Here is a 72,089-nt window from a genome sequence, read left to right on the forward strand (position 1 = left end):
TGAAGTAGAGCACGAGGGCTGCTCGTAGTGCATACAACCAATAGCAGTAGTAGCTGAAAAAAATGATGTGCTAATGATGCTAACCCAAGCCACCTATATATAGGTTGGACAAGAGCTGTTCGGCCAGTATAAAAACAGAGTTAGCAGATGATAAACAATACTAAAATAATGTCTAAAATAGATAAAAAATAGTAGAAAAATATCTAAAATGAAATGAATGCATGGCATCATAAATCTGGCCAGATACAGCATGAAATATGCACATATATGCCTAACCTTGAGATGATAATGCCAACAATAGGTGGCCATGGATAGGCAGGGTGGTTCCACACGACCCACAAAGGAGGATTTCTATACTTAGGGCACCATACAAAATTAGCCAAAGTGGTGACTTCCCTGATTCCACAAGCACCACATTTACAAAGACACTTACAAACATGCCCCTATTGCCGAGAGGATTGATCCCCACTCTCAAGATCTATAGGTGGAGAGAATACTCAGATAGGCTTCAATATAATGAATATTTGGTAAACTTTTTGAAGCTACCAACATTGCCATAGAGAGACTAGATTTATGAAGATTGGATGTGGCATGAGACTCTTTTTATCACAATTCACACGATTTGCAGATGACCTGTAAAATTTTCAAAACTCTTTTGATTTGCTTGGAAAATTTTGAAGATGTAAAGTTTGGCACATCTAGTATGAGATCACCCTCACGAGTTGGCATTTGACTTCGCCCATTGGCTCGACCCACTGACAAATCTATGGCTACTATGAGCGCGTTTGGTGCCTTCTAGCACACCATCTATGGACCTTCAAAGAGTGTTTTTTGATTGAATTTTTCCAACCAAGGATGTCCTAGATTTTCCAGCCCTGTTCAGTCAATCCACTCCTACGTTTTAATTTTTCAACTTCAATGGTCTTCCAATAACTACCTCCAAGGATGGAAGCTAGCCTAGGCACATGGGGGTTTGTTACTCCTTTTTGTACACTCTTTATAATCCCCTCCCTAGCCTACATTTTTCACACTGTACATGGCCAAAGGCCTACCAGTGTAACAAAAGCTGACCCATATAAGGTTTGAGTTTGTAATGAGAACATGTTTTGGGCACGCCATAGGTGTGGGTAGTCGAGCAAAGTCCAATTGCATATAAGTGACTTGTGGGAGTGTGTAAAGATACTTTTTGCTAGTACAATCTACAACTGAGCTCAAGCTTGGGAGGCCTTTTATTCTTGCTTGTCTTAATCTCTTTGTGGGAGTGTGTAAAGACACTTTTTGCTAATACAATCTACAATTGAGCTCAAGCTTGGGAGCTTCTTCATTCTTGCTTGTCTTAATCTCTTCTTAATTCTTACATACTTTCATGTTTATGTTATCATTAGCTATGGAGTCTTGTTAAGTTTCTTGCTTGTATGTGTGAGCTCTTGAGTGTGTGTGTGTGTGTGCCTAAGGTAAGCTTGCTTGATACCTTGCTTGTGATTAACTAGGTGTGTGTGTGCCTAAGGTAAGCTTGCTTGATACCTTGCTTGTGATTAACTAGGTGTGGAGTGTGATTGAGTGTGATGAGAGTGTGATGAGAGAGAGAGAGAGAGAGAGAGAGAGAGAGAGAGAGAGAGAGAGAGAGAGAGAGAGAGAGAGAGAAGGTGTGAGGAGAGGAAGGTCCAAACATTGGATTTGTAGAGCTTGAGGGTTTGACACACCTTAAGGTTTCTATTCCCACGTTCGATGTGCTTTCATGCTCTAAACGGGTTGTACTCCTTGGTGAAGACAATTCTTATTGTGAAGCTTCGACTTCCCTAAACAAGGAGCTTCCTCTTGAGTGGATTGGTTAATGGAATGGTGGCAGTGGGAGGTTTAGGTTGCATGGATCCAATAGCATGTGGGTGACTGAATGTTCCTACATGGTTGGCCCTGGGGAAGCAACGAATGGTGGGTTGTGGGATGCCTCCCATTTGTGTTTCTTTGGAAGAGGTAATAGGGGCTTGGGGGTGTCACTGTGATGAGTCGCTACACCATAAGCCAGGAACGAGCTAGGCAAGGCGCAAGGGGTGAAAGCCCTTTGTCAATGGCATGGCATAGGATCTTTATGAGCATATGGACTTATTGCCTGTCGGGTTCTTGCAAGAGCTTTAGAGCTTATTGCCAAAGTCTTTGGCCCAATTTGTCGGTTGTGGCCAGAAAGTAGCTTGGCTAGGATGGTGAGGGATACCTTGTTATGGTAGTCTTGGGCCTTCTAGTGAGTGAGCAAGGTAAGCACACGGGTCAGTGTGGCACCCATTACGGGACTATGATGTCATCAAATTTAGCCGCATTGGAATTGAGGCCATTATTGGTGATCGGGTGCAATCATGGCTCCCTTGTAGTATGGAATTTGGATGCGTGGGCCAAGAGGTGTAGGGCTCTTTGTGCGGGATCTTCAGTGAGTGAGTGAGATCTGATGAAGTCTACCATTCACCAGCATTTGAACCTCCTTTGATAGGACTAAATGTAGTGGCATGGTAAGAGAGAGATCCGGGCCCCATGGGGATTAGTTACAAAAGGTTGTGAAGCCAACCTTGTCGAGGTAAGGGGCACCTTTGGGTAAATGGAACATGGCACGACATTTTGCCGATGGGTAGGCGACCCTAAAGATGTTGCAGAGGGGAAGGGTTTGACTTGGCATGAAGGAGGCATCCTCATATGATGTAGAGCATTTTAGGGAATCATCGTGAATGGTGAGGGATATTTGAAGGGATATGGGAGATCCATATGGCTCCCTACATAGGGGTGATGATGTGGATATGGCTCTGTCATCCATGGTGTGTGTGGGAAGTTTACTTGTGCAATGGATAAAATTCTTAGTTTTAAGTAAGTGCACAGTCATTGTGTAAGCAGTGCCAAGTGTATGTGAAGTGGCATAGGGAGTTGGCTATCATAAAAACTAGTGGGCAACCCGTGCCAAATTCAAATTCTACCCAAACCTCCTCCTCCTTACCACAAACGAAACAAGACTTTGTCAAAGGTGCGACAAGCGATGCTTAGGATGATGTTTGAAATGGGAAGTGGAGTTACCACGTAGCATCTAGAGGCTTAGAGTTGGGCAAAACAAAGTCATATATAAAATGCATAACAAACCTAAAGCCATGTATAAGCTATGTAGGATCCAATCATATGAAATCAAGTATCCCTCAAAAGAGGTGACATGGGTCTCATATTATTTTAAACTTTATTTGTATTATGGCATTTTGGTTTTGGTTGTGCTTCCACATATCAGCAAGAACAGTTTTCAGCCTATGTTTTTTCTCCTCTACTCCCTTGGTGGCACCTACATTTTGGAGATCTACTTCATGGCACAAATCAACGTTTTTCTGCTGACCACCTTGCCCTGTTCTTCCCAACAAAGAAAGGGAAAACATTTCTCAACCCCCCCCCAAAAAAAAAAAGAAGTCCAAAAAGCACTCCCGAAAAGACCAAAAAGCACCCCTGGAAAGTCTAAAGCTTCCACTCTGCCAACCCAAAGCCCCCTTCTCTTCTCTATATTATCTTAAGGAAGAGTTTCACAAAGCTACCATGTGGCAAGAATTTGAAGGTTTGGAAAGGGCCATGTATGTTCCTTAAAGTTTCTGTTATGTCTTCTTATCTGTTTGTGTGTAGGTCCATAAAAGATTTTTTATGTCTTCTTATCTGTTTGTGTGTAGGTCCATAAAAGTTTTTTAAAAAGAAAAAAAGACGTCTACATTACCTACATTACCATCTTATGTTGTTGGACCTGATGCATTGCCCTTAGTTGAGTGCATCAAACTAGATTATGCTTCTCGCAATTCGATTTATACTTCTATGACTTAGAATATTGCTGGAATTACATTGTTGATAATGTTATTATTGCTCTTTATAGGAGATGTGGTGTATTGGTACGATGCTCCCTTTTCTCACAGAGCATCATAGCCACCACCTTGTTCCAAAAGGTGGGGACAAGACCAATATTAGATAGTGTAGGCCCATTACTTTGCTTGGATTAGCTTCCAAAATCTTGTTGATCTAGTGAGTATGAGGCTTCAGCCCGTTCTTTAGAGAGTTATTCATGATACACATAATGGTTTCCTCCAAGGAAGGAGTGTTTTTATAATATCTTTTCATTCTAGGAAGTTGATGATGAGTGGGGTAAATCTATTCAACAATCCCTTGCCATTCTTTTTGTTGCAAAAGCTTATGATAGAGTGGATTGGGACTTGGAAGGCACGGAGTCATAGATGGGTTTCTCCCATGAGTGGATCACAGGGGTGTCTTGCATGTATAGGGAGGCCCATAGTAGAGTTTTAGCCTACAGGGGGCATGGTGAGTACTTTAAAAAACCCTGTTCCTTGAGGTTGCAAGGATGCCCCTTAGTTCCACTACTTTACCTTATAGTAATAGAGGCTATTAGAGCAAGTTTCTTAGAGCTACCCTAGGGGTTTTGGGCCCCTAGGTTGTCTCTTCGCATAGAGGAAGAGTTACTAGACTGAGAGTTAGCAGATGATATTGTTATGTTTTTGGAGGCCTCACACCTCTATGCTTTCCACAATGCCTTGGAGATGTTTTGTTTGGCAGTAGGCAGCCACCATCAATTGGCATAAATCAATAGGATTTTGGATTAGTGACTCTTTGCAAATAGATTGGGGTTTGGATATGGGGTTTACTTGGATTGAGAGAGGATGTACTGGGAGATACCTTGGCTGTGTCAGGTTGGCATTGACATGTAGTGTACACAACAATGCGCTCCTATGCTCATGAGCATTAAAAGCAAACTTCAACATTGGAGGAGTAGTAGGAAGCTTGATTTGGTCTCTAGAGTCTTGTAGCTAACCAACTTTTGCTGATGTACACACCAAGGCAGGAGTGGCTTGGGATACTATTATTATGCCTAAGCAAGAGGGAGGATTAAAAATCATTGACCTGAAGGTGCACTGTAAGGCTTTAATTTATAAGCTAGTTGTCAGAGGATTTCTTCCTGGCATTGAGCCTTGGAAGGACTTTCTTCTATAAGCAGATTATGAGGTGTACTCCGATTAGGGGAGGTGATTGGATTTAAAATCCACATCTCGGATGCAGAGCACCGACCACCTTCTTCACCCTTGTTGAGATCTGTTCTACAAGCCTAGGATTACATTAGGAGCGTCTTGGTTCATATTCCATCATGGTTAGTTGAGGAGGCTAACAAGCAGCCCATTGTGTGGAATGACTTGATTTTGGATAAATATGGTAGAATTCTTAGGGTAGCCACACATATCCAGTGGGCTACCTGGGTGCTATATGCACATTATGTGTGCATATACTAGGAGGCTAACCCACATTAGGCTTATGAGCATGGGAACATGGGAACAAGCTCTAGTGGACCATGGGTTAGGACTAACCTTAAGGGTTAAGGTTAGGGTCAGGCATCCAAGGGTCACACATAGGAAATGGAGAGTCAAGAGTCACTTGAGGGCCTTCCTATATAATAGGGGCATGGGGCACACTCAAGGGAGGCTTGGGGGCTTGGAGACCAAGGCTATGTTATCTTGAGGCTTAGGCTATGGTCTCTTGATGTTAGCTTGAGGCTAGGTTATGTTATGCTCTCTTATTTAGAGGATCATAACTACTCACCTACCATTTCACACTATAGCTACATGCTATTGGATTGGAGTTATACCTCTTGATGGTATGGGACATCAAGGTAAAGGTATGATGTATTTCATTATAATTCATGTGTTATAAAAAATCCCCAAGGCTAAAGTTTATTGGAAGGGGGAAATTAAGGGTGTCAGCCTAATTTTGGCAAAATATGAGTCAAAGTTGAGTCTTGTAAGGTTTCAAAACATTAAAAGGTTTCTTCATTTGCAAGACTATATACAAGGGACTACTTATAGGAACTTAAAAGTCCTAGATGCCGATAAAAAGAGCTAGTTTTGGAGCCTCTGCCTCCTCTAGAACCAATCCAGCTAGATTTCACATTGCCAGATGCAATAAGAGGACTCAGTGAGGGGTGAAAGTTGGCCTTTAATGGATTAGTATAGTTACCATAATATTTTCTCTGATGCAACAGGTGATGACTTTATTTTGATCCTAGAGGCACCATCTCCTAGAGAAGGATAAGGGCACATCCCCTAGACTTTGGTAGATCTAAGCCCACCTCCGAGTGAGTACGAGTTAAGTGAGCAAGCTAAGTGAGCACGAATATCGCACAAGGGACATAACACGCCTCACAACTTTCTATCCTCGAAAGTCCGAGACTTAATAAGTTCCCTTTTATAAGGAAATTCTCAACTTTGGAGAGACTTATCAAATTGGATGACTGAGAATATAAGAGCCCACACCCTTGAACCTGAAGAGGAGGAGGATAAGCCATGCTACACGGAGAGCTCTCCTTCCTTACCCAAGTCAAAAGAATAGCCAAAAGTGCCCATGAACAAGCTGGGACACTATTTCAAAAAGTGATGAAATGAGCGACATGTTACTTGTCGTTTATAAAGGAATGACGATCTCCATAATCTTGGATAGTGGTGTTGTTTTTTATTAGCTATTGTTGGGAGACCTCAGAGGCACAAGCCTTAAGGTTAAGCTTGTTGATAGGAACACAAATAAACCTTTGGGCATCCTTCAAGATATAAAGATTAAGACCTCCACCACCACACATTCACGGTGATGGATTTTTAGAAAAGAGGATCATACACCATGATGCTCAGAATGCATTACATGAGAGATGCAAGGCTAGTTCACAATTGGGAAACCAATCACATTTACATATACTGAAGTTCAAAAAGAAATTTCCAATGTGCATTAGAAATTAATTGAATATGTGTATAAGAGACCTTAGCCTAAGGGTCCACATTTTATGAAATTTTTGATTAAGGTCCAAATAAGGTTCCAAAGGGCCAATAGGATTAATCCCAGTGTTGAGATGACAAAAATACAAATAATAAAAAAAATCCCCCAAAAATAAAAATAAACTTAAAATAGGAAAGTCTCATCCCATGGGTTGAGGCATTCTCACTAATGAGTCTAACACAATCGCTTGTACCATGTCAATTGATATCTGTAGAGCTTGTAACAAGATGTTGGATGGTGAAGATGAGGATCAAGAATATGAGCCCCTCCCGTAACCTGTTTGCCGACTCCTAGATAAGAGTGACTCTTGCCATGGACACTCTTTCACAAAAGCTTGGGACAAGGTTTGCATGATTGGACAGTGCCAAAATCACCTTCGTGTTCATGCTTCAAAAATAGAACCAGCTATGGAACGTGCTCGCCCTTGAGCTATAGTTTCCCTAGAAAGATCATCTAGCTACATGGCCCGCCTTGGTTGACACCAAGGCTAGCCACAACATGTTGTATCTTGGGAGAGATGGACCTTACTAGGTCACCCATCCCTCACATCATTTGCATTAGCCATTACCGCGATTCCAATCTATGACCGTCGGTTGTTTTGAAGCTGAATTTTATATCGGAGCTAAACTTGCATCTTGCAAGTTTTATGTGACCCCTACAAGTACAATAAAAGAGAGCGTCATCCTTGGGAGGGAATGAATTACACCCACATTGATGGTGTAGTCAGTTGGCAAAAAAGAACCATAACACTCAAGCTTCCCCATGGAATGGTTAACGTACCCTTGGTGGATGAGGACACCCTGTACCTACCAGCATCCCTCCCAAGCATCGTCCTCCACTTACAAGCCATCACCTTAGGTAATCCCTAAGACTCAACACTCCTCTCGCTTCGTCGTGTCCAACCATCCCCTCAAACCACTATGGAGATCCAAAACCTCAACAATGAAAACAAAGACCACCTCCCAAACCCCAATCTCAACAACCCTTCAAGGAGGTCACCAAGAAGGAGTGGGTACCTAAGTTAGTTATCTTGTGAGGTCGTAAGCTTGTAAGCAAAAAATTCCACTATAAGAAAGAAGGTTTGCACTTAAACCAAAGTACACACGGATGCACTCATCACATGCATGCACAATATCATCAGGAAGAAGGTCACCCATGAAAGCTTGTTTGATCAAGAAGATGATAGTAAAATTATTAATGATTATTAGTTATTTCAATTAGGGCTTATAAGAATACATTGGCTAGTTAAGGAAAGTACGATACACATGCAAAGACCTGGCAACCACCATTCAAGCTAAAAGCCTATCCTTGAGCCTCATGCGACAGAGTTTTATCCAAACCCCAGGGATTATAAGAATACATTGGCTAATCAAGGAAAGTACGATACCCATGCAAAGACCTGGCAACCACCATTCAAGCCAAAACCCTATCCTTGAGCCCCATGCAACATAGTTTTATCCAAACACTGAGTCTTGTTGGATCCTCGTCAAGACGTTAGAAGCTCAAGGCTTCTATAAAAAAAACCCCTTATGTTTGGGTCTCAAAAACATCACGAACCCTTCCCTAATCTCCACAATCAAAGAGTCAAGTGGTGCCCTCAAACACCAATTCAAGCCCAACCATTGACATTCCATTTGGTCCCAATCAAGCTGCTAGAAGCACATGGCTTCTATGAAAGGAACCCCTATATTTGGGTTCTGAAGTCGAGAAAATCCACACAACAAGCTTCTACAACCACGCCATCAAACGCTAGACCAAAAGCCATGCCTCTGACACCAACCCTAAAGCTTAAGTAGGAATGGAGAACAGCGGTTTACATGTGCCAACACTATTGCCAAAGAAGTCGAAGTAGTCCGTGGACAGAAAGTAACAAGAGAATACCGTACCCATGTGTAGTGGCCTCACCCACACATGTTCCCATCACTAAATCTTACAACAAGTGGATTATCTCGTCATTGTATGCATGCATGCAATAGAATCTTGATTAGACTTGTAAAAAACTCAACTATACTTACCAAACATGGTTCAAGTGCTGATAATTTCATACACAAAGCTCCAAAAACATGGGAAGAAAAAGCAATTTTTGTTGCTTTATTAGGGCTTGCATTGGATGTGTCCACTGTGATTGGGTTAACACGCATTATGTATTTGTTTTTCCCTTAGATATCTTGAAGGTCCTATGAGCCAAGTGGTTGAAGCAACTTACATGGGCTAGGGTTAGAATTTGAATCCCCCCTAGCTTGCATGGTTGTTTTGCATAGAGGCCATTTTTCCCATGGCAAACAGCTTTTATGGAAAGACAGCCAACATGGTTGGTCCTCATTGCACATTTGTGTGGATTGTGTGGAGACAATGTCTCAACTTTTTTGTTCAAAAAAACTACATTTATGAAATAAATCATTAACCATAGGTTCAGAAAAGACTGGAGTAAAGGTGATGTTTCCCTTCAAATGTAATCCTTAAGATTTTCAGTACAAAGATTGGACCTGGTCCACCGTCATTTCTACATGTCTTTGAGGTGGTGAAGACATGCGAGCAACACATTTTGACAGTTGCCATATCAATACACCATCCTCAGTAAGCACCTTTCACAACTGCAACACTAATTGATTTCACAATTCTGAGCCCAACTTACAGCATGTTTTGCACCAAACACACTCAATCTAGATGCTATATGGAGTCAAAGTAAAACCCACCAAAACCATGGATTGAGTTCTTACAATATCATATTCACATCCCCACCACACGGTCAGAGGCGTGTTTGCCCTTGGGTTAAACATCTACAAGCCTCTGTCATACATTCTAGCTGTCTTAGTGGTCTTTGTGATGGAAAGCATTCTACTTGATGACCCTTGCAGCATCATTCTGCTCCAACATCCAGTGGTTTTTTACATCAGAATGACTAGAAAACATTCCCCTGAAGAACAAAATCCACAAGTTCTCGAATTGTCTCAGCATTCTACTTGATGGCCCTTTGACCCCACCCTCCTGGCTTCCCTGCCCTCCCCTCTACGTCTACTTGCCCTTGTGAGTTATGTTCCACATGACTAAAGTTACTAAGATTTTCTTGCTGCTATGCAAAACAAAAGAATGGTCCAAAATACTTTCAAGAAAAGCTCACAACTTCATGTACTGAATTGGGTACATGCCTTCGAAATTGACATCACTCTTCATCTCTACATCTTGCACAATTACACACAAAATGATAGGCCTGTTGTAGGAGTTTCTGTCTTGAACTCCGTGACATAGAGGCGTCGATGTAGGTGATCCGTAACTCCTCACCTGTTAAATTGCATTTAAAAAAATAAAAGATTGATGAGACATGCACCAAAAACTATTGCAAGAGTAAACATAATTAAAAGTTTACCTTCTCCAATATCTCGCCGTGCACTAAGTCTTGCCGTTGAGTTTATGGGCCAAGAAATGTCAACATTTGGGTCTGTCAAAAACAAATGTGTTGAGCTTTAAAAACCCCTCTCCGTTGAATGCATCAGCATATTAGCACTCTTTTATGGCCGACTCACCACAGTCATGGTTATACATAGATGGAAGGATGTAAACCGCACTGCCACTGATAGCATCCCCGGACACTGATGCTACAGCTGCTGCCAAGAGATTAGCACTGTCCTCTGCTAAGAGCTCTACACGAAATGAGTTCAAAGAAATTCGAGCCAAAACTCCACCATACCACTCAGCAGAGGCAACTTTAGAAAAGGTCAAAGAAAGCAACTGTAATTTCCCAAACAAATTACAAGCTTGGACCAACTATTAAGGGAAGGGATCTGTCTGTAAAGACTAGGGCTTTGCAGACAACCCCTGCCAATGAAACGGGAGATCTCACCCGCCCATATTTCATGGGTGGGGGGATCTCTCCCCTATGTCTGATGGGCAGGGGATCATAAGCCTTTGTGTACATGCTCAATACATTACTGATCACGAATCAACCTCAAATACTGGCTAAAAGATACAAGCCAGCTTCTCTTCTGTCACACCAGAACCTTTGAACGCATCTAGTAGCATTGTCCTCGTGAGCATCCACTGCGGCCATAGAAACAACACAATAAAAACTCTATTCATGAAATGCCCTTGCTTTTCTTGCTTTGATGCAATGTAACATGGTGCCTAGAGAAAAGAAGAGAACATTACGCATGAAGCCGCATCATGAGGTGGTTTCATGTAAGAAAGAATATCTAGTGCATCTTTTGACACCATGCCTGAAATGACCATGCAAATAAGGCGTTTCACCAGAAGAGGCAATCTCAAGCTTTCTTCACTGCCATTAGCAACCAAAAAGCTTCTTGTAAGCAAAAAATCACAAGGCACTTGCCAAGTCTTTGCTAACCAAGATGTTGTGATGCAGGGCCAGCAACACAGTTGTAATGAATAAAGTCGAAACCAATTGATCAATTAGTCATTCTCCACATTAAAAACAATGTTGTGCCCTCTCATTCATTTCTTTCATTTACACATGTACATGCAGATTGCTCTCTCTCTCTCTCTCTCTCTCTCTCACCCCCGTGAGATAGCTTTGTTTTGTTTCTATTTTATTTTCCGTTCCATGATGAGATATGCCATGGACATTATTGTATCACTTTGGTCTCATAGGCCCATTGGGTCTTTAGTAGATGCTTAATATATATATATATATATCTCTCTCTCTCCAGATCCCGACTCATAGCCACATTAAAAGGAATGTTGTGCCCTCTCTTTCATTTCTTTCATTTACACGTATGTATATGCTGATTGCTCTCTCTCTCTCACACCGTAGTCCGAAGGGACACAGAGGCACGCTTTATGTGGGTGAGGTTACAGGTCACAATGGAGAGATGTATACACATTGCAGTTTGTTACTTCCCACTTAGGAACCTAGGAAGCCCTCACATGCCATTCTGGAGGAGGGAGAGCAGTTTTATCCCCTCCATGCAGACATCATTGAGTTCTCATGCTTGGGTGAAGTTCTCCTTTTAGGGGACTTCCACACCAAGACTCAGAACAAGCAGGCATCTGTCTATGACCGAGAGGAACTGAACCATGCAAAAGATAGACTCGGAGGAGACTGGCATTCAGCAGGCATCAGACTACAGCATCAGGAAGAGAGTTCCTCAGGCTGGGGACCACACATGGCTTAGCCATCTTCAACGGGATGTCCCGTTGGCCTTCTTCCAGAGTTCTCACATGCTTCCCACATGGCGGAGGCTAGAGTATAGTGGATTACCTGATGGGATCTCCGGCTTTGGTCATATCCATACATGCCTTCCCATTGTTGGGAGTTTTTTGAGTTTGGTTTTCTAGTATATGTACATATGGATGCATGTTCATATAGCACTTGAATGCCCAATACCCCACTCATTGAGGATGGCAAGAACCACTTTTGTACATAGATAGAAGGCATCATGGGAGATGAGGTTCTCCCAGCCAAGTTTTAAAAAAGTAGGGTTATTTCTAGTGTTAATGGAACTTGAGATTAAAGACGAAGTTTAAAAAATCTCAGAATTTTGATGATGCTTTTCTTGAAATACGGAGTATAGAGGATGCACTAACCTTCTTGTAACAGACAGCCGTTGTGCCCTCATTAGAGAACTTCATCTGCATCATGAAGAAGTACAGGAAATATCAAATCTTGTGCATGGCCAACATATGCATTCACACCTATGTGATATGACCTGGAAGGTCATGAGTATTCTTGGACTTCTCTTATGGATGGTTATACTGACTGTAGGGATGCCCATCATGAGTTTGATATGCCATCATAAGTTTGTTTGAAGCAAACCAGATTTTTGAGAGAATACCAAAACCAAATGTGTTTTCATGGAGGGCAATACTGTCTGTTCATGTCTATTTGTTGGTAGCACACTTGTGAATATGTATGGGAATTGTGGGCACATTTTGGAGGCGGAGAATGTGTTTCAAAGGCTGTCCGTGCATATGGTAGTATCATGGACTGTGATGCTTTCTGTGTATGTCGAGCAGGGTCAAGGAGAGAAAGTTCCATGGCTTCATGAATGGCCACACATTGATGAAACTTTATGGGTCAGTACTTGAGATGGAGCTCAGCACACTAGCCGAGTGACAGGGGCACAGAGCATCGGGGCAGGGAGGCTTCCGTACGTCATTCTCCACTTTGGATCACATCTTCACCCTCCGAGCCATCTTGGAGGATGGCCAGAGCACAACACTAATGGGTTTATTACTGCTTTGTGGATTTCTGCAAAGCCTTTGATACGGTGCCCCAATCCAAGCTACTACAGAGACTCTAGGATTTGGGGGTACCATCAGACATGGTCTGGGGGATCATTGCATTATATGAGTCAATCATAGGGCAGGTGAGATGCCCAGGAGGATTATCAAAGGAGATCTCCAGTACCATCGGTGTGAAGCAAGGATGCCCAATGTCTCCCACTCTTTTTGGCCTCTACATCGATGAGGAGGTGTTGTGTCCAGGATAGGTGCACACTAGCACAAGGTCAAGCTGGAGACCACACGGGCGCCTAGTGGAAAGAGGCTTATAAGTGGAGGCATAGTTATACGTAATAACAAGGTTAAAAGCTTTATAAAAGCACTAGGGCTAATTATAAAGCCCAATGGCCTATATACGTGAAAGCCGAGGCTGATAAGTTATTATGACCATTTGGTCTAACATCGTTGAGGATGGCCCATCCAAGATGTTCACCACGACGACACCTGTTAGCGTGTGGCCTGGTGGTATGGGACGCCAGGTCTGACAACAGGGGAGCTTCTCCAAGGATGTAGCTATGGCCTCCAACTCCAGGGTGAGGTTGGATAACTCCAAAGTTGCATCCAAACTATAATCCAAACGTTCCAAACGTTTGGAACGTTCACTAACGTTTGGAAACGTAGTGAACCTGCACTTTTGATTTTATAGGTTAAAAAAACGGACACAAGTCAACGTCTTTTTTTTTTTTGCTTTTCCTTACGTGCATGTTGCAGCCTTTGTGCGGCGCTCAAGTCTTCTCCTGTGGGCGTCTCTATGCAACGCTCAAGTCTCTCTCTCTCTCTCTCTCTCTCTCTCTCTCTCTCTCTCAGGATACTGATTGAGTAGGCCAAGAGCCAAGGCAGGCGCTTACATTGCTGCTTTGTGGATTTCCACAAAGCGTTCAATTCCTCCATAGTCACAGGGGACGGAAGGGACGGCTGCTTGGAACGCGGGGACGCCGAATCGGGACGGAACAGCGACGGGGACGGACGGACGTCCCCCACGACGTGTCACTCACAGGGGAAGGGGACGGGGACGGGGACGCCGCAGGGACGGGGACGGATCTGTAAGGGGACGGCAGAGAGCCATTGCTGGCTGTTTTTTTTCCGTTGCGCTCGCCATTTTTGGCCGTTGTGCTTGCCGTTTCTAGCCGTTTATGGCTGTTGGCTTCGCCTTGGGCCTTGGCCCTTGAGCCTTGAGCCTTTGAGGCTTGGCCCTCTCTCTCTCTCTTGCCCTTGAGGCTTTTCTCTCTCTCTCTCTTGCCTATCTATATAAGAACAAGCCTCTACAAGGCTACAAGCACATACAACTCTCAAGGCTCAAGCTTTCAAGCTTCTTCTAGCTTCCAACTTCCAAGTTCCAAGCCTCTAGGCTCTCACACAAGACCCGCGGGCCGCCGTCCTACTATCTAGATTCTAGAATCTAGACTCTCTCTCTCTCTCACCTCTCCCTCAAGCCTCTTGAGTCTTCCAGCTTCCAAGCCTCTAGGCTCTAGGCCTCTCTCTCTCTCTCTCTCTCACCTCTCCCTCAACTTTCAAGCCTCTTGAGTCTTCCAACTTCCAAGCCTCTAGCCTCTAGGCCTCTCTCTCTCTCTCTCTCTCTCTCTCTCATTCCTCAAGGCTCAAGAGTCAAGCCATCTTCAACCATGGCATCCTCCTCACGTGCCGGAGCTTCTCGTAGAAGGACAACGGGATGGACATGGTGGGAGGAGGTTAACTACACCCCATCCGCTCATGGAGGCAGTTCTTGGCCATGGGTATGCAAGCTTGGCCCGTACCGGCGAACGGGTGGCGCCGACAAAGTGCGAGCCCACCTCTTGCATGAGAGTGGGCATGAGGTGAGGTTTTGCACGAATGTCACGCCCGAGAAGAGACGGGAACTTCTTGACAAGCTTAGCGTCTACGAAGCGGTCGAAGCGACAAGAAGGACACCACGAGTGGCCGTGGATCCCGCGACGATGGGGAGAGGAACTCAAGCCTCTGCAATGGAGTCATGGGGTGGATCGGGATCATGCACACCATCACCTTCACCATCAAGTCGGAATGTTACTCCATCCACGACGCCGGCACCCTCCATCTCCACGGTCTCTCAATCATTATGTGGCCCACGGCGACAATCTACACTTGGGGGGAATTGGAACCCCAAGTTGAAGGAGGAGATGGATATGGCGGTGGCCCGCTTCTTCTTCCACGACCACATTGCCTTTCAAGCGGCTAGGTAAGTGCAATCGATCATTGCCAATTCATCATTCATGTTTTCATCATCCTAGTCCCCTTCTCATTAGTAAATTACTTTCTTGAATAGGTCGGAATACTTCAAGGTCATGGTTAAGAAGATTGGGGAGTATGGCTCAACCTATACGCCCCCCTCATCCGAGAGCTTGCGCACTACATTGCTCGAGAAGGAGAAGCGCATTGTAGAGCAAGCGGCCGACAACACAAAGCGGCAATGGGAGAGGAACGGAGTCTCCCTCATTGTGGATGGATGGAGTGACACCCGCAAGAGGAGTATTCACGGCATGGTTGCATATTCCCGCGGAGAGATGTACTTCATCTCATCTCATGATGCATCTGGCACTGGGAAGAGCGCGGATGTGCTTTCGGCGGAGTGGGCTACCACCATGGAGATCGTTGGCCCCGAGCATGTAGTGGGCTTTGTTGCGGATGGGGAGCCTTCCAATAGGGCGGCGGGAGCTATTCTCCAAGGTATGTATGGACATGTCACGGTGTCCTTTTGTATGGCTCATTGCCTAAACAACCTCCTCAAGGACATCGGGGCATTACCATGGATCAGCCCGCTCATTGAGAAGGCCAACACCATGGTCTCCTTTGTCCTCAACCACCAAAGACTTTGGCATGAGTTCAACAAGAGGTCCTGTCTCTCTCTCCTCAAATATTTCGACACCCGGTTTGCCTACAACTTTCTCATGTTGGGCCGGTTGAAGGATTGTAGCGGTGCTTTGCGGGGGCTTTTCCTTAGTGACGAGTTTGTCGCCATGCAAGAGTCCCATACAAACACTGGCCAAGAGTGTAGGCTACGCGCCTCTTGGTGGGAGCGTGTGAAGACCACAGATGCTATGGTGAGGCCCATAGTCCACCTATTGAGGATTGTAGACGCTATGCAACCATGCATAGGCAAGGTCTACAAGGCCATGGATCGCATGATAGAGAAGTTGAAAGACTTCGTGCCTGACGAAGACAGATACGAGAAGATCCATGCCTTGTGTCTAGGAAGGTGGAATTCCTACTACTCTCCATTGCATGCAGCAGCTTATGTGGTGGACCCAGAAATCCAAGGCAACAAGCAGGAGAGCGACCAGGAGGTGAGCGCTGGATGGAGGATCATCTTGGATCGTCTTGTGCCTGATGCATCAGTTAGGCGCAAGATCAAGGACCAGCTTTTGATGTACAAGTCATTTCATGGCTCCTATGGCTGTCATGATGCACAGGTTGACCGCTCCAAAGTTGGTGCTGCTCTATGGTGGGAGGACTTTGGTTCAGATGGACCGGAGCTGCAGCAGCTTGCCATCTGCATACTTAGCCAGGCCGTCAGCTCCTCTTGCTTGGAGCAACTTTGGAGTGGAGTACCTACAGCCACATTGCCTCTAGGAAGAGTAACCGACTCGAGGTAGAGCGTGCCAATGACCTTGTCTTCGTCAGCGCGAACTTGCGAATGCTTTGCAAGAGCGTGACCAAGAAGGCAGATTCCTTCACCGAGTGGGAGATGAGTCAACAAGAAGAGCAACAAGAGAATGAGGTGCAGGAGCAGCATGCCAGTGAGGATGAGACTGAGGATGAGCTTGATGCTTCTTTGGCACAAGCTACCCATGACCATGAGGCGAGCACTTCACGTGGATGATCATTCATGGATCATGATTCATGGGCCTTACTACTTAGCTCTAGCCACTAGCCTCTAGTCTTCAGCACTTTTTTGTCATTGACTCATTTGAGTCCGTCCATGTATTCTGCCTCCTTAAGGCTTAGTCCTGACTCCTGACTCTTGAGTCATGACTCATTTTGTATCTACTTAATTATTAATATGACTCAAAAGCTTACCATTTTAGTGTAAATTTGTGCTCATTTTGATGTACTTCCAAAGTAGAATAAGTGTAGAGTAGAAAAATTTAAAAAAAGAGTATTTTTTGAGTGCCGTCCCCTCCCCCGTCCCCGTTCCCTACTTATGGCCGTCCCCCGTCCCGTCCCCGTCCCCCGTCCCTTGTGACTATGGGTTCCTCGAGAGCGGCTCTTTCAAAGACTCATGTCACTGGGAGTACCTGCAGAGATGATGTGGGGAATTTATGCTCTTTATGAGCATGTGGCAACCAGGGTCAGATGCCCAGGAGGTATGTCTGCAGACTTTGCTAGCACCATTGGTGTGAAGCAAGGATGCCCACTATCTCCCACCCTCTTCGGGCTATACATCGACGAGGTAGCAGACTATATTCAGCGAGGAGGTGGAGTCGGCGGGTAGATCTTGGACACACAGGTACATATTATGCTATATGCTGATGACATTATTCTGATTTCAAAGACATAGGAGGGACTACAGCAGCATCTAGGGGCTCTAGAGCTTTTCTGCATAGACAGAGGCATCACAGTGAACCTTGGGAAAACCAAGGTTATGATCTTCCATACATCGCCAGCAATGAGGAGGAGATCTGTTTTTATGTTTGAGGGCAGCCAAGTAGAGGTCTCTACATCTTATGTATATTTGGGGATTACATTCACCAGCAGAGCCGGGCGATTCTCTATGACGCTTCTTACTAGAGATATACAGACACAGAGAGCAGTTACTCCAGTCAGGAGAGAGGAGAGCCCAAATCCGACAGACTCAGCTGACCGATTTCTTCCAAAGGACAACCATGCCAGATCCCACAGTGATGGGTCGAGGAGTCACTTTGAGGAGAGCAGAGGAGATTCGAGCATTGCGGCGTCCAAGAGCGCCCGGATACTGACCTTCCCACAGACATCGACATATGATCAGGGACATTTGGGCACGACACCAAAGGCAACTACAGGAGAGAGGACAGCCGGGACCCATTGATCTAGCGGCCATCTTGCATATCATTACAACTGGCGCTGACATGTATGACATATTACACCCCCCCCTCACCACAAGATGGAGCTGACTAGGAGCATGCCTGCATTGAGCATCGTTGTATCACCCTGGCATATAGTTGTGCATTTACTCCAGTAGTGCTCCATCCTTATATATGTACATACATCCCGACCTCACAGTAGCAGTTTTATTTCAGTTTTCTTTCAGTTGTTGTATTGTGCACTGAGCACCATCTGATACTCAGAGATACCACATACATTGTACATGGTTTTGTCTCATAGGCCAGTTCTTTTTGGCCTGAGAGAGACGTTAATACAATCTTTCTTTCATTCTTTCTTTCTTTCTCTCTCCCTCTCGCAAAATTGAAACTAAAGGTTGTATAGTATTAGTAAGTGCTTTAATGTTCATTGATGAATCTTCAAACTTCATATTTCAAAATTTTATAAGTAAACTATAAATTTTGTATATATATATATTGGGGGCAGCGTTCACTACGTTTGGAATCCTTTCACCACGTTTTCCAAACGTACTAAACATATCGTTCACTACGTTTGGAACCACCTTGGAGGACTCTCTGGCTAGAAACTGAGCCTTAAGCCTCGCTCTTGTGTGGTTTCTAGTTAGAAAGTTCTAGGGCTAGGTCTAGGGACACCCTGGTATCAAAGCCGTGCCGAAGAGAAGATAGCTCAACAGTACTTCAACAATAATAAATTGTTAATGCGAAAAGATAAAGATTTCTATTGGTCACAGACGTGGTCTTATATAGAGGATTACGTGAAGAAGTGTAACCAATGTCAAGTGAGTAAGGCTAATCACCTTAGACAATGTAGTTTACTTAATCCTCTAGAGATATACCAAAAGCTGAGTGGCAAAGTATCTCAATGGATTTTATTGTTGGGTTACCTCGAACAAATCAAGGACATGATGTTCTCTGGGTAGTCGTAGATAGACTTACCAAGATGGCAAGATTTCTCCCAGCACGGTCTACAATTAAGAGTCGTGAATTGACTGCTTATTTAAAACCAATTATACAAGCCTTATGGTTTGCCTAAGGAGATAGTCAATGATTCAACCAAAGTAAAAGCTGTCATTGATTGACCAGAGTAAGGAAAGACCAACTAAAAGAGTGTTTTGGGAGATAAACGTTGGGGATGTGCTGCAGGATCTAAGCGAGCTGCATTCGCTAAACTAGAAACTAGGGTAAGTAAGTCTTCTTCTGATAATCCAGAGAGTGATGATAAAACTGAACGAACTAAGCAGACTTTTGAAGATATCCTATGTGAAACCGATCCCGTCAAGTGGGAAGACTCCGTTGGACACCCACACGCTTAATAGCACAACTTTAAAACCACAATTTGAATTGGACAACTCAATACAACTTGAAATTGAAATGAAAATGAAATGGAAAGATGGACACCAGCACTGGGGCCGGAACGGGCCGACCCCCCCTTCAATATATGATATATTTATTGGGAGTATTTAACAAATACAATGCTCCATGGGTTCCAAGAACCAAATGATGTCCATGTACATATGAAAACAGTACCAAACAAATATGCTCGAAGTCGACGTTCGGAGTAGACACTCGAAGCAGAACGACCACTAGTGTGGTCCAATCTCTACGGTCCTGTGCTTTCACTGCACTCCGCGGAGAGCGCCTCACTGGTGTTCCGAGACCACGCACAAACAGGCGCTCTCGTACTAACGCCTGGCTCTCCCAATCTCAGCACCTTTGGATCGAGGTTCGCCAATAGAGCTTGGACTACCCGGCACCGAACAGGTGTTACCGAGCGGGATGAATCCCTTATCAAATTTAACACAAAGTACTTTATTTAAATCTGAAAATTCACTTACTTGTGGTTGGCAGATAGAAGACCAGTACCCGTGGTATTTGTGTAGAAGAAGCAGCCACCTTGCTGAGATGGCACAGTCGCCTCGTGGTGAACTTGGTGCAGACACCAAGTTAAGTACAACCGCAAAGTCCTCAGCCACCTGCTGTGGAAGAAGGAGTACCCACTTGCAAGGGAGGAGAGGCCTGGCTGCAGCGTGGAGAGAAGATGGCGTGGAGGAGCAGCTGGCGGTATCCTTCTGTTGATGGTGGCTGCTGTGCAGAGGAGGAGAAGGAGGAAGCGTGCAGAACCCACTTGTAATGGACGCCTGCAGAGGAAAGGGCAGCCGCCTGTAGGAATGCTGCCGCCTGTAGGAGCTGCCGCCTGTAGGAGCAGCACGCTGAGGTTCTTGCAGGTTTGCTGCCGCCTGTAGGAGCAGCCGCCAGAGGCAGTACGTTGAGGTTTTGCAAGTTTGCTGCCGCCTGTAGGAGCAGAGATCACAGCCCGTTGAAAGAGGGTACACAGCAGCCTGCGCAGCCACCTATAACCTGTGGGGTTGCCAGCAACGAAGGAGAAGGAAGCGCCAATCAAAAGCATGCGCCGGCAGAGCACAGCCGCCTTTGGATTTTTGCTTCGCCGTTAGCAAGCGATGGAGCGCAGGGTGATGGAGGCGCACAAAAACTCCTGTATCTCCAAGGTGGTCGCCGTTTTCTTTTATTAAGGTTTGGAGAGGGAGTTTAACACTTTGATTTGGCTGGCCCCCACGATTTGCATGTGGGTGGCCAGTTCTAAAGTGGGTTGGGTAGGTGCCCATGCACCCACCCCCACACACACTTAAGTGGGGCTCCCCACCTTGGCCCCTAAGTGGGTGCCCACTTTTAAGTGTGTGTGAACATTAAACCTTATAAAACAAAGGGTTAGAATATGAAACATTAAAACAACATGTGCTATATACTCACCACCTGTTCACATGCACCAAAACTCGTCAGAATACAGAGCAGACTTCACGACTCACTGACAGGCGTCCCCGCTCAGTAAGTAACACGTCAAGCAGGCAAACACAAAAATACATGTCATGCGAAAATAGTTTCAAACATGCAAAACATGTGTGCATGTGCAAATAGTAACATGGACATATCTCCCGTTCATGGAACAAGTACAAAATATCTGTCGGCACAAAACTGGCACGACATAAAAACATAAAAACCTGGTCTTCCTATGGAGTGACAGTCCCATAGGTAAGACACAGTTCCAGGCACGAGCCTCCCTATGGTGTGACAGTCCCATAGGCAAAACACGGCACGAATACTGGCTCTTCCATGGCGTGACAATCCCATGGGTCGAACACAGTCCAGGTCACACACGGGTGGCACCAGTCTGGCTCCCGTCCATACGACACCATCCTGCTAACACACGGGTGGCACCAGTCTGGCTCTCGTCCATGTCAGCAAAATACTGGCCTCTTCACATGAGACACCGGCCTAGCCTCAAGTGAACGAGACGCAAAAACTGGAGATGGACCAAATGGTCGGCCAATTGGTGACACTATGTGCCTTTGTTTCGAAATGGCAATCGGAGTGGGAAAGGTACCTTCCAAAACTTGAATTCGCATCTAACAGTAATAAGCATTCGGCAACAAGCTTCAGCCCTTTTATGCCTATGTGTTACGACCCTGTGTTTTTCTCTGGACAACAAGCAGCTGGGCACGGGCACGGGCACGGGATGGACAGTGTGAAAGGCATCAATTTGGATATGAAAAGGAAACCCATGTATGTGGGCAGCCCAAGTGTGAAGGGGACAAAAGGTTTTAAAGAAAGGGACAAAAGAATTTTTAAAGTTTATCAGGTTTTTAAACCTTGGATGACAAAATAAAAATAATATTTTATTTCGAAGCATGCGTTTTGCTTTTAGCTCTTGGCTTTTTGGAGAAAAGCGATTTGAATCGCATCTTGCTTATAAAAGCAAAGGTGGCAAAGATTAGTGGGGTGTGGGTCGTAGTCGTGTGGTGTAAGGCGCATGGTGCATCACCTTGGAACACGAGACGTTGGCACTCGGCATCGAATCAGCCGGATGATTGTGATCGTGGAGGCACCCGGCATGGACTTTCTGGCAGTGTCAAGCAGGCCACGTGCAGTAGGCGGCTGCATGTGTGGAAGCAGCCAGGTAGGGCGATGGCCTTAGGTGGTAGCGTGTGGCTAGCAACAGGATGTGGCACATCACCTTGGGATCACAAGACTGCAGGAGTACGTGGGCCAGCTGCAGGGGTATGAGGGCTGGCTGTAGGATTCACATCTAGGTGCTACACACAGGTAGCGTATGGCTGGCAGCAGGACTCGTATCCAAGCGCTACTTGAAGATATCGTGTGGCTCAGCAGGATTCCTCAGGCGGAGAGCTTTATAGGTCTCCTTAGGCTATGTTTTGGAGACATCAAGGGCTTGCCCTCGTCCCTATGTGTGTGGGCGCACACTCGCAGGTGTGTATGTGCCGGTGGGCGCTCGTGCGTGCACGTGGGTTGTTGGAGGAGGTACTACTACTCTCGGCTATTGTTGTGGCGGCTTTGTGTGGATTGTACGGGTGAGCAGGGCTACTGTTGATGCTCCTGTTGTTGTTGTACGACCGTACTGCTATTTTAAACCATGGGGTGCAGGCCCTATTGAAGAGATTGGGATACAGAGGATCAAGTTAAGATGCACAAGATGATGTTCTTGGAAGAGATGTGTTGTTACTCTTCGTCTTGGACTTATGTGTATTCAGGGATTGCTGGACACATCCTCTATCTTTCTCTCTTTGGGTTTTGGCAACCATGATTGGATGGTATATCTGTTATGGAAATAGGTTTCCGAGAGGGAACATGACTTTGGTATCGAGGAAACAAGCCTATGGTTTATGGGATACAGGTCTTCGGTTTATCAGATACAGGTCTTTGGTTTCATGTGGAAAGCATGTCTTTAGATTCATGTGAACAGGTTGTAGTTTCTCGAGGTTACATGCAAGCTGTGACTATAGGAAGGACATATGGTTTGGTACAGCCCTACTACTGTTTCGGAAAGGGTTTGAGGGTTCCATGGTAGCAATGGAGAAGACCTTTTCAAGCAGGGAGGTGTTGTACAGGTGTGCCTTCTCTATGGAATGCTGTGCTGTAATACCGAGAGTTCTTATTTGGAAGTCTTGGGTGAAGCTATAAGGAATCCTATTGGTAGAGGATTGTACAAATTGTACTTTGTACTCAAATTTTGATCAAGTAAAGAAATACCGCAAGGGGCGCCACTACGTTTTGGAGCCAATCAGTGTCCTTGTACTATTTGCAGGAGCACTCTAGCTCCCCCTGTTTGTTTCCTTTTCCAAGTCCCCATGGGTGATGAAGTGTTTTGTGTGCGAGTGTTTGTTTCACCGCCCGTCAGTTTTCTGAAGGCCGGTTTCATGGTTCCATTGTCGGGATATCGTGCACTTTCTCAAGGAGGCGAGCCCTTGGTTGTCACATCAAAAGCTTCAACATGGGAAAGTGGAAAGGAAGTGCAGGAGACAGTGCAAGATTGTGAGTCTTTGCCTATATGAAGTGAAGAGCAAAAGCTAAAGATGAAGCTCAGGAGAAAAGACACCAAGGATAGGAAGTAGTCAGCCAGGAACAAGAAGCAGGGGAATGTTATGGTGCAATAGATGGGTTGAAGGCTATGGGTTTTGACACTTTGTCACTGGTGGTATCTTCACGGAGGCTTCATGGGTTCAGAAGGCAGCTTCTTTGTATGTTTAGCAGTGGTGATCTACTATGCTTCATTGGGGACTTGTGCTTACCACTTGGGTGGAGTGCAATCAGGATTTGGATGCCTGAGGATGTATCACATGCAGTGTTGCCAGGCGTTTCTGAAACGGCAGGTATGAAACGGGTTTCATACATTTTGAAACGTTTCATAAAAGGTAAGAAACGGGTACAAAAAGGTTTCATACAAAATAGAAAAAGCATGTATATTTTTAACTTGAAATATACAAAAGAAAAAACTGTTGACATAACTTATAAGAGACCACATTGAATTCATTTCAATAAAAACAAAATATATGTAAGATATGATGATATCACAAATCACGTGGGTGATCACTGCGAGTCCTCTTGGAGACACTTTGACGTGCTTCAGGCTCTCCCAGATTGGGGATATCCTCAAGGGGGATACCTAGCTGCAAGGCCTTCCAAGCCTTGAGGCTATCATAGATTTCTTGTGGCACATGCTTACATGGCCCGATGCCAAAACCCTTTGTTTGTGACAAATGTGCCTTCAGCCTCGTGACACTGCCATGGTGCTTATCAGCACAAAAGATGCATTTTCACTTTCCGGAGCCCGAGCCACCACATCTAGACTCGAAGGTGACATTGTTCCAAAGAGAATCACCTGTTCGAGGCATCCTACAAGGCGGGGATAAATGCAGATTGTTGGCCCTGCAAGTGCGACACAGAACATAAACTAATCTCATTATATGATTCATGATTTTAACTGATTTTAACTGTCATCTTGGCCAACAATAGAGCAAGGGGAAGAGAAGGTAGATAGCCTTCGAAGTAAAGCCTCAATAGAGCAAGGGTGGACCGTGGAAGATATGCCATAAATATTGATGGAAGAGAAAAAAGTGTGTTGCTTTGTGAGTTGTGCAGAGAAAACCAACATAAAGTAAAACATGACATTACCCCTTTGGAAGACCTCCACAAGGCCCAAGGACACCAAGGAGCAGGCAGGCTGACACGAGCGATGGCAAGCTGGCACACAAATCGGCGAAAAGTCACAGGCAACCGCCACTGGGAAACGTGAACGAAAGTGCGCCGTACGAAACAATTCGTTTTCTAGGTTTTTAAAATATGCATGATGTAAAAAACGCGCTTCGTACAGGATGAAACGTTTCGTACGTTTCGAACCTGTACGAAACGCGTTTCTATGCAACTGTGATCACAGAGGCTCAGATGGAAGTGGAGGAACTTGATGAGGTTCTTATTCAGGAACAAGAAGCATGGAAGTGTTATGGTGCAATAGATGGGTTGAAGGCTATGGCTTTTGACACTTTGTCACCGGTGGTATCTTCACGGAGGCTTCATGGGTTCGAAAGGCAGCTTCTTTCTATGTTTAGCAGTGGTGATCTACTATGCTTCATTGGGGACTTGTGCTTAGCACTTGGGTGGAGTGCAATCAGGATTTGGGTGCCTGAGGATGTATCACATGAGGCTCAGATGGAAGTGGAGGAACTTGATGAGGTTCTTATTCCCAAGCAAATACTGGCACACAAGGAAAGAAAGGTACAAGGTAAAGTTCCCCGTTGCTGTCTTGTGAAGTTCAAGAACTATTCACCGATGGATGCGAAGTGGATGGAGGAGGGTGACTTAGCAGATTCACCTAAGGTACTGCAGCTTTATCTTGATGCCTTTGAGTTGGAGCCGACTCTTGCTACGGCTCATTCAGGTTCAGTAGAGCATGGGTCTGGAGCATTGCCTTGGTGACATCTTTGTATTCACCCGAAGGTACTGGGCTAACAGGACATCTGCTTATGGGACTTCTATGATATTGTGTACTAGTCACATGAGATGGTAAAGTTGGGTTTGGTTGAGCTCAAAGTCTGCAGCAACCTCAGCTAACACTTCGAGACTCTATGAAGGGCATAAGTCTTGCGAGCTATCCTAGAGTTGGTTTGGTTCATGGATATATGGATCGAACTCTATTTGTGCATACACTTTTTGAGGTATACCTCTAGTCGTGGATATCCATGGGTGTAAGGCTTGCGAGCAACCCTGAGATTGTTATTTTAAAGTGGGTAGAGCATCTTGAGGAGCATATTGTTTGCGAATGCATATATGTGTCATGCATATGTTTGTCATATGTAGAATGATGCATGGTTTTGTTTTTGGCTAACACAGATTACGTGTTTCCACTTGGTTTTAGACTTTTGCTGCAGATTCTGAAGGAACAAGCAAGAGTTGTTTGTCACTTTGATGTGACAGTGTGGCCTTATTGTCCAGGATGATTGTTTCATCACCGAGATGCACTAGAGGGGTATTGTTTTTGTCATATGGGAAATCTTTGCTCATACGATGCCTTACTGTGTTATTGAGTGCAATCGAGGAAGCTTGCTATTTTTCAAGAGGGGGGTATGTTACGACCCTGTGTTTTTCTCTAGACAACAAGCAAGTGGGCACGCGATGGACAGTTTGAAAGGCATCAGTTTGGATATGAAAAGGAAACCCATGTATGTGGCCAACCCAAGTGTGAAGGGGACAAAAGGTTTTAAAGAAAGGGACAAAAGGATTTTTAAAGTTTATAAGGTTTTTAAACTTTGGATGACAAAATAAAAATAATATTTTATTTGGAAGCATGCATTTTGCTTTTAGCTCTTGGCTTTTAGGAGAAAAGCAATTTGAATCGCATCCTGCTTATAAAAGCGAAAGTGGCCGAGATTCGTGGCGTGTAGGTCGTAGTCGTGTGGTGTAAGGCGCGTGGCGCATCACCTTGGAACACGAGACGTTGGCACTCGGCATCGAATCAGCCGGATGATGGTGATCGTGGAGGCAGCCAGGCGGAAGACTTTTTGGCAGTGTGGAGCAGGCCACGTGCAGTAGGCGGATGCATGTGTGGAAGCAGCTAGGCAGGGCCTTAGGTGGTAGCGTGTGGCTGGCAACAAGATGTGGCGCATCACCTTGGGATCGCAGGAGTACGTGGGCCGGCTAGGAGTACGTGGGCCGGCTGCAGAAGTACGTGGGCTGGCTGCAAGATTAGCATCTAGGTGCTACACACAGGTAGCGTATGGCTGGCAACAGGACTCGTATCCAGGTGCTACTTGCAGATATCGTATGGCTAAGCAGGATTCCTCAGGCGGAGAGCTTCCTTGGGCTATGTTTTGGAGACATCAAGGGCTTGCCCTCGTCCCTATGTGTGTGGGCGCACACTTGCAGGAGTGTATATGTGCCGGTGGGCGCTCGTGCGTGCACGTGGGTTGTTGAAGGAGGTACTACTGCTCTCGGCTACTATTGTGGCAACTTTGTGTGGATTGTACGGGCGAGCAGGGCTACTGTTGATGCTCCTGCTATTGTTGTGCGACCGTACTGCTATTTCAAACCATGGGATGCAGGCCCTATTGAAGAGATTGGGATACAGAGGATCAAGTTAAGATGCCTAGGATGATGTTCTTGGAAGAGATGTGTTGTTACTCTTCGTCTTGGACTTATGTGTATTCAAGGATTGCTTGACACATCCTCTATCTTTCTCTCTTTGGGTTTTGGCAACCATGATTGGATGGTATATCTGTCATGGAAACAGGACATTGGTTTTCGAGAGGAAACAAGACTTTGGAATCGAGGAAATAGGCCTATGGGTTTATGGGATACAGGTCTTTGGTTTATCGGATACAGGTCTTTGGTTTCATGTGGAAAGCATGTCTTTAGATTCATCTGAACAGGTTGTAGTTTCTCGAGGTTACATGCAAGCTGTGACTATAGGAAGGACATATGGTTTGGTACAGCCCTACTACTGTTTGGGAAAGGGTTTGAGGGTTCCATGGTAGCGATGGAGAAGACCTTTTCAAGCAGGGAGGTGTTGTACAGGTGTGCCTTCTCTATGGAATGCTGTGCTGTAATACCGAGAGTTCTTATTTGGAAGTCTTGGGTGAAGCTATAAGGAATCCTATTAGTAGAGGATTGTACAAATTGTACTTTGTACTCAAATTTTGATCAAGTAAAGAAATACCACAAGGGGCGCCACTGCGTTTTGGGACCAATCAGTGTCCTTGTACTATTTGCAGGAGCACTCTAGCTCCCCCTGTTTGTTTCCTTTTCCAAGTCCCCATGGGTGATGAAGTGTTTTGTGTGCGAGTGTTTGTTTCACCGCCCGTCAGTTTTCTGAAGGCCAATTTCATGGTTCCATTGCCGGGATATCGTCGACTTTCTCAAGGAGGCGAGCCCTTGGTTGTCACATCAAAAGCTTCAACAAGGGTTAAGTGGAAAGGAAGTGCAGGAGACAGTGCAGGATTATGAGTCTTTGCCTATATGAAGTGAAGAGCAATAGCTAAACATGAAGCTCAGGAGAAAAGACACCAAGGACAAGAAGTAGTCAGCCAGGAACAAGAAGCAGGGAAGTGTTATGGTGCAATAGCTGGGTTGAAGGCTCTGGCTTTTGACACTTTGTCACCGGTGGTATCTTCACGGAGGCTTCATGGGTTCGGAAGGCAGCTTCTTTGTATGTTTAGCAGTGGTGATCTACTATGCTTCATTGGGGACTTGTGCTTACCACTTGGGTGGAGTGCAATCAGGATTTGGGATTTGGGTGCTTGAGGAAGTATCACATGAGGCTCAGATGGAAGTCGAGGAACTTGATGAGGTTCTTATTTCCGAGCAGATACTGGCACACAAGGAAAGAAAGGTACAAGGTAAAGTTTCCTGTCGCTATCTTGTGAAGTTCAAGAACTATTCACCGATGGATGCGAAGTGGATGGAGAGAGCATCTTGAGGAGCATATTGTTTGCGAATGCATATATGTGTCGTGCATATGTTTGTCATATGTAGAATGATACATGGTTTTGTTTTTGGCTAACACAAATTACGTGTTTCCACTTGGTTTTAGACTTTTGCTACAAGTTCTGAAGGAACAAGCAAGCGTTGTTTGTCACTTTGATGTGACAATGTGGCCTTATTGTCCAAGACGATTGTTTCATCACCCAGATGCACTGGAGGGGCATTGTTTTTGCCATATGGGGAATCTTTGCTCATACAATGCCTTACTCTGTTATTGAGTGCAATCGAGGACGCTTGCTATTTTTCAAGAGGGGGGTATGTTACGACCCTGTGTTTTTCTCTGGACAACATGCAAGTGGGCACGGGATGGACAGTGTGAAAGGCATCAGTTTGGATATGAAAAGGAAACCCATGTATGTGGCCAACCCAAATGTGAAGGGGACAAAAGGTTTTAAAGAAAGGGACAAAAGGATTTTTAAAGTTTATAAGGTTTTTAAACCTTGGATGACAAAATAAAAATAATATTTTATTTGGAAGCATGCGTTTTGCTTTCAGCTCTTGGCTTTTTGGAGAAAAGCGATTTGTATCACATCCTACTTATAAAAGCGAAGGTGGCCGAGATTCGTGGGATGTGGGTCGTAGTCGTGTGGTGTAAGGCGCGTGGCGCTTCACCTTGGAACACAAGACGTTGGCACTCGGCATTGAATCAGCCGGATGATGGTGATCGTGGAGGCACCTAGGCGGAAGACTTTCCGACAGCATGGAGCAGGCCACGTGCAGTAGGCGGCTGCATGTGTGGAAGCAGCCAGGCAGGGCTATGGCCTTAGGTGGTAGCGTGTGGCTGGCAACAGGATATGATTTGACCCCATGCTTTGCATACCATCCGCTCTTTTGCATCATGTTTTGTGTTTCCCTGCACATCGGGAACTGCATGTACATTAGCCTTGGTCTACTTATCCTCATGCTTTGGTTTGCAGTCAGAGCATTGTCGAAACATGTGCTCTTTGCTGCCACAAGAAAAACATTTTTCCTCCTTGGCATATTGCTCTCTTTGCTCGAGGGTCAAGCCAAATTTGTTCTTCTTTGGGCCCTGATCTTTAGATGAGGTATTTTCAGCTTTACCTCCCTTGTGGGTCTCCCGGAAGTTCTTTTTAGGTGACTGTCCACCTTTTTGCAGATCTAGGACAGCCTTGTCTTTGCCCTTTGAACCGCCTTGATCTTGCTTAATTTTGAGCACCAATTGCTCCGTAGCAAGAGCAGAGGCTGAAAGCTGTTGCAAAGTATTTTTCGGGTGCAATTCAATGCCCGAACGATAAGCTGGTTGCAATCCGAAGCAAAACTTCCTCTTTCTTTCATCCTCAGTGATTTGCATAAAAGGAGTTACCTCAAGCAACACTTTCCAAAACTTATTGACATACTGTTGCACACTTTCATTATCTCTTTGCTCAAGTCTATCCCACTTTTGGATGAGAGTTTGCTCCGCATTTGGTGGCAAAAACTGAGCATAAAATCTGTCCTTAAACTCTTTCCAGGTGCAAATGGGATCTTTGGTGATCTTTTCAGTGATCCACCGATGAGCAGCGGTCCCCTTCAAGAACATGCTAGCATGGCGTACTTTAGACTTCTCAGTGAAGTCTTCATCGCTAAAAGCAATGTCAAACTGTGCCACAAATGCTAACACTTTGGAAGCATCATGCTCTCCATGAAAAACATCAAACTTAACGGACTTGTCACCTGCTTTAAATTCCTTGAGCTTTCTGGCATGAGACTCATGGTCCTCTCTTTTTCTTTTCTCTTTATCCAACGGGACAACCCTATCTGCATAGGCTCCATGGGCCATCATGGAAGTTTCATGAAGCACGGTGGCATGTGCTCCACAAACCTGAGAATCAGATGCATGTGACTTTCCTGCATAAGGCAATGTCTCTCCATAAGACAACTCAGTAGGCAAAGCTCTTCTAGTGGCAGACCTGTCACCCCTTCCATGGGATACATGTCTTGAATGCATGTGACCATCATGCCCTCCATGAGCACTAGCATACATATAACTGTCAGCCTTTGTGCCTTGTGGAGAAGATGCATGACGAGAGGTGACTGTCACCTCTTCCTTTTGCATAAATGACCTCAACCTTTGAGATGCGGGATCTCCATGCTTCGAACAAGGTGGATTTCTGAATTTCAGCTCTCCATCTTCCCCCTCTTTGATGTCACCTTTGCGGAGGAGGTAGGAAAGTGCCAACTCTCTTGGCTTCTTGCCCACTTCCCGTGCCATGGATTCAAAAGTCACATCTACCATTGCATCAGCTTTCCTTGCTTCAATGGCACTTTGCACATGGGAATCTTCATGCAAAAATTTCAGCTCTTGCTCTTGTGCCTGCAAAAGCTTTCTCATATGCTCCAATTCAGCCCTCATTGCATCAGGCTCTTCTTCTTGCATGACTATTTTTCCTCGAGACAGTTGTCCCCTTGAATCACTATCATTTACCCTCTCAAGGGGCTTGTGCCTTCCTTGTCAAGCATCAGAACCACGCGAGGCACTTGATGGGCCCCTCGAATTAGGCACTTCCAAAGGGTTGCCTTGGCTGTCCATTGTGTTAAGTGTGCTAGAAGCGGGGTGTCCAATACACAGGTTCGTTTCCCCACTAAGAGGAGGGAAATAACCGTGCTTTGATACCAATGAAACCGATCTCGTCAAGTGGGAATAGACTCCGTTGGACACCCACACGCGTAATAGCACAACTTAAATATCACAATTTGAATGGACAACTTAATAACAACTGAAAATTAAAATGAAATGAAATGTTGATCAATGGACACCCTATAGAAGAGGCGCAGTCGCCTGGGAGGGAAAGGTGCAGCCACCTGCAAGGGGAGGAGGCGCAGCCGCCTTTGGAGAGGAGAAGGTGCAGCCGCCAACTGAAGAGCACAGAAGCCGCCTGTGGGTAGCGCAGCCGCCTGCAAGGTAGAGGGAGCAACCGCCTGCAAGGGAGGAGGAGGAGGCGCAGCCGCCTTTGAAAAGGAGAAGCGCAGCCTGCTGTGGAAAGCACACCCGACTACTGTGCAGAGTGCAGTCTGCTGTGGAGAGGAGAAGCACAGCATCCTGCAAAGTGGGTGTGCAACCGCCTGAGAGCAAACGAAGAGGAGATGATGGCCGGCTGCTGTTTTCAAGCGGGTGGGGTGGTCGCTCTTTTGTAGGAGTTGGAGAGAGAGCACACGACCCACAGCTGGCCGGCTCCCCTAGCTTGCATTGGGGCGGACAGTTTCAAGGTGGGGTGTGGGTAGGTGGCCATGCACCCACCCCCACACATGAAGGGTTAAGAGTGGGGTTTCCCTCCCCACCTTGGCCCATACGTGGGTGCCCGCTTTTAAATGAATGTGAACTTACAACCTTATAAAAATAAAGGTTAGAAAGAAAGCTCTTAAACAAACAAGTGCAATACACTTACCACATGTTCGCACGCAACAAAACTCGTCAGAAGACAGAGCAAACTTCACGACTCACTAGCAGGCGTCCCCGCTCAGTAAGGCACGTCAAACAAGCAAACACAAAAATACAAGTCATGCGAAAACAGTTCAAAACATGCAAAACATGAATGCATGTGCAAATAGTATCATGGACATATCTCCCGTTCATGGAACAAGTACAAAAACATCTGTCGGGCACAAAAATGGCACGACAGAAAACATCAATCCCGGTCTTCCTATGGAGTGACAGTCCCATAGGTAAGACACAGATCCAGGCACGAGCCTCCCTATGGAGTGACAGTCCCATAGGCAAGACACGGCACAAATACTGGCTCTTCCATGGCGTGACAATCCCATGGATAGAACACAGTCCAGGTCATACACGGGTGGCACCAGTCTGGCTCCCGTCCATACGACACCATCCTGCTAACACACGGGTGGCACCAGTCTGGCTCCCGTCCATACGACACCATCCTGCTAACACACGGGTGGCACCAGTTTGGCCCCTTCACATACTGGCCCCTTCACATGAGACACCGGCCTGGCCTCAAGTGAACGAGACACAATCTGGAGATGGACCAAATGGTCGGCCAATTGGTGACATATGTAGTACTTGATTAAGTGGAGGGGAAGGTCTGAGAGGGAGGCTACATGGGCATCTATGAGGAATCTCAAAGCCTGGTTCCCCGGCTTCATTCCTAAGGACATCAATGGTCCTGAAGGGAGGAAGTATGTTACGTCTAGGACAAGTGCCAACTAGTGCAGGGTTAGGTTGGAGGCCGGACATGATGGGGAGAAACAGCAATTAGGGTTTAGAGTAGAGTTCATTCATGGGAGACATACACAGAGAAGCAAGGGAGAGAGAGAGTTGTGGGGATAAGTCAACTCATGAAAAGCATGAGTGTGTGACTCCCCTATCACACATGTATATTGCACTAGTACACATAGTGCACTTAGTACATTAAAAGTACTAAGTGTACTATGTACTATAACTTATGGGCTTGTACACACTATAAGGGTGGGCATAACGCCTTTACCCCAACAACCTCCCACTTAAAGGCAAAGTGCCCTTAAGTAAAGGAAAAGAAAAATCAGCATGTACATGATAATATACAAGGCCATATCAAGGCTGAAAATGGCCTCATCCAATGCCCATCAAGTGTCTGCAATGAGCAAACCGCTCCGGAGGCAAACTCTTCGTCAACAGATCAGCCGGGTTGTCATCCGTATGAATCTTAACAAGCTGAATTTGCTTGTTCTCTATCACCTCTCTGATGAAGTGATACTTCACATCCACATGCTTCGTCTTTGCATGAAAGACAGGGTTCTTTGCCAACTGGATGGCACTCTGACTGTCACAATGCAACAATGGAATATCCCCTGTATAGCCCAAATCAACCACTAACCGAGATAGCCATAATGCCTCCTTGCAAGCCTCTGTGGCTGCAATATACTCGGCCTCTGTAGTAGATAAGGCTGTGCACTTCTGCATCCTGGATATCCATGACACAGCACCTCCTGTGAATGTAAATACATAACCAGTAGTAGACTTCCGGTTATCTGGATGACCGGCATAATCCGAATCCGTGTAACCATGCACTAATGCATCCTGTTTGCCAAAGCAAATGCACAAATCCTGTGTGCCCTTCAGGTATCTCATGACACCTTTCACTGCTTCCCAATGCTTCTTGCCAGGGTTGGCCATGTATCTAGAAACCACTCCCACTGCAAATGCAATGTCCGGCCTAGTAGCAACCATGGCATACATGAGACTACCACAAGCTGAAGCATACGGAATCTTGGCCATATCAGCCCTGTCTCTATCTGACTGCGGGCTGTCCATAGCACTGAGTTTCACATATGGAGGCAAAGGAGTACTAGCTTTCTTCCCCCCGTCCATATTGAACCTCTGCAAGACTTTGCCAATGTATTCCTTCTGAGACAAATACAACACATGCTGATTTCTGTCCCGAAGTATCCGCATACCCAAAATGTGATTTGCATCACCCAAATCCTTCATATCAAAGGTTTCATGCAGCCTCTTCTTCAAAGCATCCATCTCTTTACGAGATTTCCCGGCAATCAACATATCATCAACATACAAAATGAGAATCAATAGACTGCCATCCAAAGCTTTCTTGGTGTACAAGCAGTGATCTATGTCACTTCTCCTGAATTTCTGTGATTTCATGAATGTATCAAATTTATGATACCATTCTCTTGGTGCCTGTTTGAGCCCATAAAGACTCTTTTTCAGCTTGCATACAAGCTTTTCCTTCCCACTTATTGCATAACCTTCTGGCTGCTGCATATATATCTCCTCATGGAGATCACCGTGAAGAAAAGCAGTCTTCACATCCATCTGAATCAAGTCCAGATCATCATGCGCAACCAAAGCCAACACAGCTCTAAGTGTGGTCATTTTGACCACTGGAGAGAAGATCTCATCAAAGTCCACACCATATTCCTGCTTGAAGCCCTTAGCCACTAACCTGGCTTTGTATCATGGCTTTGCATCTGGTGCAACTTTGAGCCTGTATACCCACTTGCATGGCAAAACCTTCTTGCCTGCAGGCAAAGGCACCAACTTCCAAGTTCCATTTTTGTGCAGAGAATCCATCTCTGACTTCATGGCACGCTCCCATAGAGCTTTGTCTGCCCTCTGTAAAGCCTCTTTATAACATGAGGGCTCTCCACAGTCAGTAAGCATCAAATAGTCAACCCCTGGAACAAACCTGTCAGGGACTCTGGAGGGTCTAGTGGACCTCCGTACCCAATGACCATCATTTGCAGGTTGCTGTCCAGCCTGCATATCACCCATTGGTGGCTCCTGTTCCATGCCATAAGGCTGAAATATCATGCCCGGTATCTCCTCCAACTGTGGTATATCCATAGGGATATCTTCTGCCATCTCTGGCTGTCCATTTGGACCATTTTCAGCACCATTTAAGGGCTGGTTTTCCTGCTGTAATGGCTGATTTACAGCCCTTTGTTGTTGTCCATGATGTCCATCATCATCAAAGATGACTCTGCTAGGCTCCTGTTGCCTTGCAGGCTCCTTATACATGCATGTTTCATCAAAAATGACATCATTGCTGCGTATGATCTTTCTATTCATGGGATCCCAAAGTCTATACCCCATTTCACCTCTGTCACCATATCCTAGGAATATGCATTTATGAGACTTAGGATCAAGTTTGGTGCGCATTTCCCTGCGTATGTGCACGTACGCAACGCAACCAAACACTCTCAAGTGCTTGTATGACGGAGGCTTCCCTGTCCATACTTCTTCTGGCACTTTCCCACCAAGCCTCGTGTTAGGTGACCTGTTTATAAGGTGAACGGCTGTCATAACAGCTTCAGCCCAAAAACCATGAGGTAATGCAGCATGTGACAACATAGAACGGACCTTCTCCTGTATGGTCCTGTTCATCCTCTCTGCTGTCCCGTTTTGTGGAGGATCATAAGGAGTAGAGAGCTCCCTCTTGATGCCTTTAGCATCACAAAAGTCCTGAAACTGTTTGGACGTATACTCTCCACCATTGTCGGAACGCAGAGCCTTCAGTGTTTTGCCAGTTTGATTCTCAACATGAGCAACAAACTTCTGAAACACCGAGAATGTATCACTCTTCAAACGAAGAGGATAAACCCACACCTTGCGTGTGGCATCATCAATAAAAGACACAAAATATTTTGCCCCTCCCAAAGAAAGCTGAGGCATCTCACATACATCTGTATGCACAAGCTCTAACTGAGCATCTTTTTGTCCAAGAGCTTTCTTGTGGGGGCACTGTAGTTGCCTACCATATATACAATGCTCACAAAACTGAAAACTTGAAAACTTTAGAGAAGGCAAGTAACCCAAACGAGACAATTGCTCCATTCCTTTGACACTCATGTGTCCCAACCGGCTATGCCACATAGAAATTTCCGGCAGCTCGGTTGCATTTACATTAGCATGGTGACAAACACCTGCATGCATAAAGTAAAGAGTGTCCACTTTAGAGCCTCTGGCAACAACCAGTGAGCCCTTACTAATCTTCCACTTTCCACTACCAAATGTGGTAACATAATCAGCATCATCAAGCTGTCCAGTAGAAAGCAGATTCTTCTTGATCTCAGGCACATGCCTGACATCATGGAGCATAAGCTGTGAGCCATCTGAAAATACAAGCCTCACATCACCTCTGCCAAGAATTTTGCATGCATGGTTATCACCCAAATAAACCACTCCTTCATTGCCAGCAGTGTACCTGACAAACAAGTCTCTGCAACCTGTGACATGAAAGGAGGCACCTGAATCAATGATCCATGAGTGCATACCATGACCACCTGTAAGAAGTGAATGGGCATCAAGTGAAGAAGTAAATAGGACCTCATCCTCACTGCCACCTGCATGTGACACATTGATTTCTTCGATCTTGACTCCACTTTTGCCCTTTGGCTTTACATCTTTGGCTTCATCCTTCTCTTTGTCTTTGCCTTTTCCCTTTTCCTTTTGATCATTTTTCCATTTGTAGCATTGCTTTTTAATGTGTCCCTTCTTGCCACAATAATGGCATTCCAAATCCTTTTTGGAGCGAGACTTGCTCCTTCCCCTTTCTTGGCTTTTCCCCCTTTGCTGGGATCTCCCACGTGCATTCATTGCATTGGACTTGCCAACAGAGTTGTTTTTCCTGTTCATCTCTTCTTGAAGAAGAGCACCCTCAACATCTGCATATGACAGCATAGCATTCGAATTGCTAGTGGCTGTCCTGAATGTGTCCCAACTCTCTGGCAAAGTGCATAACAAAAAAGTGGCTTTGAACTCATCGTCCATTGCCAACTTTTGATTGATGACCTGGCTGACAATACCATTAAACTCATTTAAATGGGCTGTCATAGACGCCCCTTCCTTCATCTGAAGACCTATGAGTTTCTTCAACCAATACACTTTGCTTGAGGCACTTTGTTGGGCATACAAGTCCTGCAATCTCTGCCACATTCCCCAAGCTGTCTTCTCTTCACGAATGCTGAAAAGTAATGAGTCTGACACAGACAACATGATAGTAGATCTTGCCAGCTCATCCATATCTTCCCACTCTTCAGCTGTAAGAGAAGCGGGCATGACACCCCTTTCTTTGATAGGCTTGTGCTGCTTTTTCTGGAGCAACACATTGTAACACTGGGTTTGCCAAATATCATAATTATGCGAGCCTTCAAGCTTCTTGATGTGAAGCAATGAAGAGCTCTCACCTGTGGTTGCCATAGCAAAATGCAACCTGTCAATGCCTGACTCCCTGCAAATGTGCAAACACTGCACCCAAGATGTGCAAACACTGCACCCAAAGCACACAAAGTGCTCACAAATGTTCTCCCAAGCTTTATCTCCCACTGCGGAAGCAAGAATGCAACTTTTCTCCCACTTTATGTGATGAAAACACCAAAATCTTGTTGCTGCAGATTTTGGACAGCACCTTGAATGTGCTCTTTTGCCCTTCCAAAGTACTGTACAGCAGTACTAAGTGCTCACCAATGATGTACCAAACCTGTATCGGCAATTTCAGCAGCTGAAATTGAATCTTTTGGTCACTCAAAATAGTGTACAGCCATGCCAAAACATGTACAAATCTGTACCAAATCTGTACCAGCAGGTACAGTAGCAATAAATGCTCTCCTGGCTGTCCAAATGAGTGAAAATCAGACTTTTACAGTCCTGTATACTGCATACAACAGTTCCGAACAGAAATTGGGCAAAAGCCCCTTGACTGCAAGCTGATTTCTGAGGATTCAAGGCATAAATGTCTTGCCTGCTGCTTTGCCAAGCTCAACAAGCATACAAACTTGAAAAGCCCCTTGATTTGAGATCAATTCCTGATCATACATGGTACATTGACGCACTTGAAGGCATCCAGAGTGTTCACGATGCTTCCCCCTGGCCACATATACATCAAATACATGAAAGCCCCTTGATTTACAGGCACATTGAGTGCTTGTAAGGCATCAACACATTATCCACAGCATCAAATGCGATTGCCTGCATGCAAATCAACCAAATCGGCACAAAAGCCCCTTGATTTGCACTGCAATTTGCTGCAATTGCTGCGATTTTGCCCAAATGTGCGATTTTTTACATCATACAGCATGTATGAGTGCTTAATTGCACAATTACATCAAAAGCCCCAAATTTCGACATCCAATTTCCTGCAAATTGATCCTGATTTGACCAATTTCCTGCAAATTTATCCTGATTGTGACCAATGTCACCCAATTTTGCCAATTTTGCTCAAAAAATGAGCAATTGGGCACCTGTACCTGCTCAATTGATTAAATTGATAAGAAATTCGCAAAAAATTAGAGGCAAATACCTCTGAAATTTCTGATTTTTTCTGATTTGCAGGTTGATTTTTGTTGATTGCAGATGCTGTTGCAGGAGATTTGATGCTGTTGCAGAAAAGGGAGGGAGGCTTCTTGATTATCCGTGGTGTGATCCATCCTGGAAAGCCCAACTCCAGGCCAGTCCACTATAAAAATGCGCCACCTTGATCCGTCGAGGCTCAACAGATTTTGAACAGCAGAACGCCACACCTCTCCTGCGAGTCTTGTCTTCTGCGTGTCTGTGCGGAAGCTAAACTAGAGACTCTGCAGCCATGCCGCCCAAGTTGGATCCCTCGCAGGTCGTGGAGGTGTTCGTGCGTGTTACAGGGGGCGAGGTGGGAGCGGCCTCTTCTCTGGCCCCATTTCGCCGTCGCTGACTCCCTTACGGCTTCGCCCGTTGCCTTCGCTTCACGCTTACACAGCCTGTGTTCGCCCGACTACGCTCCGCCTGCTTTGGCTGCTGCCTTCGCTCGCTTTTGGACCAGCCGACGCTACACGCCTGAATCTAACGCTCGCCACCTTGTGTTCGCTCCACGTTGACGCATGAAAGCCTTCGTTGGCTGCGAACGCTCAACGCTCGCCCTGGCGCCTTCTTCGCTCCACGCTGAAGTGGTTAATACGCCTTGTACTGCTGCCTTCGCCAAGCGCTGACTTCGCTTAGCTTCGCCTAGCCTTGTGCCACGTGCTCGCCCAGCCTGAAGTCGACAGTCCTGTATTCGACTTCTTCTCCTCTGTTCTCTTGCAAGCTTCTGGCTGCCTGCTGCGACTCTGATAGGCTCACACAGAAGAAAAACGACCAGCAGCTCACACAGAGGCAGGAAGAGGGAAGAGGGAGGGAAGACCTTGCTCTGATACCAGTTGATGGGGCTGAATACGACCAGAAATCAGCAAGGAGAAGAGGGAGGGACCACTAGGCTCTGATACCAGTTGATGGGGAGAAACATCAATTAGGGTTTAGAGTAGAGTTCATTCATGGGAGACATACACAGAGAAGCAAGGGAGAGAGAGAGTTGTGGGGATAAGTCAACTCATGAAAAGCATGAGTGTGTGACTCCCCTATCACACATGTATATTGCACTAGTACACATAGTGCACTTAGTACATTAAAAGTACTAAGTGTACTATGTACTATAACTTATGGGCTTGTACACACTATAAGGGTGGGCATAACGCCTTTACCCCAACAGGACACAAGCCCTAGTGGGAGATGTCCCTAACGTGGGAAGAGGTTTATCAGTGGAGCCATACTTATAAGTAATTATAGGATTAAAATCTTATAAAAGCATTGGGGCTAATTGGCCTATATAAGTGAAATCCAGGGCTCATAGGTTATTACGATCGTTTGGTCTGACATCGTTGACCATGGCCATCGGGGATGTTCACCGTGACAACACCTGTAAGGTGTGGCCTGGTGGTATGGGATGCTAGGTCTTAATGCGCCAAAGCTTCTCCAAGGATGTAGCTAAGATATCCAACTTGGGGAAGAGTCCGGAGGACTCTATGGCTGGGAGGTGAGACTCGCTCTTACGTGGTTTCTAGTCAGAAAATTCCAGGGCTAGGTCTAGGGAGACCTTACAGGAGGGGGAGGAGGCATATCACTAGTTCGCATCCTTGTTTCCATACTACTTTATGCTGATGACATTATGCATATTACAAATTATCCATAGGCTCTCCAAGGGCTAGGACTTTTGTGCATAGCTAGATCTCACAGTAAACCTTGGGAAAACCAAGGTTATGGTCTTCCAACACATCCCCCCTCAACTGAGTTTCACCTACATGGGCAGAGGTTGCACACTCATATGTGTACTTGGGAGTCACTTTTACCTTACTGGTCTTCTCGATGAGCCATGCTGCAGAGGCTAGACTGATGTGAGGATATGCTTCTCTCGCTCTCATGGAGAGAGAATGCTTCTAGGCCCATTTCCAGGAGTCGAGGACCAAGATGTGGCTATATGACACAAGCGGCCAAACGTCTAAAGATGAGAGACCTCAGGTCATGATGCTCTCCCATATGATACACAACAAACCATCGGTCCCACATGATATTATCCTAGGAGAGTTTGCTGCAGCACCCATGGGAGTAGAGGAACTCTTCCAGATAGTCACATACATTCACAAGATCAGTGTCGTGGCCCCTTGGAGACTCCCAAGGCTCGCCCTACAGTCCTCCCAACAACTAGAAGCAGATGGGCATGAGTCATGGTATAGCCGAGTATGCATTTGAGGATGCACATGATTCACGAGACAGGGACTCAAGATGAATCGCCTCTCACCACTCCAATATGACCGGGACACCCCCCCGCCCCCCCATTCATCAGGCTGTCTTAGGATGACGGGAAACGAGTGATCAGATATGATTTATTGGGACTACACATACAGGATAACAAGGATCACAACACATGAGCCACTCTCACACAAACGACAATAACAGATGGATACTTTCATCAGGATTACAAAGGATGGTTTCATATTGAGGGCCAAGTATCTTGACATGTACATGTCACATGCCATGCGGATTGCAATGGGTCAATTGTGGGTGTCATCGTACTACCTAAGGATAGAGACATGGAGAGCCATGCAAATACCTCATGAGGAGAGGATATGCACTATATGCCAGAGGGAGGTCAAGTAAGAGGAGCACTTCATATGCAAGTGCACCGTATATTATGAGATGTGAGGGAGGTTCCACTAACTCTTCAGAAAGGGGTTTGAACCCTTATCCACAATCATGGATTATCCAGATCAACAGTGCCTAGGCCTCTTCCTGCTAGAGCTTCATCACCACAGAGACTCACTGACTAGAGTCGAGACCTTGTGGGAGACATCCACCCTGTCCCTAGGCTACCATCACTCAGTTCTTCTGACCACGAGAGGACGCCACACCAACCCTAGAAGACATATCCACAACCTCATCAAGCCACACACTCAAGTGCCCGACCACCTGCTAGACCCCACTCTGGTGTGACTCTGGATTAGGCCATGGCACTACAACGAGCCCGACGTCCAAGACTCCCTGGAACTCGCCAGCAACGCAAACATTAGCCCCAGCTTGAGGAGATCTCGAAGAGGCACAGAGCCATGTTCCCACGCCCAGTGGATCTGCAGTGCCTTCTACCGGCTACCCCCATGCTTGATATCCTTGATCCTCCTAGCAGGGGCTTAGCTCCATAAGTTATACGATGATGATGATCCCATTTTGTATCATATGGCTGGGATTCGACATTCCCAACTCATAGCTCTAGGCTTTGTCTTTTTTTGTACCATGATGAGATTACATGGACACTATTGTATCATTTTGGTCTCATAGACCCATTGGGTCTTTTGAAGACATTTAACTCTCTCTCTCTCTCTCTCTCTCTCTCTCTCTCTCTCTCTGCCACACACTTGTTGCCCCCGTGGATTGTATCTGTATTTATGAGGATGTATTGCATTTTACAATCGAGTCTAGGTGTAGCACATAGGGCTGTCTTTGACAATTTTGACAGTGATAGCTCAATTTTAGTTTAGTTCTTATTTCATTTTCAGTTTGTTATTCCATGATTCAGTTACTCATGGATTCATTGTAGCTTTTGGTCTCATGGACCCTTGCGGTCTTTTGCAAACATTAATATATCTTTCTTTCTCTCCAGATCCCAACTTCTAGCCCGTCTACAAGAGCTCCATTTTCCATCTGCGATGATGTGGTGATGGGTCGGATCTGGGTGCCAAGGGGCTTCTTAGGCAAGATTCGCGGCACCTTTGATATCTGAAAAGGGGGCTGTCCACACTGTTCAGACTGTTTACTCTCTTCCAAACAGGGCTTTCTGCTCTCTTCCACACTGTTCAGGCTGTACATTGACAAGATCTCAGATTTTGTTGACAGATTAGGAGGCAAAGGATTTGCAGACACACTTAGATGCTTTACAAATTTTCTTGACGTGAGCGATCGATCTTCTCAAAATTAATCTTGGTTTCCCATCCCAACAAGTTGCATTCAGACAGTGTTTCGCATATGGAGGTGATGCAGTTGAGCTAGTAACATCATGCATCTACCTTGGAGTGACCTTCACTGGCCCTATCATCAGGCCTGCTTGGCGAGGGGGTATACCACATTGGCCCAGTTGGAGAGGCAGTGCTTCACCCCCCTTTTCAGACAGCTTGAACATCTCTCACATCAGGAGGTCGACAGTATCATCCACCTTGACCTGACTCGGCTTCACACATACCGGACATGGTTATCCCCACCAGCACTCTCCATAAAACTCCTTTTGTAGAATGCATTTCCTACCAGTCACTAAGGATGGGTTCATAACTTCATTGAGAGAGCTGTCACCTCCACCAACATGTGTCTCGTGTCGTGAGGATTGCCATTGGTCAGTTGAGGGTATCCTCTCATTGCCTTTGGATTGAGCCAAGGAGGGCAGAGGGTCCTCCATGGGAGCAGCGCATTTGCAGATTATGAACATCTAAGGGGATGGAGACACAGAAGCACTACCTACGCAGATGCCCAGTCTACTATGAGATATGAGGGTTCTCTTGCCTCTTCAGGGAGGTTCTCTTGCCTCATCAGGGAGGGTTTTGACACAGTTGATGCACTACAGAGACCAGAGATGCCTCGGCCTTTTCTTGCTAGAGATCCGCTGCTGCTGAGAGACTCTGCTGAGGTTGCAGACAGGAGTGTAGGTCCAGCATGACACCACCCAGATAGCTATTACTAACTTCTTCAGCTCCCACCCAATGACAGTTCGCAGTACAAGGGTAAAGCCAGCTCATGGAAGCCCCCCTCGACCCCGATGGGAGAAAACCTCTGCACCCAACAAGCACTAGCCACCTGCACACATGGAATCCTCTCTCTCTCACACACACACACATTCTTCAGAGATCTAGACACACTCAGACCCTGATATCCGGGCCCTAATCCCATCAGCTCCACACCAGGGACATACTCCAGCGCCTTAGATCAGTACCACCATGAGAGGTCGCCATTAATGCTACTTACTCGGTCCTCGATGAGGATACTACATGATGGGATGTGTTACTTTCATCATTCATTGTACAAGCAGGGCACACATAGGGCTGAAGCTCCCGCCCCCGCTCCCTGCTCGCGTTGCACTGCGCCCATCGCCTTCCCTGCCTGCTCGCCCCCTCGTTTCCTCCTCGCTTCCTCCTTCCCCGCCTTCCCTGCATTACCCGCCGCCTGCATTGCCCGCCGCCTTCATTGACCCCCGCCGCCTTTCGTTTAGCCCCCCGTCTGCATTCGCTGCTGCGCCCCCCCCTTCCGCCTGCCTTCGCTGCTGCCCATAGCTCTGCTCGCCGCCTTCCTCTCCCTTACGCCCCCCCCCCCCCCCCCCCCCCCCCCCCCCCCCCGTCTTCGCGCCCTCCTCCTCTCTGCAGCGACTCTTTCCCCCCCCTCCGCTAGTTCGCTTTTTCCTCCCATCCCTCTTGCGCGCAGCCCATGCCCTCCCCCCCCCCTTTTTTTAGGCTTTATCTCTTTCGCCTTCTCTCCCCCCCCTCCCTCCTTTTCTTGCTTCCGCCCCCTGGGGGTTTTGATTTCATTTTTCGCTCCGTATTCCGCCTCTCTGTGTGCAACTCGGTTCCAGCAGGTTCCTGCCTTCGCCGCAGCTTCAGACTCTGATGGAGGCTCCTCCCGCCCCGCCTCAGAGGGACTCATCCGCAGCCCCCTCGCCCGCCCCTGAGGTCACCCCCATCAGGCTTTCTCTTTCACCGGAAGAGGAAGCGAGCCTCACCACAGAGGTGGAACGCCTCCAGGCTCATTCCACCATCTGCCGTATAGTCGGCACTCGCCCCAGCAGAGGGGCGATCAGGGATCTTCTTCAGGCCCGCCTTCTTGCAGATGTGGGCAAGATCCTGGATGTACAACTTCTGGGCCGGGGACATTATCAGATCGAGTTCGAGGCCGCCCAGAGCGTTGCCAAGGTCCTTGCCATGAGTCCCCTTGACATCAGGGGTGCTCAGGCTTTCTTCAGACCTTGGCAGCATGGATTTGACCCAGCAGCCGGCGGAGCAGGGAGAGCGCCTCTTCCATGTTACAGTTTGTTTCCCTGGTCTCCGCCGGGAGTATCTTCCGCTCCTCTCCAGGCTCGGAGCATTGGTGGGCTCGGTACTAGAGACGGGCCCCTCAGCGGCTTCAGTGGTGGCCAGAGCAGCTGGGCTACCTTCGGTCAGAGTGTTGGTGTCTGACATCTCCTCCCTTCCTAAGGTCATTCAGTTACCTAGGATAGGGGGGGGGGGGGTGGATAGATCAAAGAGTGGAGTTCTCGGGGCTCCCGAACCAGTGCTTCATTTGCAGGCAGGTCGGTCATCTGGCCAAGGCCTGCCCTCGCAGGAGACCTCGACCCTCACCACAGCAGAGCAGGCTACTGATGGCCCGCCCACAGATTCGGCTCGGCAGGCTGCCTCCGGGACACCTGCTCAGGCCACAGAGACCTCGGAGTGGCAGCCTGGACAGGGGCGCCGCCGAGGGAGACAGCCACAGCAGCACGCCCAGAGACCGCTGCAGCAGCAGCCACAGTCTCAGCCTCACTGGGTTCCCGTGAGGAACAGCTTTGCTCCCCTTCAGGAGGAGATCCCTGCAGCGACCGAGGACCAGGAGATGCCAGCTCCCCCTCCTTCACCCCCCCCACCCTCGTCCCCTCCCACCGCCTCGCTTCCACCATCGCCTCCTCCCGCCCCCGCTCCGGTTTCGGCAGCGGCTCCCTCTCCACCTCCCTCGCCTCCCCCTCCTCCCCCTCCGCCCGCCTCACCTTCCCGGGAGGCCCTGGCAGTTCCCTGGCGTTCACCTGCAGTCCGCAGAGCGCTGAGCACTGACCTCACTCGAGCATCACAGAGGAGACCTATGCCGATTAGGGCCTCACGGATTTCATCTATCCGCTGAGTCGCCTTGGCATTAGACAGCGCTCGGAGGCCTTTGATTATACCTTCACACGGCTTTTTGGAGCAGAGGGCCCCCATGAGCCAGCACCCATTCGAGTTCATGTAGTGATACCTCCGGCCCGCGGGGAGGAGGCACTAGACTCAGCAGTGGCCTTCTCGTTCCCTCTATGTGGACCTTGTGACCGGGAGTGTACTCTAGAGCTCGCTCTCAGCACTTTGAAGACTCAGGCAGTTGAGTTTTCTCACCACATGAGCGATCTGGAGGTGACAGATGTGATAGGCCGACTTTGGGAGTTGGCTCATTTTTTCTTGGATCCCGGGAGTGTGGATACCTCAGGGATTCGGCATTTGGTCGTGCGCATAGTGGCAAACTTGGCACGCGACCCTGGATATGTGAGTATACACGAGGTTTCTCTGTCAGAGCAGGAGGCAGTCGCCATGGGCCACAACCACTGGCGCCTGATCCGGGATTCTTGCAGTACACCGGGTGGGCAGATTCGCAGTCGTTCGGATGGGGACTACTCTCCATCCAAGCCGCTTGCGAAGGCCCGCCGTACGGCTGAGACAGCATCCACGCATCCATGAGGATCATCTCATGGAATGTACAGGGCCTTGGCGGAGCACACTTTATACGTTATCGAGGTTGCTTGAGGCAGGAGCTTCAGAGGTGCCTGGTTGGTGGCAGCATTGACATTTTGATGATGCAGGAGCACCACTTGGGTGAGAGCAGGATCCGGAGATATGGTTCGGTGATGCCTGGTAGATGGGACACTTTTTGGTCTACAGGGTTTGGTCCTTTGGGTGGACAGGGAGGAGTATGCATGGTTATTGCAGATGTATGGCGGCAGGCCATTGTGGATGAGGGATCATTGTGCCTGGTGGAGCACAGTATGTCATTCTGAGGATGCATGATGAGCTATTGGGTGTGCTCAACATCTATGCGCCCAATCATGCTAGTGCCAGAGCAGAGTTCTGGACTCAGGTTACAGATGCATTGCCAGAGGCCGCACATTGGTGTGTTGGGGGAGACTTCAACATGCTTGAGGACCCGGCAGATAGGGTGGGAGGCAGTCATGTTACAGTGCACGGCACGGAGCTTGCAGCTTGGGACCGGTTTTGCATGTCACTGAGGATCACTGATGCATGGCAGCATGGGGCTTTCTCCCGGTCTCAGGACAGTCTTAGTTTCTCTCGGTCGGATCGCCGGCAGGGAGGGACTAATCTATCAACTGGGAGGGTGGTGGTGGCAAATCAGGTGCTGTTAACGACCATGTGGTACATTACATCTTGCTGGATTTTCTCGAGCTCTTGCATCAGCCAGGTACAGAGGCTGATCAGGAACTTTCTGTGGTCTGGGCGGGACGGTCAGCCAGCTCGGGCAAAGGTTGCATGGGCAGTTATCACACTTCCGCTGGCTCAGGACGGTTTGGGCATTATAGATCCAGTCGATCAGAGCAGAGCCTTATTGGGGAAGCTTATTGTTCGGGGGTTGCTTCCAGGCGCTGAGCCGTGGAAAGAGCTCCTCTTGCAGCGACTGCAGGCTCGGGCGCCCCTGCTGCAGGGGGTACTTGGGCACCAGAGATTCGATGGATCTTCATAGAGATGAGGAGGACAGGCCTCAGTAGAGGATGGGAGGACAGATTTGCTTTGAGTATCCTGAGAGCTTGGGAGCTGCTGAGACCGGGGCTCTCTCAGCGGCCTCCTTCTTGTGTTGAGGAGCGGGCCAGGCAGCCGCTCATATGGAGCCCAGCGGTTCGCACGGAGCAGGGTCATATGCTGGGTTCTCGGCCTCGTCTAGCCTGGGGACCTTTAGCGGCAGGCCCAGCTCGTAGTTTTGGAGACTGGCAGGCTTTCTGCAGTCTACCAGAGGAGATCCAGGTGGAGAGGCTGAGTCATTTCAGAGGGGGGTTGATTATGAGGGATGATATACAGGAGGCACTCACAAAGGAGTGGTTCACGCCTCTCGAGCCAGTGGCCCCACGGTGGATGGGAGCCTTTACACAGTTGGAGATCCTGATTGCTGTCAGAGCTAGCACTGAGGATGGCAGATGCCTCTACTATGAGATTCAGGATGAGGGCAGACTCCAGAGAGTGGAGGTGGAGTCGCCTTTGGTTGCAGAGTGCACCTTTCAGAGGATTCGGGTAGTGGCTGCCGCTTCTCGGAAGTGGCATATTGACCCCGACCCTGCTGATGTGCTCCCGGATTGGCGCATATGGGCATATGCAGCGCGCCCCTTGGCCCGGCTACAGTGGGACCCCGGGGAGTACGAGTGGCATGATCCTTATGCATCCCTTGAGGCCACAGAGATCACCTTTTTCCAGTATACTGTTCGACTGGGACGGCATAATTTGACGGCGAGGAGGACGGTTTCTCCAACGGCAGCGGGGCATTGGCGATTGCAGGGACTCTCACAGGAGTTCCTGGAGGATTTCTGGGCTCGGCTCTGGGCTAGTCGGCAGGCCCGCAGGATCTCGGCTTTTCAATGGTTGGTCGCCCACAGGGGCTCAGCAGTTGGCACTTGGCTTGTTTACAGCGGTCTTCCGGCGGCCTGCGTCCGATGCGGCCACCCTATGGAGACACAGAGACATTGCCTTTGGGACTGCCCTCAGGCACAGCAGATTTGGCTGCGGATGCTACGTATTCTGGCCCCCCTCTCTCCAGAGGGTATGTTTACGTGGGGTGCCGCTGCTTGGTCGACTTCGTCAGGGCCTGCTATGGGCTATGAGATGGAGCAGGACAATCAGGCCATCAGATTTATTAGGGGCCAGCCTCGCCTGGTTCCGGCACCGGATTTCTCGTCCGCCAGCTGGACACGGGAGAGGGATTTACGATGGGAGCTCCTCAGCAGCCTCACCATCTGGTTCACCTGGAGGGCCCGGTGCTTTACGGCCTTTGAGGGGAGATTGGAGCCACCAACAGAGACTGTACGGGGGATTTGGCAGGAGTTGATCCACACCCTGCGAGGACAGTACGACCGCATCCGGGGAGACTCGGATGAGGCGATCTTACGGCGCCAGGCCTTTCACACCACTTGGCGCTGTGGCCCTTTCTACACCTTACACACGGGATCCCCCCGTTGGCACTACAGGCCACCTGTTTGGCTCTTCCCCCCCCCTATTGTATGATTTAGCCGCTCAGTTCTTTGTACTGATGCTTGTATTTTGCAGCACCTAGGGAGAGTCTCCCGGGCTGCCATGATGTATTCGCTGCTCTTCTCTCTCTTAGGAGCAGGAGAGATCTTTTGTAGCCCTACGGGCGTTTTTATATAACTAATGAAAGGATCTTTTCTCGAAAAAAAAAAAAAGCAGGGCTCACATAGTACATGGACCCTGTTTTTGGGATACTTAGCTTTTTTACTTCCATGTTTTGGAATCTCTCTCTCTCTCTCTCTCTCTCTCTCTCTCTCTCTCTCTCTCTCTACGCTACGGAGATGCCTACCTAGAGAAACAATGTAGCCAAACACCCACACATGAAAGTAGTAACCTTGACCCCCTGGAGTCACCCTGGACCACGCTCATAAGGTACAGCACCCTGGACAACCACATGAGCCTGGTCCTCAGCAGCCCTTGTAAAATGTAGCAAAATTATGCGTAGATGAAAGGACTTGTCACACAAAGTCTCACACCGCCTTCTGTATCCTGAGTTTCATGAGTCTTTAGCAATCCACTTTCTCGCTTCAAACTTTGAGAGAGAGAGAGAGAGAGAGAGAGATATGTACACAATATCGGGTCCCAATTACCCTCTGAAGGGCCCCCTCCTATTGCTAGCAGTATTTGCTTTATTTCTTTGAAAAGGATGAATGCAAGACTGACTTTGACGTGAGGATGAACCCGAACCATAGTTGTTACGAGGCACGTCTCTAACAATTTGAGGCGTTCGAGACGTACGACTGCCTGATTGAGGCGTCCACAAAAATAAAATAAAATAAAATAAAATTATTATTATTTTTTGCTGGTTTGAGTCTTGAGACGGGAGCTTTAAGGGCCCAAGGCAGCCCCTCTCACACACACTCTCTCTCCCTCATTCTCTCCCTCCCTCCCTTAAGCCTTTCTCAAGACCAAAAGTTCAAAGTTCAAAGTTCAAAGTTCAAACTTCAAACTTCAAACACACTAGGATGATGATGTTTTTTATACCCACATTTGGAGCTCTCTCTATATTCTACCGGTTCATTTCATTTTACTTTGTACCCTTGAATCTTGATGATGTATCCAGATGATGAGGATAGACTATTTTGGTCTCATAGGTCATTTTGGCCTTTTGCAGACGTTTAATACAGCTTTCTTTCTTTTACACACACACACTCTCTCTCCCTCTCTCATACACACCCCCTCTCATACATACACACTCTAGTCTCTCTCTCTCTCTCTCAACTTTCACTATATATATTATATCTATCTATCATATATATACATACATACATACATACATACATACATATATATATATATATATATATATATATATCACAGACGCCTCTAACACTCCTCAACGTCTCTAAAAAATACGAGTCTTTCGAGGCGCGTACCAAACGCCTCTAACAACCTTGACCCGAACGCAAGACCTTCGGAAGACCAAAAGATGGGCTACCTGCACACTGTTGTAGAAGCACCAAAGATGACCAATCTCGATGCCAATGCACTCTTCCAAGGGGCTGTAGGAGGGCTGCAAACTGTAGCTGAGAAAGGGGCTGTTTGGGGACTGTTCTAGGGCTGAAGATGCAAGCAAATGATGGCTGTGTATGCAGGCTGAGGATGATGCGTTTTCTGCAAGAGAAGGGTTGAGGGATGAAGCTGCGTTTTCTGCAAGAGAGGAGCAGAGAGGGGATGCACTTCTGCCTGGATGATGATCAATGCTTTGAGCAGCCAGAAGCTTGGAATGAAAAACTGCTGTTTTGCCAAATCAAATCTAGTCATTCATGGAGGCACGATCCCACCAACTACAGTCAAGGAATTCTAGTGTGCAACTAACCACAGCCGTTGACAAAGATGGTATCCTTGCACAAGTACATGCTTTGTGTCCCACTTCTAGCTCTAGAGAAGAGGAGGCTCTTATTGCAAAGACTCTTTATTTTAGAGGCCACTTCTTATAGCGAAGGAGTTGCCGTCAACCACCAAATGAAGTACTCTTGAAATTGACAATACTCTTTGCCTCCCCCACTAGTGCTGCCATCCTCCAATCTAGAAACTAGCCACTCATCACTAGAGGGGGCCTTGCCCACCCAACTGCCTTCAGTATTTCCAGTTGCTCACGAAACATTTCTGTAATCAACTGTTGTATGGGACCTCCTTGCTTGGACATTAAACTGAATGCCTTGGGGAGGACCATCCATAAACTGCTCGACCTATTCCTTACAGCATATATGCAAATGCGTTGACAAAAACCATTGACTAATAATGATAGATGTAAAATGGCCTTATATGACAATCAAACATCCATGAGACAACTGCAGAAGATAGTTGCACCTGCAGAATCGATGAAAGGCTTCCCAGCTTGCTTTCTTCTCAATGGCATAAAAGGCCTGCAGAAATACAAAAAACGTCACGAGCATCTTCTTTATTCCATGAAATAGGCATTACATATACACATACATAAGGACAATGGGAATGGCAATAGCACTTGCATTGACGAAAGCAATTTTACCTTTGCTGAATCTGCACACTTTCGGCAGCAAAACCTTGGTTGCAGCCTATCATGGTCAGTGCTGAGATCCAACACATGATGTTGAGCATTGTCTGAGATTCCTGTTGCATCCTTTGAAGGAAAGCCGTGAACTAACCCCTTTAAGCAAAAATAACAAACCTGCAAAATCAGTTGCAAATTCAAGTGGCTTAACCACGAAATTTATACACACACCAGATGGAATGATGCGATTTGGATTTGAAAAGTGATATGAGAGTGTGCGGATCGCAATTTCTAGGTCTCCAGATGGGCATCAGAAAGCAGTGGGCAAGCATAAAAGAGGTATGGGACTCTATGAGGGGGACAAAAGCTTCTTATCAAGTTTGAGAAGACAGATTGAGGAAGAGGTCAGGTAAGAAGTTAGTTGTCCAAACCTGTCTACGGCATGCCACTAGGGCAGATTCGAACTCAGTACCTCCACTCTGACAGGCATGGACGCTACAGCCGGACTATTGCGCAGAAGGCATTTTAAGAAACCTAATGTGAATGTGAAGTTTGCGTACCTTTGTGAGATTTTGCAGAGAGGGGTGGGCGACGAGAGGCTCTGCGGTGTGGATGGCTTCGCCCATGCCGATGTCGCGCGTGGCAAACACTCCTCTGCCTGCGTCGGAGGTGAAGCCCACGCGGATGGGAGGCCCTGAGGCGACCCAGGCAAGAGATAAACCACCCAGAAAAGCATACTGTAAGCTACAGCGTTTTCAGAGCTCGCTCACCTGAGCCCGTGGTGAAAGAACGAGCGAGGGCAAAAAGAGGGCGCTTCATCATTCCACAACAACGCTCACGCAGCAGCATTATAAACGATGGAATGTGACACATGCTTCTTCTTTTTTTTTGTGGAATCATAAGTATATTAGATTTACAAGATGACTATCCAAAGTAGATAGTCCCAAAGTACATCAACTGAAGATGTCAATATAGGACAAATATAGGTCAACCTGTATGCAATCGAAGAAAGATTGATGCAGGGAGTACCTAAAAAAAGAAAATGCAGAAAAAATCGCATCACCGAAAACTGCGCCTATGACACATGCACATAGAACACATGCGTACGCACATAAAAAACATGCACCTTCAACATGGCATATGTATGTACATATGTGCGCATACATACAGAGGGCAAAAAGAGGGTGCTTCATCATTCCACAACAACGCTCACGCAGCAGCATTATAAACGATCGAATGTGACGCCGGTGGCTTGGTGTTGTTGACCAATGTCTACACACGTGTATGCACCTATGACACATGCACATAGAACACATGCGCACGCACATAAAAAACATGCACCTTCACATAGAATACGCATCATGTACATGGCATATGTATGCACACATGTGCGCATGCATACGTAGACGTATGCACGCACATTTTCATGCATAACGAGTGATGCATGTGCACATGCCTTTTTTGAGGTCTTACACATGCATACAAAGAGTTGCCACATTATAGATGTATCAAATGTTTTACTCTATATTAGACAAAAATGAGAATCTTTTAAGCTGAGAAAAACAGTTTGTTACATCTGCCACCCATTTGAGTCCAAAATGCCTAATTAGCATGAAATGCAAACTCACACAGCTTCTTAGACTGCTGATTGTTTGCTTGAACAAACAAGCTCTTGGTGCTGAATGCACAAGAGTGGTTGAGGAATATGCTTGATGTTGCTTGGGCCTCCATTCTTGTCGAACTATAGGTGAAGTTGTTTGGGTTGAAGTCGGTGGTGAGGTTTTCTTCACATCGTTCGATTTGGGCAACCATATGATGGAATTACCATCATAGTATCCTTGGTGTGCTTTGTGTTGAGGCTTTCTTCTTTGCGCAAGCTTAGGGGACTTTGTGATGCGCTTGGGGATCGAAGCTTTGGTATTTCTTTGGTAGTACCCTTGTGCTTGCACAGCAGTGTTTTTGGTACCCACACTTGTTGCATTACACTTGTTGCATTGGTGGAGTTCTTTTGAGGAACTTGCATAGGCTTTTGTGGACGTTGTTGTGGAGTACTCTTCTTTTTCCTTAGCTTTCGACGAGTGCTTTGAGGAAGAGGTTTTGACTATCAAGGCACCCAAATTTGATTGGCACCTTCATAGTAGCCTTGAGCTACAAGTAACTTCTTCTGCACCCACATTTTGATGCTATTAAGATATCGTGATTGTGGGAGTTTTGGTGAAGTTTTCTTTAGGGTTGATGTGGAAGGTTTGGGGCCTTCCTTGACTTTGGCTGGTGCTGAGAGTGTGGGTTTGAGACTCATGGGCATTGTTGATAATGATGAGATTAGAGTCTCTTGTGGAGTGGATGTCGATGACGAGGCCTTTGAGCATGTGGTTATCTCCTTTGATGAGATTTGTCGATGAAGATGCATAGGATTCGGGGCCTTTCCTATGAGTTCCTTGTTAGAGATAGATTGTTGGGCTATGGGAACTTCTTCAGGAATAGCTGCTGATTGCGAGGTTTTGGCATTGAACTTTGTAGGTGAGGATGGGGTTGAAGGAGTAGAGTCTTTATCGGAGTTGGTTGTTGACGCAGATGGCAGGTCATTGTGTAGAGGGGCTTTTGTGAAAGAGGCTTGTATCCTTTTGCGTTCAGCATCATAGATATCCATTAAAGTTGGATCCTCTTCCTGGAAGTATGGTATTGCCTACTTTTTATCATTGACCATCATGAGGACTCTATCGCTAGCAAAGCACAGTGGTGCTTGGGCAGCAACAGTCCATTTATGCCCCAAGATTAAATCTAACACATACTCAACCACAAAAAACTTGCAAGTGAGGGGGCTAGTTTCAATATACATTGTATGTTCAAAGTACCTCAAACATCGCATGTTCTCCCAATAGCAATTATACATTGCTTTCAGGAGTGTTCAAGGTGACTGCTTGTATGGATTCATCAACGACATCATACTCAAGGGAATCTAGGGTAACATGGAATGTAAATTCCATATCATCGATTGTTTGAGTAGTGTATCTAAAGGAACCTGAAACTTCAATGTTTTGTCCATTGGCTCCTCTTACAAGACTATTGCTTGTAGGGATGAGTTTAGGTTGTCCCAATGACACCCAAGTGTCTATTGTACGATGTTATGACTAGCTCGAGGGCTAATCAATACGCGTTTGCGTTGAACATCATTGTATGTAGGGAAATCCAACCATACCATGATAGAATCTTCCAAAGGAACCATGGGTGTTTCGGTTATTGTTTTAGCTTTAGATCCTGTGTCTGTTTCATATTCCCATTCACTTTCATCCTCTATTTGGGTCTCAGCTTTTTCAAGAGTATCCAATGTGTACACTGGCACACTTGGCCCTCTGACAATTCTTAATGAGGGCTGTTTTGGAAACTTGCGAATCCTCACAATCCTATTTTATGGAGTTTGTTATGTCCTTGTATAACTCAAGATGAGCCATTAAAGGTGCAAGTGCTGATGTGATGTTGACTTTATCACCATGAGAGAAGAGCATTCCTCCGAATGAGGTTTTGAGAGAGACTCTTTTAATCTTGTAAGGGAATTATCGAATTCCTCATGTGCTTTCTCAAGCCTATAGTTCGTACAGTCTGTTTTAAATGACTCTTCTGTAGAGAGTATGTCTTCCTCTTGAAAGGGAAAGCGGTACTCCTCTAGGCTTTGTATCTTGGTTGTTGTTTTAGGTTTGGCATTATGAGATTCAATCACAATCGGTCACCCTGTAAGACATTCAACCAAGCTAAGTATGCTCTCCTGAGTTTTGCATTCTGCATACGTCATGTGATCATTATTATCCATTTGGGGTGGTTGGGTGGGTTCTAGTTTCTTGATTGGTCTATGTGGTACACTGAGCGAAGATTAAGAACTTGTTTCATCCTCACTTAGTGATATTCTAGAACTTGTTTCATTTTCTGACTTTCTTTGGTTTGTCAATTTTTCATTATGTTTACCCATCCGACGAGATCGAATTTTCTTTTGGGCTTTTGTATGCTGTGTCGTACATATGGGTGTTGAGGTTTGTGTGGTGGTCTTTGATGTGGATGCTTCTGCATCATCCTGTATAGCTTTTGGCTCTTTCGTGTTTATGTCCTCTTTTAGGTTTATGTCCTTTACAGACTCCTTTTCCTTGTCTTTTAATTCGACCTTGGTTTCGACAGTTTGTTGTCCTTTGCTTTTTCGTGGTTTTAGAAGGTTTTGTTTTCTCTTTTGGTGGGTTCTAAAATTTACTTTTAAAAATGCTAAAAATTAAAATAAGAAAGAAAAAATAACAACAATTAACTAGAGATTGCTTGATACCAGTGTTAAAACCCTAAGATCTCTCTTGTTAATAACCATGCATGAACCAAGCATAAACTCATCCACCCAACCACCCCCGAGCCCAAGAGTGCACACATAAATACAATGAAGTACCACATACCTTACCTTGGTGTCCCATACCACCAAGAGATATGACATCATTCTAGCAGCACATAGCTCTAGTGTGAAATGGCATGAGAGTAGATACAATCCTCTACACAAGAGGACATCCCTTGAGTGTGCCCCATGCCCCTATTATATAGGAGGGCCCTCAAGTGACTCTTGACTCTTCATTTCCCATGTGTGACCCTTGGATGTCTGACCCTAACATCAACCCTTAAGGTTAGCCCTAACCCATGCTCCACTAGAGCTTGTTCCCATGCTAGCCTCCTAGTATATGCACATATAATGTGCACATAACAATATTATTGAGCTTGAAGGGTGCTTCTGCTTCTAGCTTTATCTTTTGTTCTAATCTGGCTTTTATGGGGCTGCATTGTTAAATAGGCAATATCAAGCTATGTAAGTGGTTATGATTGGGTGTCGATCAGTAGTGTATATGTCCATGGAATCCTATAGACATATTGACCCTTGGAAGACTAGTATTATGATGTACGTGTCCATCAAGTGCATGCCTAACCAATTTTAGACACCTTGCTAGGCAGTGGCTTTGGTGCATAAGCTCTAAGATTTCAGCAGTGGGCTGTTTAGCTTAAGACGGCCTCTTTGTCAGCATCTCTCGCTCAAAGGATGAAGAGGAGGGTGTTGAGGGGCTTCCAACTTCTTTTTACTTTAGCACTACCACCTCTAATCTTAATTTTCCAATACATTCATTTTTCGCATATCCCAATGAGCTTTCATGCTTGCATTTATACTGTCAAGAGACCTTTGCATATTTTCTAACTGAATATTTAGCCGTGCTACTATAGTACCCTAGGCCTTGTTCATCTCTATGTTGATCTTTTTGTTGGTCTCCTTCTTTTGTTTGAGATACACATTAAGGTGATGACTTTTTGAGTTTCTGCACAAGCATGCCTACTATTGGGTATAAGAGTTCATGAGTTGTTCTCCAACAAATCCTTTGAGCCTTAAATGTGATGATTCTCCCTTTCCATCTTGCTTATTATCATTTGGGCTTCCACATTGGCCCTATCCAAGTGGCTTTATAAGGTGTCAACTTTTTGTGTTTCTACAATAGAAGCATGGCCTATTGTTGGGTACAAGAATTAATGAGTTGTTCTCCAACAAATCCTTTGAGCCTTGAATGTGATGATTCTCCCTTTCCATGTTGCTTATTATTATTTGGGCTTCCTAGAACTGTGCTTCATACTATTCGATTTTGGAGGTGTGGGCTTGCAATAACTTGAGAGTGCTAAAAATGATGGACCCCGCATAAGCATGTGCCACTTTTGGCTCTGAAGTGGAGGGGGCTTCCTCTTTTATTAAAACCTTCTTTTCTTCTTTGGAAAGCGTTTTAAATTGCCCAGACAAATGAGTTAGGTACATAGCCATGTCCCCTTCTTAGGTGTCTTCTTACTTCTTCTCCTTATCCTCTTGTATAATATTTGTGGGCATTGTCTCTTCCTTGATGTCCTACCCCTTCTTATCCGTCTTTACATCTTTTGTGTCAATGTCTACCTCTTTTCCTAATTGTTCTATCATTTGGCCTTGCTCATTGATGGGGTGATGACAAATGACTTTCTCCTTCGTTTCTTTGGCCTCTCTGATTCTTGTTTACCTTCATGTTCTAGCTAGGCTCCTACTCATCTATGGGGGTTTACTATGGGGCTTCTATTCCTCCTTTAGAGTTGAGCCAGTCGGCCTTTGCATTTGTGGCAAACTGGTTTGTGGCTTGCATGCCTTGATAAAAGGCTCACCTCAAGTGCACACACACATTAAGCACTTACACATGTAAGCAAGCAACTCAACTAGACTCCATAGCTAATGACAACATAAACATGAAAGCATGCAAGAATTAAGAAGTGATTAAGACAAGAAAAAAGGAAGGAGCTCCCAAGCTTGAGCTTAATTGTAGATTGTATTAGCAAAAAGTATCTTTACATAATCCCACAAGTCACTTCTATATAATTGGGCTTTGCTCGGTCACCCCACACTTATGGGGTGCCCCAAAACATGTTCTCATGACAACCTCAAGCCTTATATGGGTTGGCTTTTATTGCAATGTCAAAAGAGCCACCAAGTGACCCATGAGCCAACCACCCTCCCTAAATTTCCATCACCAACTCCTACTTCATCATAGCCTCCACATCCACTTTCATTGGCCTTCCATCCTTGGGACCATCCCATACCCACCTCCACGATACACTCAAGGATGCTGTTGATTGGTCTCTCACATACGATCTCCTTCCACCAGAATCGACACATGATTTTGCATAGCCCCCAATGCTTTAGACATTGAAACTCACTTAATGGTGGGTCGAGGTACGTCGGCCATGTAGTCTAAACTTCCATGCTTTGCATCCTCCAGAAACAAGAGAAGAGGGTTGGGAGTTTAGCCATTCCCAATAATTACTTTAGGGCTTCCCTTGATACTACAAGAAGAATGCCAAGCTCGAAGCAGAGCTCAAGAAAGCTACACGTGAAATCCATCGGCTTCATAATAATGAGCTTGTGGTAGCCAAAGTGAAGCCACTGAGGAGGAGCTAGCTCACACAAGCAGGACATGGATGCCCTCCAACTTTAATACCAAGCTCTAGAGACTACCAAACATGCGATCAGTTTCTAGGGCCTGTGGGCCCAAAGAGACCAACTCTTTTGGCCCTAAAGACGGCAAATCTTGGCAACCCTCTAACTTTAATACCAAGCCCTACAGACTACCAAAGCTTGTAGGGCAGCCCATGCACTCGCAACCCAAAGAGACTAACTCTTAGATGAGCTCAAGCAACCCTCTAACTTCAATACCAAGCCCTACAGACTACCAAAGCTTGTAGGCAGCCCATGCACTCGCAACCCAAAGAGACTAACTCTTAGATGAGCTCAAGCAAGCTAAAGCTGAAGGAGCCCAAGCAGTCTATGCGGTTGACAACTTGTAAAGGAGTGTGATGCTACCCTTGCCACAACACATGAGGCAACCAAAGGTCTTACTAAATTACACGAGGAGTATAGTCATGCAATGAGCAAACCAGCCCCATCAGGAAGTAGCCTACCAAGACCTCTTCCACCACAAAGAAGCCTCATCAACTAAACCGTGGCCCTTTATCTGTTTTCTTCTTTAACCAAGCCATCTCATTCTTGGAAACCACCCTCTTATACTCCCTTGAATCCCATCCGCTTGTGTCTAACATGGCCACTTGGTGTCACATGTTTGTGAATTCTACACTCTTTACTGAGGAAGATCACTTCCTCCACTTCAAGGCACCCACCCTCCCCAACTTCCCCACTCAACTTCCCCATCCATATAGACTTACTTCACTTGGCCATGGTAGCCACCATGAAGACCCTTGTTCATCGAGCATAGTGAAGTTTACTTTCTACCAGCTTTGTAACATGCCCAATAATTAGTACAACCTATTGGACATCCCTTGGCTCTATCATATAGTCTACTCTTACCTTGAACAAGTCCCACCACTGGGGGAATCCACCATCCATGTAGCCCTACCACCACAAAACATCTCCCCCACCACGGATGAGTCATAGGAGGCCTTTGCCTTTTTCCAAAGCCATAAGCCAGACAATGAGGAGGACAACCAAGTTCTCAAAAGGAAACCAAGGTTTCCAGCATCGGTCCTTTAGAGAAGAAGCCCCATAAGCCAATCAAGCCCCCTCTTTGAACACTTTGGTCAATAATAAAGTTGACCCCTAAGAGTAAAACCCACCCAGCTCTCCAAGTGTGGTCTGACTCTAAACCTCACCCATAACCCTCCCATCAAGCTATCAGCAACATCTTCCATAGGAGCCCCTACCTCGTCCACCGTTCAATCCCCATAGCATTGATCTTCTCCAATAACTTAACCACCTCATTAACTGTATCCACACGAGCTCCCAATCCTCAAATCATTCCACAAGGGGCCGGATCTCAGTGAAGGCGATGGGAAGGGCCCAACTATCCTTTCCTATCCATGAACATTAGCTCACATCCCCACCTTCTGTGCACATTCCAACGTAACCTCCATACTTACCTGGACACACCCTTCAACATGGTCAAAATGTATATGGTGAATCAACATATATATCATCTACTTGCCCAATGGAGGATCTACCACTCGCGCGGCACATTAGAGGGCACTTTGTTGATCCAAGGGACTACCCAACCACATGTCATATAGAAGTCAACCTGAGTGGCATATGCCCTATCTCCTCAATGATCACCAAAAAAAAGTAGGAGTACGTGGCCGCATCCAGAGAAGTCTGCACATTAACCCCAACAACTAAACACCTATCAATTTAAAGGAGGTGGTCTTGGTGCAAGTTCTTGCATATGGAAGGAAAGGGGCTTGCCTATAACTTCCCATACATTGATGGCTCCACACCCCGCACCACCATGAAGATGTGGCTCGAAATGAAGAACTTCAATGACCTTTACTATGCCTATAACTTTCCATACATTAATGGCCCCACACCCCTCACCCACCATGAAGATGTGGCTCTAAATGAAGAACTTCAATGACCTTTACTATGTCTATAACTTTCCATACATTAATGGCCCCACACCCCCCACCACCATGAAGATGTGGCTTTGAATGAAGAACTTCAATTATTTTTACTATGCCAAGGTCCTTGACCTTGCTATCATCGCACATGTCGGTTCTTCTAGCTCATTTTCCATATCCTTGAGCAAGTGCTGACAATCTCAATGAAGGTGCTAACTTTCATTAGCAATTATTATGTCATGGTGAAATACTTATAGCGGTCAAAGAGTGGTCACTTTCACGGCGGATAATACCGAGTTTTGAAATCCCTTTGAGGTTATGTATCAAGCTGGTGTTCCTAAAAGCCCTTCATCACATCTTTCTATGAGATTGATAGTATCTTTGGTACCAATGCGGGTTGATAAGTCTCACCCCTTGCTAGGTTCTATCTACTTTCCACATTTTTTATGAGCCCACTTTTGGTACAAAACCCTTGTCCCAGGATACCACACATAAGCATACAAAAAAGAGTTGAAGAAAGCAATGTGTTGGAGTTTTCACCATAAGAATCTTCTACATGGGCCCACCTTTTGCCTAATACCCATGCATGCCCCCTATAATATAAACATGGGCTCTACATATAATAGACACATAGGCATCACTCATTTAGAACCTACATTAAGCTTCATCATTGAGACAACTCTCTAATAACATTTATGTATGGGGGAACCATGGCATGCACAAGCCTAGCCCATGGTACGACCCATTGTTTAGACCTTCCTAAAATTTACAAGAACCTTTCATAACCTTGTCTTCAACCACAACAACCATTAATAAACACTAGCTTTATCTTGAGTGCTCATCAACACCAAATACATCAAGCCTAGAGGCCACCCAACCCCATTGCCACTACCATGGATAAAGCTAGTTGCCTTATATCACCACTCTAATGATCTTGACTCTGCCAAAAAAAGGATGTCAAGTGAATGTTAAAGAAAGCAGTTGAGTTAGAGAAGTCTTTGTGTTAAGTGCATACACAAGTACACCTTCAACCCTTTGCCCATGCATGTCACTTGCATATTTCACCATGGGCATCATAATTTTTTTAAATCTTGCATCTTGCGCGGTATGCATGCACATGTGTACCTAACCTCACAAATGCCAACCCTAGTACATCTCTAGATGGAGGGACCATGGTGGGCACAAGATTGGCCCATGGTATGAAAGCATTAGAACAATATATAAAGTGGCCTTATATTGTGCTTAATGTCAAAAGGAAAAAGTTTATGAACTTCATGTATATACTTGCTTTAGACTAGTAATAGAGGTTGGACCATTTTATGTTTGGCTGGCCTAGTGTAAAAACTAGTCACTTGTATCTAAGTATTATTAAAAATAAGTAACACATAATCATTCCCTTGCAATAGAATACTTTTGAGCTCCCCTAGTTCTCTGCTTGCTTGTATGCCATTGAATCTTGCTTGCTTGTATGGATGCATGCTAGAGTATTGTTAAAAATAAGTAACACATAATTATTCCCTTGTAATAGAATACTTGTGAGCTCCCCTAGTTCTCTACTCTTGCTTACTTGTATGACACTAAATCTTGCTTGCTTGATGAATGCATGCTAGATAGATTTATTTGTAGGTTTTCCTCTTATATTAGCTTCTTCTTCTTCCCCCGCCTTTTGTGAGAGAGAACCACCATGAAGTTAGATCTCAATTTGCCTCCATCTAAGCAAAGAGAGCTCTCCCTTCATCCCATTGGCAAGGAAAATCATGGTGTGACAACAACAACGAAGTGAGGATGCAAGGAGCTAGCGCACCCACATAGGGAAAGCTATAATTGAGAATCTAAGGCAAGGCTAATGACACATGCTTCAGCAAGGCTAAGGTAAGCTAATAACTTGAACAAATAGGCAAGTGGTTCTTCACCTTTACTTAGTGAGCCCACACCGTAAGCCGATTCTTTAAACCCCCCTTGTACATATGTAATGTAGCACCCCTTACCAATTGTACACAAACACATATACCTAGGAATGATTAAAATTTTGAAAACCAAAACAAAACATAAAAAAACAAACAAACTAAAACAATCGCAAGTGCACGCACATAAAGCATATGCACACACTTTTACTTATGTATATGTGTACGCACACATGTGTGCCATCCAAAAACATACATGTTTACATATATGCATGCATGTGTATACATACAAAATACATGTGTACATGCATTTGCATGCATGTGCTCATGTCAACACACATTTACATACACAGACTGCTGCCCAAGCACACACACATTTACATACACGCATGTACTTACAAACCCCCCCTCTACCACTCCCACTCACACATGTACGTGCACAATCTAAAAACATAAAACTTTCACATACACACCCCCTTACACATGCATGCACATACACCCCCTTACACATGCATGCACATACATCCCCCCCACCTGGGTTATAATTTTGAAACCCCCCCCCCCCCCCCCCCAATTTTCTTTGCCCCCCTTTTTTACTTTCACCTCCCCTTGCCCCTTAATTTTTCCCTCTCTCCCCCCTCCCCCCCAAAAAAAAGACTCCAATCGTCCCATTGCAAGATCACTTATACCCCTCACCCATTGCAGGCCCATAATTGCACAATAATTTACAATTGAAGTGACTTGAGTAACTCAAAATTGTGCTATCACAGACCTCCCAAGCCTTCTACTTCACCCAACTCAGGTAGTCCATGCCTCGATCAAAAGTCTACATTGTAGTCCGTGCATTTAATTATCTACTTACCAGATGTGGTATCGCACAGCTTGTGCTCGGTTATGCAGTCAGGTAATTGTAGGTTATGGGGATGCATAGAGAGTTGGCTTGCCCTCTGCTAATGTATAATGTACAGTTCATTTTATGCCTAGTAAGGGGAGGAGATTTTTACCATGTTTTGATGTCTGTACAGTTTTGCCTAGCGCAACGTGTAGGAACTAGATTATGGTAAAGGGATTGGAGGAAAGCAAGTGCATTTACATCATAAAGTGTAAGAACCATATTATAGTAAAAAGATTCAAGGAAAGCAAGTGCATTTACATCAGAAAGAAGGATGAACATTTCATTGCATAGATAAATGCCTAACAATCATTAAGTGCTTGGTAAGCAAATTTCTTATTTACAAAACAGTATAAGAGTGTATAAGGTTGGAAAAGTGTAATTGCATTGGGCCAACAAAGTGGTTTACCAATTGCATGCCTTGGCAAATTATGTTAATTGCTTTGTAGGTGTATCAAAACAAGGTTGCATTGTATTAATTAAGGGTTACAAATCCCCTAGAAGCTAAAATTGCTTTATAGACACTATGGCCTCAAGATGTATCAATTGTTTTATAGGTGTATCAAATAAGGTTGCATTGTATTGATTAAGGTTGCAAATCCCCCTGGATGCTGAAATTGCTTCTTTGAAACTATGGCCTTAGGATCCAACCCCGAGGGGGGAAAAGAAGGCCCAGGAACCCAATTCAGAACCTTACACCATTATGGACACGTCAATGAAACCAAAGAGAGCGACATAGGGGTAGCATCCTCAAATTCCACTTCTAGGATCCCCTTCCCCAACTTAATTATGTATGTTATGTGCCTACACCAGAGTGTGGGAAACTAGCACTTGAGAACCAGTAGACAAGTCAAGTGTTGGACAAGATAGAAATGTTGCCTATCATAGAGTTACCACCATGGGCCATGGACCTATGAAGGTGCTACAAGGCCATTGCTACCTACAACCAAAAGACAAAGTGTGTGGCCATTAACTCTTATGAGGATGACACAAAGACACCTTATCAAGATCATACTAGACCTAATCCATCGATAAGCGCGCTGAATCTACTAACATTGATGAACAAGGACTAGGACAAATAGATTGGCACCCTGGCCAAAAAGAGTAGTGCTTCAAGACCACTCAGCAGAAGCCCTACTGCACAGTAGTGAGAGCATCTTGCCACAACTAGTGATGCCCTACAATTTCTATTATGCATATTTATCATTCTACAAACCATACAAGAGAACTCAAGTATAAGCATATTAACTAGATTCAACAAGGCTTTGAAACACTAGAACCCCTAGCAATAGGCAAAATAAAACTTTGTGGGATGTGGGTAAGCAAGTTAAAGAACCACCCCAAGGAGCCATAAAGGATTCTTAGTCAATGGTCAAGCCGACAAGGTGATCAGCAATGGAAACACGCTATTATAACAAATTTTCAACATTGTAAGTGGGTTGAAAATGCTAAAATTAAAGGGAGATAGAAATCCCAAATGAAATAATTTGTCAAGTGGGGGCTGCAAGACATACATCTAGCCATTACTACTATGAGAGTATAAGGCAACCTCTTAGTAACACCATGCGTGGTGGTGTGTATGGAAAAATATGTTGGATGTGGGATCCCACACAGATCAATGTAAAGAAACCTTGAATTATGCATAGTAGTGACAAGGCAACAAAGTTGAAGACAATGTAACAGTCTGACACCATGAGCATCCATGTAAATGAGCTGCAAAGGGGAAGCAACTCGAACAAGAAGCTAGGAAAGGAAGTAATACATATCAGCAAAAGTAAGCATCATTGCATAAAGGTATGTCTCCAAAACATAGCACAATTGAGAGGTCAAATGCATAAGTGACCAAGGACATCACTAAAATAGCAATACACAACATGTGTCCTCCCTCAAATGCAACATCCATAGAGAAAATTTAGTTAACAATTGCTATAAAGCATAATCACTAAAGTATGAATCATGACCATAATCTATGATTATCATAGCAACATCGTGCAATGAAGATGCAGTGACTAAGGCACAATCATCATGAGCCTAATTAGCCTCTTCCGCTACAGTAGATGAACCAACACCAACTGACAATTCTATATCTAAATCAAAGTACCCAATCAGCATCCAACAATGACAAACAAGAAACAAGCAATCACTGCATGTGATTGTTAAGGCATAGCCATCATGTGCAAAATTTGCTTCCTTGGCATTGTCAGTGGTGGCGAAAAGACATTGTTTCTTCTTTTTCTCACTCTCTGTCCACTTTCAACATTCCTCAATTATATGACAAGGTTTACGATAGTAGTTGCATCTCTTCTTCTTTTAGTCTTCTTCCCTTTAGACTTTGGAGGATTCGAATGGGCTTATCCTTTGCCCTTAGGTGTAGCACAAGAAGCTGCCCCACATTTTCCTTTGCCATAATGGGAGGCAGCAAAAGCTTGATCTAAATCAATCATATTGTTCAGATTCGAACGAGATTTCTCTTCCTATAACAAGAGAGCTACCAATTCATCAAATGTGTACAAAGTGGTATTTCTCTTTGTGAGGAGGTGAAGAATGGTAGCAAATCCTTGATAGGATTCAGGTAAGCCATTGAGAACTATATACACAAGTAAACTATTAGGTATCCCCTCATCAATATTGATAAATTGCTCTCTCAAGTCCTTAACACGGGTTAGAAATCCATCCATAGAATCACCCTCAGTCATATAATCTAAGTCAAGCTTTTTCTGTATATAAGCAACACGAGCTTCATTGCAGATCTGATACAGAGAGGCAAGTATATCCCATGCACTTTTAGAAGAAGTACATGAATGGATATGAGGTATGACTTACATGAGAGAGCAATAAAGGCATGAGCCTACGCATCTTAGCATCTTAGCATCCTAGCAAAGTTATTATTGTGTAGAAGGAACATGTGTAGGCCATGCACTTCCACTGGAACCAGGATCACTTGTTCCAATGATGGATCCGCCTAACGTGCTAGTTGTAGATGCACAACTAACATGCCTTGAGTAAGCACTAGCAAGCCTTAAGTCAGCACCAAATACATACACCCACAAATTCAATACCACCACCAGTAAGTGCTTCATCACATATGCCCACATGGGATAGTTGGTTCCATCTAACTTGTCATCAATGGACAATATGCCAAAGAGTCATTGGTGTTTCCAAACATTTTACACAGTAGATTAATGCACAAATTGAAGTATATCTGATATAGGTAGTAGGTGCACGTGACTCAAAGTACCTCAAATGTTTTCTCAATGCATGTGCAACCTCATCAAACCAACAATCTATAGGTCATAATCTATAGGCACAAGTGGCAAACATAGAATGTGCAGGTCAAAATCTACTGATGTGGAATTAGCAAGTCGCGGAAGCTGACATAGAACCAATAGGTTAAAAGTTGACATAGAATCAGTAGGTCAGAAGCTGACATGGAATCAGTAAGTCATAAGCTAACGTGGCATCATAGGTCAGAAGCTGACGTGGAATTAGCAGGTCAGAATCTGATGTGGAATCAGCAGGACGAAATGGACTTACGCGAATTCTACAGATCAGAGTCTAGCGGAAGCAGCTAACACTAAATTTGTAGATCAAAATCTATAGGTAGATGCGGCTGATGACGATGAATCCATAACAACCTAAATGCCAAACATTGTAGGCGGAATGTCAAACTTAGTAAACTCAACCAAGAAAGTAAACCTGGTTGAATGCTAAAGCCGACTGCTCAATGCGAAAAGTTGAATGTGGAGAGCTAAAAGTGAATGCTAAATGTTTAAATGCTGAGAGCTGAGAGCTGAAAGCGAATGCTAAATGTTTAAATGCTGAGAGCTAAAAGCGAATGCTAAATGTTTAAATGCTGAAGCCTAATGGTGAATGCAAAAAATCCTTAAGCCAAACGGCTGAATGCAAAAAGCTGATAGACACATAAGTCAGATGCAGTAAGCTAAAAGTCAAAAGCTAAATGGGTGACCGGGCACAACTGACAGACGTAGCTAAATGGCTGACCAAGCACAACCGACAGACATAGTTAAATGGCTAACCATGCAAAAATTGACGGTTGACAGACACAAAAGTTCGATGTCGAAAGCTGAAAGCCGAACGTTGAGTAAATGACCATGCAAAACCAACGGACTCAAAAGTCCAATGTCGAAAGTTGAAAGCAGGTACTAAAATAGTAGCAACATCAAAACCAGTAGAAATCGTCAGGCGCGGAAGTTCGATGTCGAAAGCTTCTTCCTTGAGCTGAGTGTAGTGTCGAAAGCTTCTTACTTGAGCTAAGTGTAGTGTGAGGGAATGCCTAGAATGTACGACAACATAAATGAACGACACCAATGTACATAAGGAGGCAGAGACCCTAAAACTATGTAAAGTGCAAGATGCAAGAGGGTACCTAGGATGTACGGTGGCAACAACTAATGACACTAGCAATGTACAGAAGGAGGTAGAAACCCTAGATATATGAGAAGTGTGAGAGGTTACCCAGGATGTATGGAGGCATAAAATAATGATACTATTATACCAGTTCCTTCGCCGCTTTAAAGAATAATGGCGTGGAGCTATTGACTCTGAAACCAGGCTCTGATGCACTGCTCTGATACCAATGTTGGATGAGGGAGTAGATGCTCTGCACACATAGTCACACACGAGCTCAGAGAGTGAGAGAGACAAGATGTGATACCTAGAAGTACTCTCAATACAATGATAAGAAAATGAGTGGAGTACAAGATACTTGTAGTCCTAGGGCTAACGTGCCCCCAACACACTAGAGTGTGCTCACACGGGGAGAAAATCCTTGCTAGCACACAGGGTAAAAAGTGCCCATGATGAGTAAGATTGTTTACACCAGGACTTCCCAGAGGCAATAGGATATACTTGCCTCTCTGTATCAGATCCGTAATGAAGCTCAAGCTGCCTATCTATGAAAAAGGCTTGACTTGGAGCATCTAACTAAGGATGAATCTATGGATGTATTTTTGACCCATGTCAAGGATATGAGAGAGCAGTTGATCAATATTGATGAGGTCATACCCGATAGTTTGCTTGTCTCTTCAGTTCTCAATGACTTACCTAAATCCTATTAGGGATTTGCTACCACTCTCCACCTCCTAACAAAGCAGAATACAGATTTGTACACATTTGATGAGTTGGTAGCTCTCTTGTTTTACAAGAAGAGCAGTTTTGTTCCAATCGAAAAAACAAGCTTACTTCCAATCAGGCTTTTTATGCCTCCCATTATGGTAAAGGAAAATATAAGGACAAAGCACAAGCTAATTCAGTTTCTCCCAAACCCAACAACAAGGAGAAATCTAAGAAGAAGAGATAAAACTATTTTTGGAAACCTGGTCATGTCATTGAGGAATGCCGAAAGTGGAAACAGAGTGAGTAGAGGAAGAAGCAACAAGGTCTTACTGTTGCTACCACCATAGCTGACAATGCTGAGGAAGCCAATTTCACACATGATGGCTATGCTTTAATAGTCACATGTAGTGATTTGCCTGCTTCTTGTTTATTATTATCAGATGTTGATTAGTACTTTGGTACAAATTCATGATTGTCAATTGGTGTTAGTTCATCTGATGTAGAAGAAGAGGCTCTGATGATGATTATGCCTTAGGTACTAAATCTTCATTGCATGATGTCGCTATGCCAGACATCAATCTTGGTGATGATCCTAACTCAGATGATTATGCTTTATAGCACTTGTCAACTGAGTTGTCTCTATGGCTATTGCATTTGAGGGGGGACACATGTATTGCAATTGATGATGTCTATGGTGACTTATGCACTTGATCTCTCAATTATGGTATGTCTTGGAGACATATATTTATGCAGTGATGCTTACTTGCAGAGATGTATTAATTTCTTTCCTCTCTTCATGTTCAAGTTGTATCCCCTTTGCAACTCATTTGCGTTGATGCTAATGGAGTCAAAATGTTACATTGTCTTCAACTTGGTTCCTCTGTCACTATGCATAATTCAAGGTTTCTTTACATCAATGGGATTCCACATCCAATTTATTTTGCCATACACACCACCGCTCCTGGTGTTACAAAGAGGTTGTCTTATACTCTTATAGTAATGGCTGGATGTATGCCATGCTACCCCCACTTGACAGACTTGTTATATCAGTGTGATCCATTATTGATTATCACCTTGTTGGATTGACCATTGACAAAGGTTCCTTTATTGATGTATTGGCATTCATTGGACCTTGATATCTTATGCATTTATGTCGTCCATAGTGCTTACAACTTCATGCCATTATTTGGTACAGGTGCTGAATCAGTTAAGCCTGCTTTGGCTTTGAATCAGCCTTCTGTTGTTGTTATGTCAGAGCAAATTTATGCACTGCCCCGGCACTCTGCATTGGCAAGCAGTGCAGCAATTCGTTTTCTTTACGCTGACCCCCCTACACTGACAGTGATGATTGGGCAGAATGTTATGACACTTGGTTGTCAACCAGTGGTAACTGTTTCCTTCTTGGCAGTTCATACATTTCATGGCTCAACAAGAAGCAGCCTAACAGTGGCCACTTCTAGTTGTGAGGCTGAGTATAGTGTAGCATTTACAGCTACTGTGGAGTGTATATGCTCCGTCGTCTATTGGGGCATATCTTGGTATTAGACAATCATCTTCTACCACCATTTTCGCTGACAGTCAGAATGCAATAGCAATCATACGGAATCCAATTCTTCATGTGCGAATATAACACATTGAGGTGCATCATCATTATGCCAGGGAAAAGCTCCATGCGTGAGAGATTGCCTTGACTTCTATGCCTACATAGGCCAATGTCGCTGATGGGTTTACCAAGTCCCTTTCCAGGGAAAAGTTTGAGGCTTTCCACAAAGCTTTGAACTTATTACCTCTATCAATGTAGCCTGCTACACCCTCTACACAATTATTACATTCACTTTAGGGTGGTTCGCTAGCTTTGAAAGTCCTAGTGTGAACATCACTACACACGTACACTTTTTACCATGTGCCTGTCACATGGGTTTTTTTCCTGTGTGAACACACTCTAGTGTGTTAGCCACATCAACCCTAGGGCTAGGGATACTAGTACTTTTTACTCCACTAATTTTATATTATTATCATCGAGTACTTCCAGCCATCGCTGCTTCTCTCTCTTGCTTTTTGAGCTCGTGTGTGAATGTGTCTGTGTGTGTGTGCAGAGCATCTACTCCCTCATCCAACAGTTTGCTACACCCTGTACATGTTCACACCATTCACTTCGAGGGTTTTGTCACCCTCTAGCCTCCAAGTCCTAGTGTGAACAGCCTTACTCATAGGGAACCTTTTACCCTATGCTGGCAAGATTTTTTCCCTGTGTGAACACACTCTAGTGTGTTAGGCACGTTAGCCTTACGACTACAAGCATCTTATACTCCACTTATTTTCTTATCATTGTATCGAGTACTTCCAGCTATCACATATTGTCTCTCTTGCTCTTTGAGCTCAATACAACTGTGTGTGTGACTGTGTGTTTGTGTGTGTATAGAGCATTTACTCCCTCATCCAACATGCTATACACTAACCTGCATGCTTTTGTGTTGCTTTCCTTTGCCGATCCTCCCTTGAGATTCTTCATCTCTCTTGCTTCCAAACCTGCAACAATGAATCAGTTAAGCCCGCTTTGGCTTTGAATCAGCCTTCTGTTGTTGTTACTGCTGATAATCAACAAATTTAGTAGTCTGACCTTTTCCATATTGCTCCAGGTCAGCCACACTTTGAATAGAATGCCATGGGTGATGCATTAATAATTGAAGATGATGCAGCTAGTGACTCCGAAAAAGTTATCCATTGACAGTAAACACTTATGTTCAGTTGGACACGCGCTGCCTCTCTCGATATGCATCTCATTTTCTTGATTCCACCCTTGTTGCTTCCACATTAAATGAGAAGCCACTTTCTCCTTTTAATGCATCGAAAGATAATAATTGGGTTGATTTACTCATGACATTTCAGATTTCATTGAGCAATGCATTTGATGTTACAGACATGCGGCTTTTGCTCATGACATTTCAGCATTCATTGTTGTTGAATTTCAACATGCCGATGTTACATACATGGGGCTTTTGCATTTGAGTATCCAGTTTATTCCGCAAGTTGTCGGATGCCTTACCCATCTTGATATTCAGTATACAATGTCAGAGCAGATTTATGCACTGCCCCGGCACTCTGCATTGGCAAGCAGTGCAGCAATTCGTTTTCTTTACGCTGACCCCCCTACACTGACAGTGATGACTGGGCAGAATGTTATGACACTTGGTGTCAACCAGTGGTAACTGTTTCCTTCTTGGCAGTTCATACTTCTAGTTGTGAGGCTGAGTATAGTGTAGCATTTACAGCTACTGTGGAGTGTATATGGCTCCGTCGTCTATTGGGGCATATCTTGGTATTAGACAATCATCTTCTACCACCATTTTCACTGACAGTCAGAATGCAATAGCAATCATACGGAATCCAATTCTTCATGTGCGAATATAACACATTGAGGTGCATCATCATTATGCCAGGGAAAAGCTCCATGCGTGAGAGATTGCCTTGACTTCTATGCCTACATAGGCCAATGTCGCTGATGGGTTTACCAAGTCCCTTTCCAGGGAAAAGTTTGAGGCTTTCCACAAAGCTTTGAACTTATTACCTCTATCAATGTAGCCTGCTACACCCTCTACACAATTATTACATTCACTTTAGGGTGGTTCGCTAGCTTTGAAAGTCCTAGTGTGAACATCACTACACACGTACACTTTTTACCATGTGCCTGTCACATGGGTTTTTTTCCTGTGTGAACACACTCTAGTGTGTTAGCCACATCAACCCTAGGGCTAGGGATACTAGTACTTTTTACTCCACTAATTTTATATTATTATCATCGAGTACTTCCAGCCATCACTGCTTCTCTCTCTTGCTTTTTGAGCTCGTGTGTGAATGTGTCTGTGTGCATGTGCAGAGCATCTACTCCCTCATCCAATAGTTTGCTACACCCTGTACATGTTCACACCATTCACTTCGAGGGTTTTGTCACCCTCTAGCCTCCAAGTCCTAGTGTGAACAGCCTTACTCATAGGGAACCTTTTACCCTATGCTGGCAAGATTTTTTCCCTGTGTGAACACACTCTAGTGTGTTAGGCACATTAGCCTTACGACTACAAGCATCTTATACTCCACTTATTTTCTTATCATTGTATCGAGTACTTCCAGCTATCACATATTGTCTCTCTTGCTCTTTGAGCTCAATACAACTGTGTGTGTGACTGTGTGTTTGTGTGTGTATAGAGCATTTACTCCCTCATCCAACATGCTATACACTAACCTGCATGCTTTTGTGTTGCTTTCCTTTGCCGATCCTCCCTTGAGATTCTTCATCTCTGTTGCTTCCAAACCTGCAACAATGAATCAGTTAAGCCCGCTTTGGCTTTGAATCAGCCTTCTGTTGTTGTTACTGCTGATAATCAACAGATTTAGTAGTCTGACCTTTTCCATATTGCTCCAGGTCAGCCACACTTTGAATAGAATGCCATGGGTGATGCATTAATAATTGAAGATGATGCAGCTAGTGACTCCGAAAAAGTTATCCATTGACAGTAAACGCTTATGTTCAGTTGGACACGCGCTGCCTCTCTCGATATGCATCTCATTTTCTTGATTCCACC

General features: G+C 45.4%; 1 protein-coding gene across 5 annotated transcripts; it reads right to left on the minus strand.

The window, feature by feature from the left end:
• Positions 1–9,248: 9,248 nt before the first annotated feature.
• SDG38 (SET domain protein 38) lies at positions 9,249–51,602 on the minus strand. 5 transcript variants are annotated; one of them, XM_086776626.1, is made up of 10 exons: positions 51,492–51,602; positions 51,282–51,415; positions 50,740–50,898; positions 50,562–50,617; positions 10,972–11,098; positions 10,794–10,863; positions 10,350–10,529; positions 10,193–10,264; positions 9,975–10,107; positions 9,249–9,690 (listed from the first exon to the last, which is right to left on the minus strand). In XM_086776626.1, exons 1-9 carry the CDS (start codon positions 51,592–51,594, stop codon positions 9,989–9,991), a joined length of 1,020 nt encoding a protein of 339 aa, XP_086632752.1. In that variant the 5' UTR covers positions 51,595–51,602; the 3' UTR covers positions 9,249–9,690; positions 9,975–9,988. The 5 variants fall into 5 exon arrangements, with proteins under 5 accessions (XP_086632752.1, XP_086632754.1, XP_086632753.1 ...); XM_086776628.1 differs by having other exon boundaries at positions 9,249–9,742; XM_086776627.1 differs by having other exon boundaries at positions 9,947–10,107.
• Positions 51,603–72,089: the final 20,487 nt, after the last annotated feature.

The sequence above is a fragment of the Cibotium barometz genome, chromosome 37 (genome assembly GCF_041138505.1).
Source record: "Cibotium barometz isolate CiBa-2024 chromosome 37, ASM4113850v1, whole genome shotgun sequence".
NCBI lineage: Eukaryota > Viridiplantae > Streptophyta > Polypodiopsida > Cyatheales > Cibotiaceae > Cibotium > Cibotium barometz.

Coding starts and splice junctions, on each gene's coding strand:
- SDG38 (XM_086776626.1), bottom strand. CDS start 51,594: ATGTGTCACATTCCATCGTTTATAATGCTGCTGCGTGAGCGTTGTTGT. Junction 51,416..51,491: donor TTCTTTCACCACGGGCTCAG/GTGAGCGAGCTC, acceptor GGGTCGCCTCAG/GGCCTCCCATCCGCGTGGGC. Junction 50,618..50,739: donor AGTGTGCAGATTCAGCAAAG/GTAAAATTGCTT, acceptor GTATTTCTGCAG/GCCTTTTATGCCATTGAGAA.